Consider the following 57,197-nt stretch of genomic DNA (forward strand, 5'->3'; position numbering starts at 1 on the left):
AGACTTAAATTTCTGCTGCATGCTTAAAATGTAGCTGCCAGTTTGTTGATCCACCTAAAAACTTAAAGCACTAATTTAATCCACCAAGAAAATGGTGGCAGTAGAAAAAAATATACTGTGGGTGACAATAATTGCACTTTTCTTTTTTGTTATATATCTCCGGACTCCTCTAACTTGTGTGTGGTAGTGTATAATGGAGATAGATTGGCCATCTGTGCACTGTGAATACTTTTTGGCTGTTCACTTGCCCTAAGACGAGGCAGCACGATTGGAGTGTTAATGTGTGACTTGGCTCCTGGCTGCAGGCCATTATCACAGCTCCCTCTGCTCTCAGCAGCTAGAAAGTCTGAGTTAAGGGAATGGGATGAGGGGCCCTCATAGCTGAGTTTCTTCTGAGGTTCTCAAACATTTTCTCTTTAATTATCAACTTTTCTGTCGTCAGATGAACTCAAACGCACCTTTATCCACAACCAGCCTTAGTTTCAAAATAAGCATTTGAGCTGACAAAGATGACTGTTATCAGTATTATAATAATATAACAGCTGCTTGTTTTTCAATTAGGCAACATGAAATGAGTCGCATTTCCTGAAATGAAAGTTAAAGCAACAACATGAATGTTAATGAGGATAACAAATACTGTTACTTTATATGATACTGAGACAATATGATAAAAGTATTGCTTTTAATTATTTTATCTTAATGCTGTTGTGTAGACAGGGGTTCAAATCCATCAGGCCAGTTAGCAGCCCACAAGCAGTCTGACAAAAACAAACAAACATTATCCTGAAGTCAGAATTCAGGGTCTGTGCCTACAGAAGACATCCTCAGAGCAATATGGCATCTAAACAAACCGATGCCGGATTTCAAGTTTACATTGTCTATATCCACTCCCATTGCTGCCTATTTCCAAATACTATGTAATGCTGTGCAAATGTTTCTGAAAGAATTTGCAATTTATTACTACATTTATATTATTCAACATGGTAGCATTTGTAGCACAGTGGCAAAATGTAGCATTTACCCATTTTAGCAGGTCTGAGACACAGATGGATGAAAATACAGATTGGGTAAACCTTAAACAAAATCAAGGTTAATTTTAGAAATATAAAAGTATACAGTTGGGGTTGACCACTGTATCATGCAAATGCCCCCCAGCACAAACAAATAGGCAACATAAAACACTGCCATCGCATGATTCTAAAACCTTCCTGTTACTTCTTCTACCAAATAAGCTAAACTTGTCACAGCGCAGTGGAGGTGAAGACCCATTAGCAGGACTCAGGTGGTAGACAGGTAGGAGACAGACTGGTGCATGGTCAAGTTTTAATTATGAATGAACCAAAAGAACTCAGGGACTACACAACAGGGAAACACGACAAGGGTCTGACAACCACTGACTGAAATCGAGGGGTATGTAACAGGAACACCACTAACAAGATGCAGGTGGCGTGGGTTACCAATATAAACCAGGTGAGCCAATGAACATGAAACAGAATGCAAAACTGAATACACAAAGGAAGGAACTTCAAAATAAAAATAGGAAAACAAAACCTAACATGACAGGACTACAAAACCTTAAATCAAAAACCCACAGATCATGAAAAAACTACCCAATGCCTAATGGGCCTGATAAAGTTTTAGTCATCTGTTAAAGCATCACTACATAAGCAGCCAGCCTAAATGTTTTTCCCAGCCTGGGGCCTTATGTGAAAGCTGCATTTTGCTTAAGAGCATTGTGTCAAGTGCCAGTAACTAGATATAAACACATTAACTGTTTTAAAGGTGCACCACTGATTCAGCACAAAAAAACCTAGAGGACATTATCAGCTGAATTTCATGTTAGGAGGCGCCATAGTGTGAAACTCTACCAAAGTTCAGTATTGTTGCTTTAAAGTTTTAGTGCCACACTTTTTGTTTAAATATTCTTGTTAAACGTTCAGCTTATTCAATGCAATAAACGTTGAAAATAAGATTATAGTTTTCTTCTTAGTTTAACTGTTAAATCTGTTTACATTTTCCGTTCCTGAGGTTGCATGATTGGAAATATCTGTAAGAAGCCCTTAAGATTTTTCCTTTAACTACAGTATGTGACGATAATGCCAAGGCATGACGAGGAATACACCAGTGCCCTCCCAACTGAGTTTCATAATGAGGTGCCTGAAGAGTAGGCAGGAGGCTGGGGGGCAATTTGTAGGGCATGAAAGGAGGGACTTTCCCCCAGAGTTCACATAACACTTCCTTAATCAGTCACACCCTTACCCCCCCCCCCCCCCCCCCCCCCCCCCAACCATCTCTCTCTCTCTCTCTGTGGCCTCCAAAGAACTGTTCTACTTTGTTTCCTTGACATCGTGTTTGCGATGTCAGTTTCCCTTTCAGACTTATTATTTTTCTTCCCAGTTTTGATCCTTCTCCTCTCTCTGTCTCAAATCAGGCTATTGATCCAGTAGCTTGTCCTTCTTCGTGCTAGGCGAGACTTGAAAGGCACAGCATGTTTCTGAGAAGAAAATTGTTTCCCATGAGCCTCCTATGTCAGACCAAGCAAACGCATGTGTTCAGAGCAGCTAACAGGCTGCTATGCTACCACATCCAAATTTGTTATGGATTTATGCTCTGTCCCACTGTGGTTATGTTGCACTTTGCAATAAGAGACATTTACAGAGAAAATTTCCTTTGAGATTGGTAGTAAAGAAAACAGTATTACAATAGGTTTAATATATAGAACAAATTAAAATATTTCAATTGTTATAATGAAAATAAACTAAAGTAAAGGAATAATCATTTCGCATTATAACATAGGTGTTTGGACAACATTGATCTGTAGGAAAAATACATGTTATTGATAACAGTTCAAATCTGCACGAGGAGCCCATGAGTGTTTGATTCATTGACTGAAATTTTTTCCCTAATTGCCCATAATTATTTGGACAAAGGTTAGGAGTCTGTTGAATGCATTGCATCACATATGGATAGTGTGCTCATAACAAGTTAGATTTTCAGCTGTAATAAAGATGTATGGAGCAGGGCACTAATACAGATCATCAGGGGTCTGAATCCTGCTGGAGCTGCCATATTTCCTCCTATTGTGATGATGTGCTTCACATAAGCTTTTACCAACTGCTTCATTTTACATTTAGCTCACATCACTGATCTAATTTGAACTCCAGCTGTCAACATACGGACTCATCATTGGGTAACCACTGTGGCTGGTGTCTCAGAGATGATATTTTTGGTCCCTTCAGCAAGACAGTAATGCTGACAAGCCAAATTAATGTACAACTTTCAGTGTATTGCCTCATATTTCATTATTCCAAACTGATTGATATGAAGAAGAGCTAGTTGTCTTCTCAGTGATCTACTTATGGTGCTTACTGTGTGCTGCCCATGTTATATCTCATGATATGACGATCGAGAGAGTCTCATTTGCTAAATTTGGGGACTGGTAAGAAGTAACACAAATTTAAACCAAACTCTTCCAGCAAAGTCTCTATTAAAATGTGTATTATTTACCAACAATGATAAAGAAACAGGATATTTTTAGTTATTATTATAGGGAGGAGATTTGCATCCACACTGTAGTATTCATTAACAGCATATTATCCATCATTGTACTTGATGAACTCCTTTTGGGATTTTGGTCCACAGTGACATAAGGCATCACACATTTCCTGTTATGTTTTTAGCCTGAGGAAATCTTTTGGGTTATGATGTGTGTAGGATAAACAGCAGTCACCCTGGCATATCCATGGAAAAAAAAAAAAACAGTAGGGACAGAGAAACATACCACTGCTCATCAGTAATGTTAATGAACACTGTAACAGATAAATGATGCTCTTTTGGTTTTTATTCTCACATTATACATATATAGTAGCAAACAACCTCAGACAAAACTGTTACCTATAGGAAGAATGTGAAATCTGACATAGTTTTTTGATTGGCCATCTTCTGATTCTTCATTGTCTCTTTTCAAGATTTACTGAAATACTGGAACAGGTTACATTTTTTTTACAGTTGAAATCATTGTTTTCTTAGTGCTTAGAAAGATCTTAGTGCAGTATAAAAGAATAGCATTTAGTAAAAATACATTAGTCCAATAGTCTTCTGAAGTGGGATTTGCTGCTGCAAAGGGTGAAGTCTCATTAGCGAAGGAGAGAATCAGGTATAAATAGCACCTGGTTTCTGGGGTTGATTCACAATCACAAGGTCAGTGGAGCAGCAGTACTGCTGGGGGATAAGGTTTCTAGGACGGTATTTAAATAAGAAGATTAGAAAATATGCTCCACCATGCATGGAAAGAGACAGTGAGATGGCAGAAAGTACAACAGACTGGAGTCACAGACTAACCAACTGTGAAATAGGTTCACAATTGATGTTTTTGTTTTGATAATGTGCTAAGTGTGAAAGCTAACATCAACATATTCTGATTCCCATCAAGGTAACAGAGTTCATTTTCTCCTGTTCACCGTATAGTTCGTATTGCAGAGATTAATGGCTTCACATTACGTGGTTATTACGTACTTTCAACCCAGTACATGTCGCACTACGACTCATTAAAGATGTAGCGACTGTGGAACCACAAAAAGTCACCAGGAGGCTGAGGTTGGGCCTTTCCTTGTGTCTGGCCAATAAATCCGCTGAGATCCAAAGGATACATTTCATAACTTTAGGCAAGGCAAGGCAGATTTATTTGTATAGCACATTTCATCTACAAGACAATTCAAAGTGCTTTACATAAAACATTAAAAGCATTACCGCAGAGTGCAAAAAGCAATAACAAGTGCATTAAAAACAGGCTTTAAAGAAATAAAAGTAATTAAATAAATACAGAAAAAAAAGATCTAAATAAAATAGGTAAAAGGGACAAAATAAAGTTCCAGTGAGAAATTAACAGTTTTTTGTTTTTTTGTTTTTTATATATATAAAAGGCAGCAAATAAAAAGTTTTTAACTCTGATTTAAAACTGCTAAGAGTTTCAGCAGACCTGCAGTTTTCTGGGAGTTTGTTCCACATGTGAGGAGCATAAAAGCTGAATGTTTATTTCAGACTCTGGGAACAGAAGGTAGATTTGACCCTGATGACTTGAGGGATATCGTTGATTCATAATGAAACAGAAGATCCTGAATGTATTTTGGTCCTAAACCATTCAGGTCTTTGTAAACTAACAGCAGGATTTTGACGTCAGTTTTTTGACTGACAGGAAGCCAGTGTAAAGATCTGAGGACTGGGGGTATATGATCTACTTTCTTGGTCTTAGTGAGGACTCGAGCAGCAGCATTCTGGACTAACTGCAGCTGTCTGATGGACTTTTAAGGGAGACCTGTGAGGGCAGAATTACAGTAGTCCAGTTTACTAAAGATAAATGCATGAACAAGTTTTTCTAAATCCTGCTGAGTCATCAATCCTTTAATCCTCTATTTTTTTAAGTGATAATGCTGACTTCACAACTGTCTTAAATTAACTGCTAAAATTCAGATATGAGTCCATGACAGCTCACAGATTTCTGGCTTGGTTGTTGGTTTTAAACTTAGCTGTTTGAAGCTGAGTACTGACTTGTAATCTTTCTTCCTTGCCTCCAAAAACTATTATTTCAGTTTTGTGTTTATTTAACTGAAGAAAGTTCTGGTACATCCAATCTTTAATTTGTTCAGAGTTTAGTTTTATTTATTTTGTTAATAATTTAGTTTTATTGATTTAGTTAAACAAAAGAAAATCAACTCAATACAACATGCTCCAACTTAATATAACGCAAAGGAAATAAATCATTGCGATCAACTAAAAGGCCACACACATTTCACAAGAGTCTTAAGTAAACTAGAAAACTACCACCCATACCCATGTGACCAACAAAACAAAACAACAAACCAATAAACAATACAAAAATACATTTAATTTACCAAACATTCATGGCTTCTACAAAAGGCATATAATTTAGTCTAATTTTAAGACATTCTTATCAAACATACTAAAGAGTAAGTGCATGCTGCTTTGCTAATTTTTAGAACTTTACTTTGGTTAGTTTCACCTTGTCAGCCTTCTATTCATGCAGAATAGAAGGAAAATAGCAGAAAAATAAATAGAAAAATCCAATACAACAGAAATAATCCTGTTTAAAAGAACTGTATATTTTCTCCATGCTAAAGGTAAACCTGATGACAGAGGCTGGTGTTACTAGAATGATTTTAGCATCAGTAAACACCATCTAACAAGAGTTAACAGGTAATACAATTGTACTCATGAAGCATTTATGAAATGTACACTGCTGGTAAAATATTAACAGCATCCAGACTTATTCACCCTGGTTATATGCTAATAATGCCATTTAAAATGCTGCATCATAAATATAATTAATATATACTACACTACTGTCCCAGCCATTAAGGTTGCTGTCAGTTCACTGACTGAACTACTGCAAAGGACATTTGGACAATGCAGCTCAGAGACCACTGCCGTGTCTGCTTTTGACTGAAGCTGACAAGTGATAAAAAGAAATTGAGAGTGCAGGATTTTTTTTTTCTTTTCAGCACTCTTAGGGCTGATGCTAACTACAATAGAAATGCTTACTGGTGTATATTTATTACCTGAGACAAGGTGGCGAAGGGAGTGCTTTGCTCATAATGTGATAGCTTGATGGTAAATCATGGTTCATTATAAGTGATGAGTCTTTTCTTTACAGTGTACTAGAGAGAAGCTGGCACTTCGTGTACTGGGGTCTTTTTTCAAATACATCTACCTAAAGGCTATTTTTTCCATATTTTTTTGCTTTAAGAAAACGCTATCAAAACTGACAGATGATACAGTAATATTAAAACTCTTCTCGGATGAAAAAAAAAAAAAAAAAAAACCACTGTTAAAGACAAAACGTCTCCAAGTCGTGTTTCATCTGAAATCATTCTGGTGCTTCTCAGACAAAAAGAATGCAAAAGTAAACTTTCAGTCAGCTTTTAGAGTCATGGCAGGATTTATTGCCTTGCTTTGCACTGTGGGTTGTTTTATAATCCATAAACACTTTCTCTTGTTTGCTCACTACAGGAGAAATGTCTGTGGAAAAACACTGTCGCTCAGAGGAAATCATCTTTAAAAGGAAACTTAGCCAACAAAGAGAAACCCTAATGCTGGGCACTGACAAATTCCAGTTCCAGGACTAGAGGAGGTGAAAGCTATAATTACACTCATTTTCCACTTGTAGTATCAGTCATTTGTACACACAGGCTTTTTTATTTTTTTTATTTTTGACAGTGACATTTCTCACACCACGCTCACAGGCACACACACTCGTTATTTTGAACAAATTCATGTTACTATTAGTGTGACAAGCTACTAATGACTAATGCAATTTTAATGAATCAAACTAGTAGAATCATCCATCTCCAAATCTACTGGGACCATTAGGCTACAACACAGGAAATACACGTGTCTCCAAACAGCAAAGCAAATCATGAACATGGTGGATGTCTAAACTTTATATTAGCGAAAGTAAGCAAAAGTTCCTTCTCAAAGAGATCCCTTCACAAGAGATTTACAATGTGTGAACAAAGCATGGAAAGACCAGATTTTATACAACACAGATGATTAATTATCATTAACTACATAGTGTGAAATTGATTTCTGTAGCTGTCAGGACACAAGAACACAAGAAACACTAAATTCATCTTTTCTCTCCAGTAATGGAATGAGGTAAAGATAACATGATGGACTGTACAGTGTAGCCATGTGGCTATTCTGCCCACTAACTTGGGATATTAAAGATTTATTCTGCCATCTGCATGAGTGATATTTGTCTCTATAGACAGCATAGATGGCATGCTGAGAATTTCACAGTCCTCTTCTCAGTGCATGTGGAAATTATTACCATAAATACAGTTACACTGCATGTATCACCATGTTAGAACTGGTACAATGTCCCATAAATGGTCTGCAGTATATTCTTGCTACATTTACTCTCAGAAAACAAAACAAAAGTGTGTGTATGTGTTGATTTTAAAACTCTGATTCTGAAAATTAATTTTAGAATTGGACGATTCTGCCAAGAGACAGCAGTGTTGTAATCTATCTCCGATTTCTTGGTGAGAGAAGTACATCATCCGCCCACACTTCAGGGACAAAGTGATCAACCAGAAGGAGAGGAGAGGAGAGGAGAGGAGAGGAGAGGAGAGGAGAGGAGAGGAGAGGAGCTTATCATGATGCAAGATCAGAACAAAATCTCCATATGTTAATCTTATCATTTAAATTCTACAAGAAGACTCACACAAACACAGAATGGAGTGTTGCAGGCCCTATAGGGGACCAGTTTATTCTCTGTGGACCTTTAGATTTGACAGAAACCTTTTCCACAGATATCAGGATGGAAACTAAAACAAACAAGCAAACGAACGTGGAAGTGCAGTGGGTCTACTATTCTCACAAGTCCTTCAGTGAAAACAAAAAGATCACTGCACTGTCACTGTTAATTATATGACTCCTGGTTTTTATTACTGTGTTAGCAGGTAATAAACAAATAATCATTTAACAGTTTTTTAAAAGATGGCAAGTAGTCGAAATTAAAATGGATGCACTTTCTATTTGCATTTTCTATTCACTGCAACCATCTAGCTCCTGATATCAAGACACTGGGTGCACTTTAATCAAAACTTTAATCCTCCTAGGCCTACAAAGCTGATCTGCAGCATCAATTCCCTCTGGTACCAAGGTCATCACTGACCTTAAAATATTACAGTCAGGGACACACCACTGGACTTAGGCATGAACCTGATTGTAAGAAGATTTCTTCAACTTCTGTAAGCTTATTCTCATCACCTTCTTATAGGGTGTACAAAGGACCTTGCTGCCTTATATATTCATTGGAACAGAATCCTTATTAAGACTGTGTATAAAAAAATAAAATAGTAATACAGTATGTGAAATGTCTCTTTTACTACTAAAGAACTTGGGTTTGGTTTAACAAATTTCATTCACAAGCTGGAGCAGAGGTACCAGCACTGTACACGCACTCAATCATGTTAGCATCAAACATTTTTTGCTGTGTGACCCAGGTGTTAGATCTGCCTTAGAGGATATAACTGCCCTCTGGCAGACGGAGGTATTAGAAGGTTCTCATTATTACATCCCTTCCTTTCATCTTCCTAAACAACACAACAACAACAACAACAAAAACAGAAAACCCCATTTATGCATGAGCCTATATGTTCTTAAAAACGTTTATTTTAATAAACATAAACAAATACACCGTCTTGTTTTATTTGTTTATATTTATTTATTTTATTTTATTTTTATTTTATTGGTTGGTTAGCTTTTTTTTAAATAAAAGAATATGCTATGGTGTTAAAAGGTCTGTCAAGTAGTTTGATATTAGGTGTGGATCTTCTGAGCACAGGTGGAGAGGGTCATTCCTCATCTGCACCTTCAGACGATGGTGCACAGGTTGGACTTTCTTCCTGTGGCTGACCTAGAAGTGTTTCTTTTGTCTTCAACAATTTCCAGTGATTTCTCCTCAGGATTTGACCTTCTATGCTGACAGGGTAATATCTTAGACTCGCCTCCTCCACCACACTTGCTTTTTTATTCCAAATATTTGAATCCTCAAGTCTCATTACATCATGTCTGGCTTGTGGCAGCAAGATTCTTGATGACTTGTCATAGTTCACTTTTTGTCTCTTTTGAAGACGTTTTTGTTTCTTTCTCGGGTCATTATGTTTATTTTGGTCCACTGTGTGAGGAAGAGTGGTTCGTAGTCTTCCCATCAGAGGTTCAGCAGGCAATGTGTCGTGTTTAATCGGTGAGGCTCAGCTCAACAAAGACAGATTTGGGTCCCAGTTGCAGATTTTTGTTTTCTTGAGTAGCAGTTTAACAATGCAAACTTTTTTCTTTGCTTTGTCTTTGGACTGAAGATGGAAAGTCAAACTCTGTAGCAAAGCACTGAAACTCTCTGCAAATGTAACACAGCCTGTCATTGGAGAGAGTCTGGACTGTTCCATGTCCTGCAAAGACTGACTTCATGTAGGAAATCACACAGGTGCCCTGTTTCTGCATAGTTTGAAAAATAATCAATCACCAACAGGTAATTCTTCCCATCCAAGTAAAACAAGTCTGCTTACTGTTGTGTGTGTTTGTTCTTGCATTTTATCTTTTTCATATCCTTACAGACTGTTTAATTTTTAGTGGCTGTCTGGGAAGATTTTAATGGTGCAACATATGGTTGTCACTAAGTACAGAAATGCTCAAATCAAGCCTTCAAACAAGTTTAGTCACTTGTTTGAGAGTTCAAGTACCCAACATTTTCAAAGTTGCAAGCATGCACTGCATAAATGATGGGCTAAGCCAGGGATTATTATGTTTTTTTTAGATCTTACATGTAATTCCATTACAAGCTAATTAGAATAGCAACAACTTGCATTTTGATGATTTAGGTAAATGAAAAGTTGAGGGATCACAAAAGGTTTTTGGTTCCTCCTAAACGAAACATGAAAGTGTTTATTAAATTTTATAGTAATCCACCCAGTAGCTGTTGATGCATTTCCATCTGAGCCATAAATGTCAGCCTTATGTGGTGGCACTACAGGAAAAAGACCATGATTCATCCTGCTCATGGAGTTTTGAGCAGAATGTCAATGTGAACCTTTTTAATCTTTTTCAAGTGTTTCAGCCTGGACTAAAGAAATTGGTAGACCAACCACATAACTGTTATAGCCACATTTAACTGAATGGGGAAAATTTAGGTCTGGGGTTCAAAATATATAAGAAATGGCTTGCATACTCAAATTGCGGCTTTTGTATGCTGTACAGCACCAATCTTTTTTGGCAGGACTTCAGACTTACACATACTATTTTTAATTTACATGTTTCCTCATGCAGACTAATGAGCAAGGCCACATTATGTGCCTGAGCCTCACACTGTATAATGATGGAAGCTTTGTGCTGTACTCTGATCCACTTTAAAACGAGTAAGACTTGTTTGTGACAGCTGCTTGTGGCTGAAATCTTGGCTGTGCAATTATTTACACAGAGTTAAAGTATGGAGTAGCAGCTGGACAGCTAAGAACGCCAAGGCTTCTTCAAATTCTGTTGTTTTTTTCACACAAACCTCTATTTTAAGCTTAGTATAAACAGAAATTAGATTTGCATAGTCTTCTCTCTGTAGTGAAATATCACTGTACAATCCTGAGCTTCATACAAAATTGAATCAGGTGTGTGTTGCTGGGTGCCTAAAGCTTAGAGGAGCTCAGTGGGAATCAATCACTCAGTTAGCATGGCCTCACATGGAGAAGGTCATCAAGCTGAGAAGGGAATAGATTCAGCCAAGCTCATTCAGAAGAGTTTCTATTTATAGATTTGTCATCAGAATATAGTCAGTCCCTCTGCAAACTGCAGCAATTCAGCAGCCACATGCATCTCGAATGTTTGACAGTCAGGTATTTTCATGCACTGTACAAAGTTTCCACACATAGTTTTTATTTATTCAATATACACTGATACACAGTTTTGATATCATGCAGGTAAGAAAAAATGCTTCTGGGTAAATGAAAAGCTCAAAGCTAAGTTTCCTAACAGCACTTTACTCTAACCTCAGCTCTTGCTCCATTTACTCACAAAATACAGTAGCTTGTTTAGAAACATAGTCTTCAGCAGTACAGAAAGGGATGGCAGGTGTAACTATGAGGGCAAGTACAAAAAATATTCTAACACAAACACCAGCTAGACGTCATGATATATGGAACATTTATGGCAGGACAGAAACTGGATCCTTTAAATTCCTTATGGTATTCATTGATAAAGCAGTCAAAATAATAAATAACAGTAATCATAATATTAGGATGAGAATTCACAAACATGTCATATGATTAACAGGCTATCGCATCCCCCCAGTCACCCACCCGCAACCCCGTCACAACCCATGGAGTTTCAACAGGTATGAATTTGTTTACATGCAAATGTCACACCGTCGTCACTGTGTGTTGCTTCCACTTGCTAACACACAGTAACAGAGCAACATGGCGCTCACTAGGACTTCTCATTGCGCTTCTTCTTTTGGAACTTCCTGAACTGGGACTGGATTGCAACCGCTGCCTTTTCGGTCTCTGGGTCATCCATGTCGATGTCAAAATCCTCAGGGACGTCCGTCTTGGATTCATCTGAGAGGGAAAAAAAAAAGAAAAGTTCAGACTCGTGTGGAAAGTGTGGCTCAAATCATCCATACAAGTTAATTAAATAACAGCAGTTTTAGTGTTATTTTATCATTCATAAAGTGAGGTTAAGTCTTTTTCTCTTCTTTTTAAGCTCATGAAGCTTTATGTAGTCAGTTGTGCTAAATAGATGCATTTGTTAGGTGAACAAACTCTTTATATTATCAGACAGAGGAAAAATGACAGTACACTCAATACCAATACATGATTAAAAGCCCTTATTTTGTGAGTCTAGAAAAAAAAGCACCATAATGTACTGTTAGATTGTTAACTGCCCAATAGTGCTCCTCTTGAATCCACCATCCTTTGAAACCAGGAAAAGATTCTATAGGGCAGTTGTTTTTCAGTTTAAAGGGCAAAGCAGAAAATGTTCTCCAGTTCTTAATCCTCTCTAGAACTCATCCAACACTGACAAAAAGGGCACAATTGTAATCCCTGTAAAAACCAGTTCAAGCTGGTTTTATCATGCATTAGGAAAGAAGAGTGTGTTTATCTCCTGGTAAATGATGTAACAGGCTGTGTTGCATCTCCAGTAATCTTTATGTGATGAACAACAGGATCATCACACTGAAAATTCTTTATCTAAATGGGAAAATACATTGTGAAGAACATCTTTGTTAGTGAGTCAATGTAGGCATCTAGTTTAGGCTTTAAAACGTTACATCGCATAACTTTGATAACTGAACTAAAAACTGGTATTTTTAGACAGATTAGGGTTAATCTTTCTATCGTGTCACTGATTAAACCTTTAGAAACTGCATTGAATTTCAGAGGATTTTTTTTATCAAAATGACCCACATGCTGTATGCCTTTAAACCATTTTCCTCAATTAAAATGTGCATATTTAACAAAACACCCTGCCTGCACGTCAGCCACTCGCCTGTCAAGGTTGCTGCTCAGTCCTGACTTTGCTCAAACATTCCTGATAGTTTCAGCAGAAAATTTGGGAAAATTACATTTACTCAATAAATGTAGTTTTTAGATTTCTTCAAGAGCTTCATCACTTTTTTTTTTCAAGCAACATGCTAGAGATATAGAAAGAGTCACATGACTCAAGAATGTGTACCTGACTGTGTAACTCCCAGTCATGGCCAAGAGAAAGCCAGCGTCTCATTCATTTGGTTACTAACTCACCCACTCTCCCACCTTAATTCATTATCTCAGTGTAAGGTAATTTTGACATGCTTTTTACATGGTTCATGCATTAAAGTTTGCTGTCATTCATTTATGCACAGCTGTCTAAGGATCCCACCACCCATTTCAGTCAGGTTAAGGTACTTTGACCAGGTCACTGTAAAATCTGTTGTAGATTTGATGTTCCTTTTTAGTCCAAAATCTCCACCTTGGTCCATTCTGCCAAAATGATGTTGTTACAGAGGTATACTGGTTTATTATCTGAATTGTACTGTAATTAACTTTTACATTTAACAGACTAACTGAGAGCTTTGTCACCTCACAGCATGTATGTTCCTGGTTCGAACCTTAGCTGGAGTCTTTCTTAGTTGAGTTGTTCTCCCTGTGTAGGTATGGGTTCTCTCCTGGTACTCTGAAACCCTGCATAGGTTAATTAGCGGCTCTACATTCTACCATAGTAGAGTGCAAGTGTTAGTGGTTGTTAGTCTGAGGGGACTGGTGACCTGACCAGGGTGCCTGATAGCTTCAGTCCCCTGCAACCCTGTATTAAAATAAATAGGTATAGAAAATGGATAGATGCATGCTGACTGAGTCTGAGATTTATCTCTTAGGTATTTGGCAATGTCTAATTTCAAGACTTTTAAAGGGACCGGGTGATTATTTTTGCATTTTCATGTCCTGATACTTAAAACCTTAGAGTAGAAAGGGCGTATACTTTTTCACAGATATTCCATATTTGAGCTTAATTGCAATTTTATTATCACTCATCAAATGTTGTGAACATAAAAAATAGCAAATTTATGAGTAAACAACTTGACATATTAAAACAATTAATTCTACTGTAACAGATGAGAGTTTTATTAGCAAAATGACTCATTCGCTGTTATTTTTGCACAGCAACACAAGGACTTGCTCCTGAGAAGCAAACATTGGTGGCTGATTCAAAACTCTGAGAGGCATTATTTAAGCTGGGTTTCACTGTGGTTCTGCTAGCAAGGGCTTATGAATAGCAAGACTAATATGTTTCTTTACCCCCTGATAACTGTGCTCATATCTCAGCTATTAAATATTTTAGTAAGCATACAATGATTTTTCTTTTTTCAGGTTTCAGAAAAACAAATAATTCCCCAATAAATCTCAAGATATGAGCCATTCCATTTTTTCTGTGCAAAAAAATTGATCTGCTTGAGCTTGATCAGCAGAGCTTATTGTAGAGAAGCACATAACAGACGAGCAGAGAAGCAGAGAGGAGACTCATGTATTGACTGTGCAGCTAATCCCCGGGTTCCCTCGGGGCTGAGCTTGAGTACCTCTCTCTTGCTGTTCAAGGAGGAGCACTAACTGCTGTGTCAAGCTGAACTTTGAATCCTGCATTAATTGATATTGAATTTTGCAATGCCCTAATGCCTCCTGGTTTCTTCTCGGCAGCTATTGGGTTGTGCCCTCAACTGTCAGCTAGGTCAACCCCAGACATGTTCATAATCTATGCACTAAAAGCAGACTGGTGTTTTTTAGTTGTTTTTTTTTTTCTTCTTCAAAAAGATATCTTATTTGTCAGAGTAAGCAGTGAAGGCAGAGGAAAGATGTAAAGTGCTTTAGGCCATTATTATTATAAGTGGAAGCATGTTTAGCTCAGCAAAGTAATAAGAGTCAAGAGTTTTTAGTGTCTGCCTAAGACATGTAATTAAAACAAATGGCAATGCAGCTGAGTGGTCGTTATGCTTCATTTGATGTTTTGATCATTACACGCACACCTTTTTGTGTTGCTGTTTATACAAACTGTTGTAAATGCAACATTTGGGGAGGGGGATGGAGTGGGGCTTTGGACCTGATTGAGTAAATGAACATTTTGCACCAATAATTGCAAGAATCCAACCAGGATTCTTCCTCATTAGCATTTGTTGAAGCTACATGAACATTTAGCATGCATTTACACCAGCATTTATTATTTAAATCCTAAATTATTTTCCCCGGAAAGTCTGGTTCATTTGGGCAGCTGTGATACCAAACGGATTTCTGGTGCACATCAAAGTGAACTCTGGTTCTTCTAAAATGCCTTTGTTGCAGAAATCCAATAAATAGATGAGCTAGTATTCTTGTTTGGTTGTCTTTTTTGTTTGTATTGTTAATGTAGTGGCACCTCAGTGAGGAAAGGTATATATTATTTGAAAGGGTCGGCTCGTCAGACTAATTGCAGGATGAAAGTAAACTTGGACCTGAATGTGTCAACCCCCTTTTGAACCAAGTCCCCAGTCATACCAGGGGACTATTAGATGTGAAAACAACCTTAATCTCACTAATCTCACATTTTTAAAAAACAGAAAACACACGAAAAAGGCTGCATGGGGTAGGGGAAGCTGCAGCAGTGTTTGCATTTTTAAATCAACTAAATAAATTTACAGAGAAGTTTGCATTGTACAGAGCTAACAAGGGGCTCTCATTATCACAAGAATACCACACAGTATCAATCTAAAGGAGCAATACAATTATCTCAATGAGGACTTTGACAAAAATAAATGAAAATCTTCCCTTAAGACAAAGACTGGAGGCAGTGGCTGAGTGTGACAATGATGGACGGTTCCAAGTTTGAAGATTTGTCTCCTCAACACACACACACACACACACACACACACACACTGTAACGGGAAGAGCGTGTTGTGGTACAGGAATTAGCTCAGTTAGCCGGATAAAGCTGCCACAAAGTTGACAAACTCACAGCGACACTGGTACTGAGGATTCCACAGTGCGTGCTCTTTAATAAAAGGACATTCGTCAACCATATAAAGCCCGGTTGGACGGCTACTGTCTCATCATACATAAATAAAACAGCGCCACACAACACGTCCGTCACAACAAATGGGAAAAAGAAAGGAAAACAGCCGAGCTCCCTAAAAGATCCGTCTGCAGTCCAAGCGTTCGCAAGACGATCTCCTGTCTTCTCGAAGTATCTTGATGATGTCATCATTAGAAGACGACCAAGAGAAGTCTTAAAGGGCCATTCCACAATTACAACTGTTACATTACCCCCCTGGTGAAAAAAGGCTGTCCCCAGCCGTACACAACAAGGGAACAGACCAATCACTAAGTGTTTCCATACATGGACAAACATCTTAAGACCTTTTAGCCAAACAGGGTGAATGACAGCATAATACTGAAACATCTGGCATACATGACAGAGTCCCACACAGTGGAATGACTAACTAAAATGCACAAAAAATGCCAAAAAATGAAAATTCACAGATACACACATCCGACATGAAATCTCCATTTTCTGTAAATTGCTTTTTCCAAAGAATTTTTTCAATTTTTTTGTTTTTCCTTTTTATAACAGTTGAAAGAACTTTACAACAAAACCAACAAAAAGATGTTTCCACATGACATGAACTGTGCAGAAAATTTAAACCACTGGCACATTTTAACAAAAAGCAAACAATGACAAACAACTCAACGTCATTGTAAGTCAAGTCATCTAGTGCGATGAAGAATAGTCCACCTATTTACCGACCAACCAGACGTAACCCTGGGTGATGGTGATTAAATCAACTGGATCAGACTGGAGGTGGGACTCAGGTTTCTGGGCCTGAGTGGAATGAGGGGTCCCAATCCCTAAGTAATATGGCCTGTCAATGTAAGGACCAGCCATATGGGGCATTGAAGAGGCTGCTGGGAAAAGGCGGGCAGAATGACAGGGGGGGCCTGAGTCACCTGAATTAGTCTGGTTAGACCAGCGTTTCAAAATGTCGTTCTGAAGGTCAAGTGAGTCGTGGAGGCATTGTTGAAGCATTTCAACCTCTGCTTGTAAGCTCTGCACTTTATGTTCCAGGTTAGCAGGGGTCTGTCTTCGGACATTTAAACCATGTAAACCAAAATCATCAAAAGGGTCGTTGAAGTCAGGATGAGTGGCCATAATGACTAGTTATTTAGCTGAAATATCCTCAAAAATATCAGTAAGTAGGAAAAGTTGAGTAAACTCACAGGAATGTGTAACCACTTTTAAAGATGATTGGTTCACCTCACAAATTCCCCACAGGAGTGAGAGAGAAAGTTTCAAAACATGGGCCACATACTTTACACAGTGGTAGTAAATAACAAAAACAGCAGAAAATTAGCCCAACCAGTACAATGGCATTTCTCACATATTTGAATCAAAATTGTTCAACTTCAATAGAAATAAATGCAAAAGATTAAGTAAACAAGATATGTCACAGTTATTATTCACCTCAGTTCGTTTTCTATGTCCTTTCACTGATGTGTCTTTTTTTTTTTTTTTTTCTTCAAAAATCCTCACTTACTTGGCGAAAGAGACCATACCAGAAACAATGGCGTGAGAAGATGGCGGTCCGGTGAATGCGAGTGCAGCCGCGTGGCGATGAAGAGGAGAGAAAGAGAGGCCGAATCCAAGCTGCCACTCAGCAAGCTCGAAACCCAGGTTAAACTGAAGATATCTGCCGTGTAGACGGTAAAATGGACGAAGAAGATGGTTTGGTGGTGTAGAACTCCAACAGGAATCCGTGTTTTTCCTACTGTCGGCAGATCCGATTGTGTGTGTTCCAGCGGTGATCAGAGGACTCCGACCTGTAGTCAGCTAGCATGTAGCACCACGTGCGGGGTGAAAAGCTCTCTTCCTCCCGACTGGTTTGTGCTGGAATATTCTCCCGAAAACTTGCCATCACCACACGAGGAAGAGAAGGTCCAAAAAAACGTTCCAACGCCAATTTGTAATGGCGAGCCGAAGGTCCAAGGAAAAATAATGTTCGGGCGCCAATTTGTAATGGCGCAGTGAGAGTCCGAGGAACAATTATGTTCGGGCGCCAATTTGTAACGGCGCAGTGAGGGTCCGAGGAAAAAATAATGTTCGGGCGCCAATTTGTAACGGGAAGAGCGTGTTGTGGTACAGGAATTAGCTCAGTTAGCCGGATAAAGCTGCCACAAAGTTGACAAACTCACAGCGACACTGGTACTGAGGATTCCACAGTGCGTGCTCTTTAATAAAAGGACATTCGTCAACCATATAAAGCCCGGTTGGACGGCTACTGTCTCATCATACATAAATAAAACAGCGCCACACAACACGTCCGTCACAACAAATGGGAAAAAGAAAGGAAAAGAGCCGAGCTCCCTAAAAGGTCCGTCTGCAGTCCAAGCGTTCGCAAGACGATCTCCTGTCTTCTCGAAGTATCTTGATGATGTCATCATTAGAAGACGACCAAGAGAAGTCTTAAAGGGCCATTCCACAATTACAACTGTTACAACACACACACACACACACACACACACACACACACACACACACAATGGATTATCAAACCTATTACCTCTGGCAGTACTTTCAATGTCCCTATCTTCACCAAATGGGTGTGTAATAACTGCTGCAAGAGTGCCACTGTGGATCAACCTAAAAGTGCTTTCAGTAAGGAGAAGAAAAATGTGTCCTTGTGTTTCGTGGCTTCTGAAATCAAACCTCCCTTTCTGCTAGTTCCAATTTCTCAGGAGATTAACTTGTTTCATGATATGACTTAATGACATGCAGCTTTATCTGAAGTTGAGATGGGAGAGATTTATATTTGACATGATAAAACCATTCTTGTTGGGTTGTTTGTCAAAATGTCTCTAAAAGCTTTTCTGGAGCCCAGTGAAAGCTGGGACATTTATTGATTTCAATGCTTAAAACCAGTTGAGAGAAGTCAGAGATTTGTGTGTAAGTGAGGGATGGCACAGATAAAAGGACTTTTAGACCTTGAGACAAGAAAGATAGTGGGGAAAATGATTTAAGGGTTTCAGAATTTTACGCAATATATGGAAATCTAGACATATGGGGACTAAAACCTGTTTTAAATCACATAAAGCCTATTTCTTGGCTGATAGCTCATATGTGTGAGGACTGAACTGTTCCCAAAATGCTGAACTAATTCATTAATGTTAAATAGGTGGAAACTGGATTAAATAGCGGGAATGCAATTTCAGCCATCCAAATGAAGCCAGTTGTTGTAATTTTTGGACCTACATTGTGAGAATTGGACCTAGTTCGATTTTACTATTTATTACAAACACTCAGCCCCATATTTTCTTATTGTATGTTCACTCGTAGAGCGACTGTGGCCAAATTCCTTCTGGTATCAGAGTGTTGTGAGAAAATTCCACACAGTTCTTCACATAATCAACATACAATTCAATAAAGTAGGAATGTGCATAACATAAAGACCAGCCCAAACAACTGTAAAGGAGTAAAAAGGGTAATCATTCACTTTTGTTATAGTGGTAGCTGGTTAGCTCAGTTGGCAGGCACTCAGTCTCTGGTGTGGGAGATCAGGGTCTGCATCTCCTAGGGGATGTAACATCTTCCAGTTGGGTCCTTAGGCAAGACCCTTAATGCTACTGCCATACCACTGTAAGTCGCTTTGGACCCATATGTAAAAACTGTCCATCTACTTGCTAATCTTGGTATAAATATGGTATCTGAACATATCACCAGCACTTGTTTATGTTACATTTATTTACATAAATGGAACTGGTAACAACTGACGATGTATTACTGTATTACCTTACCTCTACTACCACTACCACAGCAAGAACATAGACTAAAGGGTAAGGGATAACACCAGGAAATGGGATTTTGCCTCAAAGTCAGTCATCATGTTTAAAAGTATGTAACCAGATTAAGTTAAAAATACATTGCAGTGTGCTTTAAGCTTTTTGCATTTTAACAAATTGGCTGTCCTAGTTTTTATGCAAATTACTTATTTGCATATAAATGTGCAGTTACAAGAGATATGGAGTATATAAAGCAACACTCCAACAACACATAACCCGAGCCCAAGGTTGTCTGTATCAGACCCGGTGATACCTCTAACAGCACGGAAATGTGAGGTAACAACGTAAGGCATTGTGGGATTTGCAGACATGCTGGTAAACGAAGCGTAGCCAGTCACAGTCACAACTGGTTTGCAGTAAACTTTTTGGGGGGTATTTTTTTTCAGGAATGGTGAGGGCATGTTGTGTTTCGAACTACCACAAACGTTCTCATGACTTTAATGGCAGACCATTGTGACATGGTATTGTTTTTATACATTTCCAACCTGGAATAACATTTTAAAGAGCATGCTTTTAGTTGGAGGCATTTTTACAGTAGTAAGTTATCATCAATCGTTCTTCCTGTTTGACATCTGACTTGGCTAGAGACACGGGGAGAGCTAATTAAGAGTCCATCTTATGGTAAAATAGAGACCGATCTCTGAGAGAAGGTAAATATATACAACCCTTGTTGAAATGTAAACTAGGAGTTACATTTAAAATGTTTCTACTGCATTTTAATGAGATGTTATGAAATGGATTACACAAAGGCCTGCATGTGGTGCAGGGCGGAGACTGCCATGTCCCTTTATGTAAGGGAAGAGCAAGAACCTCAGTGCCTGTAACTTCCAGTATCTGATTGATGTGTTGAAAAAAACTGCTGTGACATGTGAGTGTATAAAAAAGTAATACATTCAATATCTCTGCCAGTTGACGGGCCTTAGGTTAATTGTGACTAATGGTTTTCTTTTTTTGCCTCTCTGTAAAATAACCAGAGCCCACTGCCGTATTTTCTTGGGTTTTATTTTTATTACTTTTATTGTTTTGCCACTTTTGTACAGTGTTAAGTTGGTCATTTGTATTAAATTGCTGTAAAAGAACCCCAGTAATTGTGTCCTGTGAGGTAACTCATTTCCCAGGCTACACTTAGCTTGGCTGTTTAGCTTCACCTCTGCACCTGCACCCTTCACTACAGGGAGTTAAGGGGTTAACATCTCGTTTCTGGGTGTAACGTCAGGTCTGTAGATGTAACTATAGAAATGTGTGGTATCGACAGAAAGTCCAGAATCTCAGCTAACAGCTTAGTAAAACCATTTCTGTCACCAACAAACACAGTTAAGACAATAAACAATTAAAAAACCAGGTACACAAAATCCGAAAAAATATGTAAACCCAAATAATGGCTCCCCGTGTCCACCTTACGGCATGAACACGGACAAACGACTCCTCTACTGAAAGCACACATTACACAGATTCCACCGCTGCAGCAGGATGAGACATGGAGGAAGAGACATGGACTGTTAGCCTCTGCATGTGGCCAGTAAGCAATAAGTTTAAAACAAAAAACAACAACAAAAAAACATAATGCGGTATAAAAATAAATGAACCGTGTCAATCAAATAATGCGTAACGCGATAATAACACATTAACGTGCCCAGCCCTAATGATAATATATATATTAAAACTTTATATCTATTCAATATGTATCTAACAGCAATTAAATCACTATAGTGACAAACACCTGACAGCTCTGACAGGCCAATACAAGGAGCAGTTACCATCTTTTCTGAAGTAAAAATGAAAAAAAATGTCACTGTAGAAATATATTATACATAACACTGATTATTAAACAAATACAGGGTTTATTTCCTTAAAACTATTAGAACTGCAGTTCTTTCAGACTGATGGACAGGAACAATTTTAACCTGGGATAAAGAGGATGGCAGAAAAGTGGAATATAAAACAAAGTGTACATACATAAGCTAAAATTGTGACCAGAGGCATTTACAGTTCTCTGTCTAAATCTGCCTGTTTATATGTAGAGCAGAATATAGGCTTACTGGCTCCAGGTGCCTTACTGAGCTGCACACATCCTAGATTTTTGGACTGTTTCCCACATTTGTATGGGTCAGTTTCACCTAATGTCTGGATTTCATCTAAATGACATTCCCTTGTCTGATTGTTCAGTTTTTCTCCCTAAGCAACTCTTGCATTTTTCTCCATCCAAGCTTGAGTGGATGCTGCTTTACTCTGCGTATCTGCAAGTACGGCGACCTACAATGAACCGTGGGATGACGTGGTTGCCTGAGCTCTATTGGTTGGACAAATTTTAATGAATTGCATCATCCATCTTTTATGAAAAGGAGAAGAAAGCATTATGATTACTTGTCAACCCTGTTAAGAAAAAGTTTAATGTACACTGTACCTGTGTGTTTTCATGTGGATGGAGAATTTTTTGCAAACCTTGCTATTTGGATGTAATTTTTTAGGGAAAAGGAAGGGAACACTACAGGTTACAAAAAATCTGTCTATGTGTGCTTAGCCTTGGTTACTCCCATTTTCTGCTTTCCCTGCACACCTTTATTCTGTTAGCCAATTACCATACCAGCCCTTTAATCATCACTCTGTATAAATATCATCTAATTTCCTTTGTCCGATGCCAGTTGTAACTCTCCCATGACAACCAGTCCTTGCAATTTTTTAAAAGTCACTTCGTCATTGCCTCATGTTTAGTTTTAGTTTAGCTTTTTGGACTTTCTGCCTTGGCAGTGTTTTTGCTTTAAAGTTTTGACTCATCACTTCCCTGTCTCCTGAATGCTGAATCCAGCATTTGGGTTCTCAATTACCATGGAACAACACGTCTTTTCAGTAGAGACAACAAGCTCAAACTGAGCTTTCAACAAAGTGAACTGTCTTCTGATCTGGAAAAATAGCATTGGTCTGTAAGTGCAGCACGCAGTGAAAGGACTGTACAGCAATTCTGAATAAAGGATAGAACAAATTATTCAGGAACAGCTATCAAACTAACAACAATAAACTCAGATACGTGAGACAGCATCACTTGACTTAAACATAAGCAATTTAAAGAAAACATCAAAGGTAAACTGGAGCTAGCAAAAATGTAAATGCAGGCACGAGATAGCAGCCTATTAGCTGAATTAGGCTAGGGCTGAGCAGTACATTGTCATTTTAATCTATATTGGGTTTTTTTTTCAAGTAGGTATGAAATGTGACTTTTTGTTTTCCTCTGCAAACCCACCTTTCATAGACAGCATGTATCTCATACATTGTTGATGGACTCTATTTATGTATGAGCTAGAAATGCTCATCAAATAAGGAATGCACCACACAGATTGTTTCTGCATTGACTGAATCCAGCTATGGGAATGCACAAAGTTTTTGAGACTTCAGTTCTGTCTCATTTTGCTGGACCACAAAAACAAACCTTTGAATGCAAATCTGGATAATGAATGCCTTTATACAGTGCCAATAATAGACATCAACCAGCTGGGAGTTGATAAAACTGGCAAGGGTGTTCTGAGAATGGACAAAGTTGTGTGTTTTATATATAGAAATAATTTGTTTATGTGCTTGTGTATTTGCAGGCAGTACACCCGAGTTTTTTTTATGTCTAAAGTAGAAATTCCGTGTGCAAAACTAAACGCAATTTTAACAACCCAGTGGCCTTGAAATACCAGGGCAACTAAGTGTGAGAGACCACAGGAATCAATACACAAGCACACATGGCGGACTGGTTGTGTATTGATTTGCACTGTGAGCTCAGTTTTCTCTGTAGGTCAACTTTTTGTTTTGCTTTTGGGAGAAAGCTTATGTGTAACCTACTTCGATAGAGCCAGCAGACAGAATTGTGAAGGAAATCTTTTATTTCAGCTATTCACAGCACTTAAATGTCTGTGAAACAACAATCCCATGACTTTACTTCCATTTTCTCACTCTTGTCGTATATTGTAAAACTGGTTTTTACTGCAATAATGTAGTTCAGTACAGCTAATTAAAAACTGTGAAAAAATGGGTCATAATCACATTGAGAGCTTGTCCAAAGCTAATTATAAAAGGATGACTTTGATCTCTAAGGTGAGCCTAATTGTCCTTACGCCTTTGCCTGCTTGAAATGGAGGGGGGTTGGTGTGTTGTTGATGTAGCACTTTCCACTGCGTTCTTCAACAAAAATATTTCAAAGTTTTAACATTGACTTTAAAAAGCAGTTTTAATCTATGATATACCAAATGAATATGTATGTTTTTATAGAGTGTTCACTATGACAAACACCAAAGTATTACTATGTGTTATCCTCTAATGTTGCAGTCAGTGTGGTTTATTCACACAGTATGACGTAAAGCTGTGCTAACAGCTGTTACAAGGACTGGGTCAGTCTGTGATGCAAAGGTCAGTGAGGAAATGGAGCATATGGCACAACTTCACAACATCTGGACTCCAACCACGATGACCAAAGTCACAGAAGATTAATAAAATGTTTTTACTAACATTAACCTCTTTAAACTGCAATCACTCATGTACATAGGTCTTTCAAGACAATTATGACTCTTTTTTTAACTTGCATGCTACAACACTTTGCAAGCAATTGTATTTTGTTTATTATGGCCAAAGCAACTCATAGATGACTCAATAACCAGCTTGTGTGATATCATTTGTTAACCATTTGTTAAAAAACATTGATTCCTAATGTTATTGTTATTGTCCAAAGGAAATAAATTCTCTTGATGCTTTCTTAGTGTGAATTTTGAAGGGTTGATGCATTATTTTGATAATGTTTTAGTCTGTAGTAGGCCAGAATAGAAAAAGAGGCCAGCTGCCATTAAAGGGCTGGTTAAAAAAAACAAAAAAAAACAACGTGCTGTTATGGTTAACTTCAAATTATCTAAATAACCTCTTCTTTTCCACTTTCTACAATTACAGTGTAATATGTTAACTGATCACTGACAAGCTTATTTTAACTGCATTTTTAAATAAACACTGGATAAATGTATACATAGGAAATTTAATAATGCTACAGTTCATATATCTTTTACATGAAAAGTAATCGTGATCAAATGATATAATGCAGAAAATATATGGTGTCATCCAGTCCAAACAACCACATATATTCTTACTCATACTTTTTTTTGTAAGACCCATAAAGGTGGAATGGGTATGACTCATGACCATTTCCATATAGGACCAAATGTAATTCACAAGTGTTTCTTTCCAGAGCAATAAGTCCTCCATAAAGAGGAAGGAGGTGGGTTGATGGAGCAGTTAAGTGCTAAACTGTGTTACTCACAGATGATAACACTTCATAGTCACATTCAGTCAATGACCAAAGAACATTTTACTTTACATACCCAGATTGACATTAATTTTTCAGGTGTTAGTGGTCTTGCTTTCCATTCACTTTGAATAGGTGGAGGTCTTGCATTGCTGAAGTGGAGTCTGGATTTTGTTTGCTAGTGTAGTTTACCATGGAAGAATGAAAGTAGTTAAAAGTTTTTAACTGCCAGCAGAGGCACTAGTCTATCATTGCAGCTGAATAATCATGTCTGATCTCATGACGGATTGTCGCTACTGTTCCCAGTGTCAGGCCTGCCGACTGTCAAGCGTTAAATAATCATGTCCGTGTGAATCCTGCCTGACTGTCCTCTGATTGTTTGTCGCCTGCAAAGTTTGTTTTTTGTGCCTTGAGGTAGAAATATGCAGAAAGTGCAGAGTGGGAAAAGCTCAATTCACTGCATCCACTTGATAAACATTCAAACTACCGCTGTTATCTTTACAGTTACAATTTTACCCTCCAGCCTCCATCTTACTGCTGATTTCAGCCTTTGCTGCATCGCTGAGGTTCACAGCTGCATGCATTTATACCCACCCAGTTCAAAATGAGTTCCTATGAATATGAAAACATCTGTTTGTGGCTGTCCTTGAGCCTGAGAAAGGTTGTCTCTAAAGACTGTATTCAGCTGTGCGCCAGGGGATGCAGAGTGGGCGAGAGTCAATAGCAGTGTTTCTCCCTCCTCTTCCATTTTCAGAGCGTGCGCTCTCCATGTCTCTCTGTATTAAGAGACAAGCTGGGAAAGCAGTTTTTACAGGCTACAAATTAATTTTCAAGGTCACACAACAAAGCAGGGCTTTGTGCTTCTGTGTACTGCAGGCTATGTGGATTTTCTTTGCTTTCTCTTTCATTAAGTAAGTAGGAACAGAGACCTGAATTGTACAGGTAGTGAAAAATTGCTCTCCTGCATCATGATGTCTCAGATGCTTGAGATAACTCAGATCCCATTAATTGCTGTTGATGAATAATAGCTGAACAGCGACTTTGTTTATTAAAACGATTTTTTAAAACAGGGTTTGTTCCTGCATGAGCCACAATCTTTCCAGATGGGTTAAAGGCTGTTGAACACACATTTAACATGATAGAGAGGCTGCAGACTCATGGTTGAGGTGAACTATTTAAGATTTATATATATTTATATAAATATTATTAAACAATATACTTTATGTCACAGCTTTATTTCCTAATGCTATCACTTCCCTTCTTTCTAACATATTTGTATAGCTTTCCAAAACATGGCAGTTTGAGTTTCAAGTGCCACAATTTTTACAACCTTTTTATTATCGGATCTAAAGATCTTTAGGCTAATAGGGAAAAACAAGTGAGGAAGACAATTATTTAATTTCTAATTTATTATTGTATTACAATTTTATTACTTTTTACTATGTTTTAATGCTTTCTTTGCACCATCTGTAATGCTTTTAATGTTTTATGTAAAGCACTTTGAATAGTCTTGTACATTAAATGTGCTGTACAAATAAACTTGCCTTCCTTTATTGCCCAACTATGAGTTATTTTTATGTATTTGGAAAATTAATTAATAATCTGTCAGACAATAACGTGCATCTGGCCCTTTTATTTAGGTGTAAAAGTCAGACAAAGCATGCTGCCAATTCCACAATATGCTGGATACACTGCAAAAAGTTTAAGGTGAAGTCAGTTATAGATGCTAAGAAATTTGAGCTAAACTAATACATGGCTTTAATACCCATGCTGTGCTAATCTATAGGCTCATTATTATATTATAGTTTAATAAAAGAGGTCTATCAAAGTGGTTTACAAAATCTGTCATTTAAAATTTTTTTTTTTATACTTTGCACTGCTGGAGCACCTCTTATTCCCTTGTCTAAAACTCTGTTTTAGTTCCTGTCTCCTTGTTATCAATAAAGTTAAAGCCTGGATTGATAAACAGATTTGTTAAAAAATAATGCAGTGTAAAACTGTTAATTACTGCAGCCAGTCATTAAACTTCTAAATGTGCTAAATTAGCTGTTAGGCAGAAATCACAGCAGATTAATGCCTGGACTGCTAATGAGGTGTTTCAGGCAGTTATGGAAGTACTATAAATAAATGAAAATTTCGGTTTGGGCTTTGAACTTTGACCCTTTTATATGCAAAAAATAAAAATAAAAAAGATTAAACTGAAGGGTGGGATAAAAAAATATTATTTTAATAAAAAGATTAAAATCTAGCATCTGAATAGTTGAAGGATGCATATGTATTCTTATATTGTCATTTAATTACATTACTTGCATATAAGCTTAAAAACTTGGAGTCCCAATCCATTACAATCATGTTAAAAAAAAACTTTTTCTATTTTTTTTTTATGAAACCTTTTTTTCAGATTTACACAAACATATGTAAATCTGTATCACTCCCAAATTAATACCAGTGTAACTGCCAAGTTGTCTTCTTTCCATAAGTATCAACACATTTATTAAAGTGAAGAATCATCTGCTAAGTGGATCAAAATAGTTCACTCTGTTTGCATCCATCTATAACTGCGATCTGGTGCTGAGTCAGGGCGACACATCAAATCACTCCATGATTTAGGGAAGGTGAAAGGAAGGAGCATATTAGTTTTCTCGTTGAAGACTTCATTTGCTTTGCTGTGATAGGTTTAATGACAGAGGCTCAACACTAAACATGATTTGTTATACACTTGGCACATAGACCTGATCTTTATTTCCCCTAGGACTGGATGGATTCAGGCAGTCTATCTCTGTTGAGGGAGGCAATCATCAGAGAGATGTGTTTACAGAGGTTGATGGTCATCTCAGTGTTGTTCTCCAGGTCTATTGTTTTTTTTTATTTATTTATTTATTACCCTCAGATGAGTCAGAGTGTTAAAGGTAAGGCCTGGTACACACATAACAATTTTGGACTGTTTTAGTCCTGATTTTTCCTCTTCCCAACCTTGGACAGCAAATGCCCGATCATCGTGAGATTTCCCTTTCCAATTATCATTTGCTCTGTGGTGTGTTACGAGCCGATTTGTCCAGATAATGTGCTCCAAAACGGGCCATAGCTGACAATTTGAAATATTTAACATGCTCAATATTTCAGAGCCGATTTCTGAGGAACGCCGACGACTCGTGCATTCTGACTGTGTGGATGGTGACGTGGTACAGAATGCAGCCAATCAGGGAGCGAGCTGGACAGCATCGTTATGTGTGTTTTGTTCTGTGATTAGATTATAGGCGAACACCGCACACATTATGATCAAAACTGTTAAATGCCTGATTTTATATCTTCACGTGTGAGGTCTCGAACCGATAAAAAATCTCGTAAGATTAAAAAAATCGTTATGTGTGTACCAGGTTTAATAAGAAACTTACACTTTGTGATTTGTGATTTGAGAAAACTGCTGCTATTTAGCTAACTACCTTTGTTAATATCACAATATCAAGTGAATTCTCAGAATAAACAGTATAATTTTCTAGTAAATGTATTAATAAAATCATGACCCAACAAATTGTGATCACAAATATAATTAAAAGAAGAACTAAAACATTAATGAAGCAGTAATATATCTCTAATTATATATACATATATATATATATATATATATATATATATATATATATATGACTTCCCATACTTTTGTAGGATCATGAGCAGGTCTGACGGGAAGCCCTGGGGTTAGGTTGTGTGTTTGTGTATGCATGTGTGTCCTTCAGTCCCTGTTAATGTCAATCATCTGAAATGTGCTTTTAAAGCTCATGTCACATACATGAGCCATAGTAAACAATAAACTCCCTTACCCTCATTTTAATCATGCACTTCAATGTTTCTACCCTGCATGAGCCATAAAGCTGTTGGCTTATCTCAATGTTGCTAAAGAAAATAACATAAACATCTTAAAAATAAACATGATTTTTTTTTTTACCTTGTCCTCCAGAGGTCTTGTTGTTGCCAGCAGCTGCCCCAGATCCTTGTCTCTGCAAAACAAAAACAAAACACAAGAGTTAGCAAAGTATGTTTTCTTCCACCAAACAAATTTTTACCAGGATTTTTCACAATCCTGTAATCATGCATAACAGATATAATGTTTCGCTTCTCTGCTGAACACTGAGCTGACATGCTCTGTGAAGGCTCCACCCAGTGAGGTTCTTACTCAGACCACACAGGCTGGGCAGAGGAGATCCTGCAGGCTGAAGCTCCTGCTGTGACAGTAAAAAGGCCTCAGTACAAAGCACAGCGTGATCAGGAGTGACACAGTTCCTGAGGTATTGCTTTTTTACAAGTGACTTGGCACTGTGACACAACAAGGGTCACAAGAGTCTTGACACGATCCAAAGCAATGACCCATTTCCTCCTGAACTTAAAGCTGCATCATGTTTCACATGACACATGTTTTTTTATTTAAATTAATTAATCTTTTTGATGCCTTTTTTAAAATAAAATGCTTAACTAATGTGGCTATGTTCCTGATTTTATTCAAGGTTTTTCCTTTATGTTTACTTGTTTCTTTGTGTATTTGGACAAAGTTATTTATTTGTTAAAATCTGTAAGAAAATAAAAAAGGGCCCCTTGTATTTTTCTGTTTTATAATTCTAAAAAAATAAATATAAATGTAGATTTTTCAATGTAAGTTTTTGGTTATTTAAGTCCAAAACCACATTATTTATAATATTTCTATAACTATTTGATTCTGTCATTTTATACTATTTGCAGATTTTTACTCTCATTTAAATAGTGAACTTATGCAGCTTCCACACAGCTCCATCTTCTTGGTAATGTGAAATTAAAAGCAAACTTTCAAATTCACTCCATGTCAAGATGTGTTAAAATAAACACACCAATGGGTGTGAACTAGAAAACCACAAGACTGTTTTCCTAAAAAAATAAATAAATAAAAAATGCTGCAGCCTGAAGGATGTAATCAGGCACTGTTTATACTCTCGCTCAACAAACCACTTTGCAGATGTGATACTGTATAATGTTACATGGCCACTCAAAGCTGATGTAACATAATCATTATACCCCTGGAAGCAGTAACATTTACCTAAATGTCAACTTGCATTGTCCCACAGCCATTTATTTCCCCCCATCATATTACCTCTGTATTGCAAACACACTTTCTTTTCTCTCATTAAACTGCAAATGGAAAGCTGATCTCCAGAGAGAAAACACCACACACTGGCTGCGTTAATGCATGTATTTCCCATTTCTTCCAGTGCGATGTGATATTGTGGATATGTATTTTAAATGTAAATAAGCACAAAGGAGCTTGAAGAGTTTTCCTTCACAATGAAATATCTTCTGTACGACCTGACTTTGTGGTGTAAATTATTTTCTTGACTCTATTGAGACAATAACTGATCAGAAAAGTCATTCATAAATACACCAGCTTATATAGCAAAACAAAAAATAGATTTGTAATACTGAGGCCTTTTGGGTTCAGACAGACAGTGATAGCAATATAGACAAGAAAAAGGGAAAAGGAGATGCCTTGGTGAAAACGACAGGAGTGATATTCCATCACATGGAGCTTAAAGAAAGCTATACTTAGAACTATATTATACTACAGCTCATAATATGCAGCAAAGCCAGAAAGAGAATGGATATCACAGGGAATGATAAAGAAACTCAAGGAGGCAATACAGGCGAGGAAAAAAGGAGCAAGGATGGATTAAAGGAATTGAAATAATAAGAGAAAAGTCTGTGGCAGTGAGTTATCACGTTCCAATTTTCAATCCAAGTACTTAAGAAGCACTGGGGAGTTTTCTGAAAAGGAGTAGTTTAATAATTGAGCATGCATAAGCAACTTATGCCTATGCTTCTTTTTCTTTGGTACGAACCATTGGGATTTTTAGCGAACACACTTTGTTTCTACTGGTGGCAGAAAGTTTGCTGACATTTCAAAGTCAGAGTAATAAGCTAATTGATTACATATCTGTTACTTTTGTCTAGAAAACTGGGTCTCAGCTGACAGGCATTAAGTTAGTTACCCTCTGATTGTAAATACAAAAACAATGTGATGTCACACAATGATTTGCATACTATGTTTTGAAGCCTCAACTTTGACATGTAATCACTGCCATCTTGTTTGTCTTGGAGCAAAAACAGTGGAGTTGAAAAGTAATACCTGAACTCTGAGTCTACCTCTTTTTGAGCAGTCCAGCCATCAATCAGTCTCTAAACCTATTTCATCCTGCTCAGAGTTGTTGGAGGCTGGAGGTGGGTGTAACAAATAGTGGGTGAGAGGAGCGATATATACTGGACAGGTTGCCAGTTAATCACTCAGCTAACACACAAAGCAATCCAAACATGCACACTAACATCTATCACTATTGTAGAATCACCAATAAAGCAAACTCAGCAGAAAAGTACATTAGTGAAGGTCTGAACCACGAGCCAGCTCTCCTGGCTTATATTACACATGTAAATAGAATAATTTTTACAAGAACTACCATCACACTGCTTAGATGGAGTAGATTTAACAACACAATGTGACTTGTAAACTAAATTTGTTGACTCAGTATTTCACAAGGTTTAACTTTGGAGTTTTTTTAGGGGCACTTCCACACTGCTTTCACATTTAAGACTTAGTAGTTATGTTCATATTTAATGTGGCTTTTGGTCCCCCCCACAAGATGACCAGATTGGTTATTTTGGGTTTGCCATGAATTGCAGGCTCTCTTTTCTGTTGGCAGCGAACAGAAAGAGAGTGCTGTTATACAAATAATACTGTATGAAGTTTAGCAACTTGATTTTGACGCAGTAGTATCAAATGATTCTATTGTTTGCCGTTCTCCCGTATCAGTCCATGCTAATTAATCCAGTATTAGTAATCCCTGTCCTTTGGCCCATGTTTGGTAGGGCCTTGGTGGCCCATTTATCTTCACAGCTCTAATCAAATCATTCAGTGGAGGAAAGCACAGCAAAAACTCTTAACTCAAACATTCAGTCAGTACCCCTAAAGCATTCGTATGTGCATACATTTTAGAAAGTACCCACTTTAGAGGAAAGACGTCTCTATGGAAATTTCAACCAACTGTCCAAATATTGTGGTGTGTTAAAAAGGATGTTGCTAATAATTTTAGCCATGTGATCTTAATTTAAAACCTCACATGGGGAGGGAGGAGGATGGCGAGTCCTTGTGCAATCAGTGTGAGTCGATTTAAGCTTGGCCATGATTGTGAAAAAAAATAAATATATCATCTGTACAATTATTGTAGGAATTACTTTATCATCTAACCATGAATGTGTTTATTACCAGCTACGTGCCCAGCCTGCAGCTGTGATTACTTTTCCCTTCTTGGTTTGTCGGAAGAAGATGAAAATGGTAGAACAGGATCAATACCTCCCTTTGCATTTAAGATTTAATATACCAACATTGCAGAAGGATGAATGACCAAATTAAAGTCTTTGCGGTTAGCAGACTAAAACAATTAAAAAAAAATTAACATACAAAACTGTGTTGACTGAATTAATGAATAAATTACAACTAAAAATAAATGTAAAAACCATTATGCACTCTATAAAATATCTGCTCCAACGCCATTTGGTCCTCCAATTACCAGATAGTTGGAATGGCTGATCAGTTTTTCTCAGTGACAAGTCCAATGGGACCAGTTATTTAACAAATAATATAGTAATCTTTTTAATTGTGTCTGTGTTTTCCCCCATATTATTGTTGGCCACCATACCAACAAGAGCCCACACTAAATGTATGTTTTCAAAAATGAAATGAAATGAAATGAAATGAAATGAAATTAAATTAAATTAAATTAAATTACTGCACTGGCACAGATGATTCATAAATAAATCTAAGGGAAACTTAAGAAAAATTATTCTGAGAGATTTAAAAATCTAGGGAAAAATATTATTGTTTTGGATATCATCAACCCTTAATTAGGCATATTTATTCATTTATTTCTTTGCTTTAAAATGTATTTATTTATTTATCTTTTCACCTTGAAGAAACTTTAAAGAAAGCAGCAGTAAGGTACGGTAAAAGAGAGCAAATGGTTTTGTTTAGAGTGTGTCTGTTTACCTCCGGGGGGATTTTGCTCCATTCATCCCAACTTTTTCATAGCTATTCCCCTGCTTGTTCAAAGGTATCCCATTTGGTCATGTCAGAAGGGTTTTCCATGCTTTAATAGCTGAGGAGTCAAGAAGGCATCGTGTTATGTGTCCTCTTTTCTGAGCTTCTTTCTCTGCATTATTAATCCAATGCTTTCTATGAATTTCAAACAGTGTGAGGCATGCTTTGATGCAGCTGAGAGGCATATGTAGTGAGAGGGTAAGAAGCAACCTCGCTAGCTCAGAGCACAACACATCCCTGCCTTTTGGGAAGAAATGTCTAATTTGGGACAGCTCTTTGATGCAACTCTGAATTTTAGAAAACTCATTACTTGGAAGTTTGTAAAATATGTGCATGTAACACTGCTGCTGATGTTTACCTGTCATACCTATCAGCGCGAAACCTGCTCGGTCATTTCATTTGTCTGGCAGAAAAACCCTGAAGTAAAGCAACTTATCAAATTGCAGTAATACATTAACACAGACGAGCTTTTCTCCAGAACACTTGCAGCTTTAAACAAACTTCAGAGCCAGATAAGTGCACTGTTTTGTTTTGTCGTGCTACCAATCCTTCTTCAGCAAATGAGCTTTTTTGGCAGCTTTTTTTTTTTTTTTTTTTTTTTTTTTGTAATGGCCATGAAAATAACTGGTGGAGTCACTGAAAGCAGCATCACTAATGTGGCTCCCAAAAACTGCTGTATTACAAGCAAAGTGCATAATAAGAGACCAGTCCCATCGCACTGCAAGGAAACAGCCTTAAAATCCCATATCAGGCATCCTTAGTTTCCAGTTTTATATGGAAATATTGTAAAAAGTAAATACATTTTACACATAAGATGAGGTTTTATTCTTATTTTTCTGTGTGCATCTGAATGTTTACATCATTGTCAATGATAATGTTTTAACTAAACTAGATGAAAAACCACAACAGCTTGATTATTACCATCACTGATTCTTCACCATGTCCTAATCACTGGTAAAATGCTCATTTTTGTCTGTCAAAGCAGTTCAAGAGCTAATTACAAGATTACACCTTCTAGCCCTCCATATATTAAACTGCTTCTTGCTTCACTTTTTATACAATATCCAAGGAACAGTCAGACATCAAGGTGATGTTTTTTATGTGACTGCACTTATCAGGGAAATGGACAAGTATGCAAAAAACTAAATGCAAACTATGTCTTTTTCAGAAGGTTTTTACTTGTCAGCTTTTTCAGAATGCAAGATAATGCAAACATAGACCAACCAATTCTACTCTTGTTGGTCACTGTAGCAGTCCAACAAGGTGTACATTTTTTTACATTAAGGCTACACTCTAATCTCTGCTCAGAGATACCATCACTGTAAATGTTAAAGTCTCAAAAGATGATTATCATGTCATACTCAAACAGCTTATAACCTGGATAAAATTCAAGATCTGGCTTTACGTCTTTTGGTTTACTCTGTGCTCAGTTCATCACAGAGGTGATGAAGAGCTATCTGCCTCCCGAGGGCAGAGGAGAGCAAAGGAACCATTCCAGCTGAGCAGCTCTGGAGCCAAGCCAAGTGTAAATTGCAATAACAGGAGCACTATGAGTGAGATTATGAAAGGGGTAAGGGGCTATCCTTACTCTGCAGATAAACCTACACCTGCTCACACTGGTGCACAAATCAGTGCATCTGTGCACACAACATATGCCAACACACAGAAACAATTTATTGCACCGTGAGAAGGACAAACAAGTGGAAGTCATGAGAAAAAAACAGTAATTACATGAAGCTGAATAGGGAGATGGAGAGCAGAGAGATACATGATGTACCTCTCATTAATCATTACTAGACTCAGAGGTGCACACAAGGTCGGCAAATAGTGTTTTGATGTGTGCTTGTGTGCCTTTAGGTGAAAAACACACAAATAATGACTGTAGCACACTGCCTGCAAACTTCACACTGGCTGCTTCAGAATTTCTTCCTTCAGGCTTTAAAAAGATACCATAAAGACAAAATATGCACAAAAACAGTAAAAAAAAAGAAAAAAGGCACACACTCACACTCCTCTAAACACAGAATGAGTCGAACAGCATAACAAAGCATTCTGTGTTCATTTACTGTAAGCACATTGCACATCAGAGAAATGTAAATATGTTTTTATCTCTTATTGGGCATTCGTCGGCTTATATAGAGGGAAGCAGACATGCAAGGACAGAATCCACCCAAACACACTCTCCCGCTAACTCTGCTCAGAGCAAGCCTTTATTTTCCTCACTCTGAACCAAATTCTCTTATCTGCCCTGCAGAAGACGAGGATGCCAGAGGCAAACTCCTGCTCAGCATCCATCCTCTCTGTGATTCTGTGAAAATGAAGCTCATTAGACTCCAAATATCTCATCAAATTTCATCTTTATTTGGTTTCAATAAAATAGATACGCACAGACAAGGAGCCTTGAATTAATGTGTTTATACTGTAATTTCTTCTGCTGTAATCTTGTGGCTCATGTGAAGTGTTTAGAGTTTGAAAGAGTAAATAGGTCGTCATTTTGAGAAACGTTTTTATTGTTGTCACTTGGAGGGTTGTAAAAGATGACTGATGCCACTCTCATGATGTGCATTATAAATATACCGTCAACAGTCATACCGTGACTTGGCATTAGGATTTGAAACAAGCCACCCAAGTTTAGATTAAAGGTAATTCAGTCTGCCAAACACCTCATACAAGCAGCATCTTGGCAATACAACTTTGTAACCACAGTAACAGGTATTGCACTCTGCAGCAGAGAATTGCTATTAATTCTTATATCTAAGCAGCTTCTGTGCTGCACACAAAGACTTCATGTTGACTACATGCAACGTGTTTTATGGCTGCATAGCAACACATCAACATAGACTAACTTGGAGGTATACATGTGGTAGTGATGCTTTATTTCCATGATAGTGACAGGTTCACATCATCCATGCAGCGCATCTTTAATGCTGTGTTCATTAAAAAGAGGATGCAGTTCTGCTGAAGGCTGGGACATCGGAACACTGTTTCCCTTTTGATCTTCTAACCTCACTATCCTCCCGCCTCTTCAGCTGCTCACAAATCATCCTCCTCATCTTCAATGTGCAGGCAGTGGGAGTGGGAGTCTGTGTATGCTCTTTACTACTAGAGTTGTGTGTGTGTGTGTGTGTGTGTGTGTGTGTGTGTGTGTGTGTGTGTGTGTGTGTGTGTGTGTGTGTGTGTATGTGTGTGTGTGAGCGCAGGGTTGTGTGGTACAGACCACTCATCTGTATGAGCACCACTGGCAGTTACATAAACCATACTGTCATAAGGGCTACAGGGCATACTGAAGCACTGCCAAATCAGTGCTGGGTCAATAATTCCCCAAATGCAGATTTTTTGGGATTTTCTTTCCTTTGTTGGGCAGCCAGTGCACACCTAGTTGAAAATGAGGATAGGTGTGTTCTAACTTGTGCAGTGCAGCACTGGGGTTAGTAATTGGCATGAAACATTGCTTTCTGGAGACCATGTTTGTCTCAAAAGACAGACAAAAGCTTGACCAGAGTAATTAAAATGCAAAGGAAGCCTTTTAAGAGACATAGTGAAACCTTTGTTGAGGTTGAATTGTATTTAAACTGTCAGAGATGCAACAACAATTAAGGCTAAAAATCTCCCTCTGCACCTTCTGGCACTGAAATATGGCAACAATCATTAACTGTAATTTCTCTCATGAGCCTGTTTGATGGCATTTTTATTATGCTTGAAATCTCTAATGCCTTTTCCACATTTACCTCTGGGAATACCAAATGTGGGTTTTAGGAAATGAATGAGATCATTTTAATCCACACAGAACTTAGTTGTGGGAATAGCAGTTAAGTGGCATCCTTCATTATATGTGAGCAAACTGTAGACATGGCTCCTGGACTGAGGGGGATATGAACAGATACTACACATACATGTTATTTTCCTTGTTGTACAACTCACATTGAAACTATATGACTTCATTGAAAATGATCTTCATCACATGAAGTGTTTGAATAACAATTTGTATAAAGGAAGATTGATGATTGGAACTGTTGCTAATATTTATGTGTATATATATATATATATATATATACAGAGAGAGAGAGAGAGAGAGAGAGAGAGAGAGAGAACGAGAGAGAGAGAGCGAGAGAGAGAGCTCGACAGTTTTATTTAGTCCATTTTTATCTATTTTTTTTATCGGTCTATTACTTCTTTATTATGTACTTATTATTTTCTGATTATTTTTTATGGTTCTTATTTGTTCCTATATTTTTAGGTTTATTATCTTCTTTTTACTTTTTAACTTCAGTGTTTTCCTTATAGGAATCCTCTGCATCAGGAGCAATGTCTATTTTGTGGGTCATTGCTGTGGAGATCACCCTGGTTGGGGTGGTTTGTAGGGTCCTGCACTGCAGCCCTGTCTGTGGTTTGGGGCCCCTGCCTGTCCTGATGTCGGCAGTTTCATATAGTAACGCCATCTGTGGTCCTTAGTTAGGCCCCTACTGGTTTGGATGGATCCCCAAGAAATTATTTCATCACCTCAGTGTCAGGTCAGATTTTTATTTCCAGATATTTATCTCTAGTTATATTTTTATGTTGACATTTTAGTTAAAGAGACTGAAACCAGAAGTCAGAGTTTATGATGCAATACAATACGATGCAGTATGATACAATATGGTACAATACACATCACGATGGGATGGGATGGGCTGGGCTGGGCTGGGATGGGATGCGATGCGATGCGATATAATGTGATATGATAGGATACAACTGAATACGATACAGTATAGTACAATATACTTTCTTGTCTGCATAGGGAAATTAGTCTTGGACTCATTGCTATGCCCAGCATTTAAAGTGTAATAATATCAATCTTAACAGACAGAACTTAAGTGTTCTGGCTTTCAGTCATGTGAAACTTCACCAAACCACTAGTGCCTTTTAAAACAATACTACATAACTTTCCAACCATTAAACGCTTCTGATTTGTTTTGATGGCACACAGACATTCATTATGCACATTCCTGTAGCCCCCATAGCCCTGCAGTGTCCCAGATCTGACAAACTGCACTTCTCAACTTCTTTTTTCCAGCCTGAGACATCATATGGCAGCTATGTCTTGCTTCATGGCACCAGGTTACACACCATCAAATGGATATCAACACACTGGCATGCTGTGGCTGGTTTAGCAAAAAAGAGAGCATTATCAGATCAAGCAAAGAAAAGAAACAGAGAAATCAACCATGCAAGAGATAAAATAAGAATCAACATCAGACTGACTTTTACTGACGAAAGAGAGTGCAGAGAAGAGACAGGATGCAAAATGTTGAATTAGCCTTAATAGGGGGCACCAAAGGGGCTGCAACAGGGGCACACAAATTTCCCACAGTTTAATAGCATCACTTTAAGGCTACCTTTTTACTTCCTAAAACTGGTATTTCTTTCGTAAGTGTTTCACAAAACCCAGTGAGACTCTACGTAAGGGATAATGCCCGATAATGCCTCCACATCATCCATTAATTTCTGATAATGCCCACTTATATCATGAAATAAACAAGAAATAAACATTAAATCAATTATACATTTTTCACAAGATGCAGCTGAGTGGACTATTTAATATCTCTTGTTGTGATGCGTTACCAAAGTCAGAACCTGTCAGAGCCGGTTACCTGTCGGCCACAGCTGTTGTATTAGACCTAATCAGTTGAGGGAAGTGAGATGATTGCTTAACGTTATGTTACGTGACACAAAGTATCATTTCAGAGGGCAGGTGTACCTCTTACAGCTGCTGTGTGTCCAGAGGATGATTTTGTTTAACAGTCAAAGTCCACAGATAGTTTCCTAAATCGTTTTTATTTCAAGAAATATTATCCACCGTTTACTCTGATCATTAAATGTGAATCAAGCAAGTAAGTCTATCCTAAATCATTTTTATATTGTCCATCATTCACTCTGTATGTTCTGAGTTTCTGTTGCCACGGTTACCAACTAGCGTTTAGCCAACACAAAAATTTACAACAAAAAGGCTATTTGACAGGAACTTTTTTGTAGGTGTCCTATAACACTTTTTAACGGTCACTCTACTGCCAATCAGAATCTAGTATTCACCCAGACCATGGTATAAATGTAGTTATGTTCATGTCCACATATACCTATTCATGACACATCAATGTTTTACATTTTGGGGGATACTCTATATGCTATGACTGCAGAGGACCTTCAAAAATATCTGCAAGACTGAGTTGTGATATCAAAAATAAACACAGATGGTATCCCGAGCTACTCTTAAGCATAAATGGTTAGCTTTTTTTTCTTTGCAGCAGTTAAAATCTCTACTCTTATAGCGTAGTCAACAACAAGCCCAGAAGGTCTAAATGGGTATGAAAAAAAAGAAAGAAAAGAATAACAAACTCACAAATTATCTCTAGAATGAGACTTTTCATCTTAATGCAGCTACTACAGTCGTAAATAAAAGAAGAATGAAAAAGAGGGAAGAAAATACATTACAACCCATCTTCACATTATTTTCTGGAACTCCCATCTGTTATGCAACCTAATGAGCCACAAAATTGGCAAGATTATGTTTTTTTGTGTTTGGTTTATTAGTGCCGGTGTCACTAATCTCAAGGGGCTTGGTTTCCTCTATCTGGGATTGTAAAGTATGAACACTGCATAGACGAAAGAAGCAATAACCAGTTAGTTGTCAAGAAATAAATAAAGGAGCCGCCTAAAATCAGCTAAAGCTTTGGTTCAATCAGCTGACTTATCAGTGTTGAGCAGCTACAACAAAAATTGGTTATCCATTTGTAACATTAACACCGTTAATAATTAAAATTTTGGGCATTGCCCATAGAAGGAAATGTTTTTATAAAGCTCATATCATTAAATAAATCAGTCTCACATGCTACTTGTATAGTTCTCGTTTTGAACTGACAAACCATGCAAGAAAACCACAGACAATGACCAGTTACGATATTATGATATATTTATTAACCCTTTAGGTGCCAAAGTATTTAAAGTTTTTAAGGCATACTGTATATATATATTGTCACATTCCCCTTTGATGTTTACCAGATAACATTGTGTGTGGAAGCACAATGCATTCATCTATTTGTAGAAGATGAGTTGTGCATCTGGCTAAGCAACAATCCCAATTTTCGGCTCAAGATCTAAGATCCAAAGAGACTGGCTTTTTGAGAGGAGGGCCAACATGTTGGCAGTCGACTCTGCCGTTCTGATCAGAGCCAAGTGTTAATCAGCTGTGAGGAGGGGTCCACGTGACAAAGCGAGCACTCGCCATGTAACCAGGCGACCCAGATAGCTCTCCAGTCTGCCTTTGTGGGCCAGGCAGCAGGAGAGCAGCTTTCCAAATGAACTTAAAAGAGCAAGGTGTTCAAATTAAGGCTCTAATTATGTTGAATGATGAATCCGTCCTCTGCATGTTCTCTCCCATAAGACGCCATTAGATAGAAACATCCTGCAGAGCATCTCCCAGGAAAGTAATTTAATGTGATAAGAGTGTGAGGACTCAGCTCAAACTATTCAACTAAGATGTTTTCTTCATGCCCAATGGAAAAAGTGTTACACATTTTGAAGGGTATTGTTTAATAATTACAACCGAGCCAGCTTATAAAATGTATAAAGATGAAGTCTTCCATCCACACCCAATCCATATTAAGAATTTAACAAAGCAAAATCAGGCCACAGAAACTTGGCCATAAAAAAAAAAACTGCTCAGATCTTTCAGAGACAAATGAGTCATTGGTCTTCCTGTACGAAAAGCTGTACAACAAATTAAGCCAGAATCAGAAACAGTTCAAAAATGGTTCAGTTCAACAAATTCTGCACAACATGCCAATAAACCAGGAGTACCAGACAATTCCTTAAAAGCTGCTGTAAATTTTTAATGAGATCAGCATGAGCATGTTGATTCAGAAAGATTCACTTTGACAAAAAATCTTGATAAAGATGACCTATGACACATTAATTAAAACTAATTTTATAGCACCTTAAACCTGTTAAGAGCAATAGCGTGTTTAGTTATTAATCTTTTCTAGTTTTGTTTTTAAGCATCACTTAAAACACATACTATTAGGAGGTCTAAAATCTGTCTTTATGTTTTGGTGTTAGTGTCCAGAAGCATATGCATGAATCTGCTGGTCATTCAAATAACACATCCGACCCTGATTAAATTAAGTGTTTAAATGATGCTAAATGACAGACTGTCACTGCTGGCCAGTGATTCACATCTGCCTCAGCACCAACTACTACCAGACTCCTATCACACTGCCAGCTTGCCTCATCTTTAGCATTTACTTTATCAAAAGAGATACAAATTGAGCTGCAATGATTAAAAATGCTAATAATACAGCAAAAATGAAAGGCAAATACACAGAACTTGAACCCCAACCCACTTGGTGAAAGTTCTGTGTTTTTTCCTTTAAACCATTTTACATTCTGGCAAGTTCATTCAATGTGATACAGTCTCCTGTAGTGGACTGGCATGTCTAACTCTGTCATGATATTGGTTTATCTTTTATTTCTTTTCCCCTTGGAGACAATAAAGTGAAACTTGTAACGTTTGAGATTTAACTGCCTTATTTAAAAGTACATTTCTAGTGATGATGAAAGAAATAAAACAACCTTCATATTTACATGCTTAAAGTCAGCATTTGTCCAGATATTTGAACTCGGAGCCCGGCAGTCGCAAATAAATTTCTGTGATCTGATGACTTATTTCATCAGCTTGTGGACCCTGCAGTCCCCAACGTCTGCCAGTTGGTTTCAAATCTGTGGAGTGCAATGCTGTAATGATCTTGTAGGAGGTAAATTTGCAGCTTGCAGCAGTAATGGCACTCTGCTAATTCAGCTCTTCCCCACCCACTGAACTTATAAAGTAAATGACTAAAATATAGACAGCAGACACACACATGGTGCACTGATGCTGCTGAAATGTGGGATTTATATGACCTGGCTGCAAAGATGACTGTGGGTTTTTTGATTTAATGTTTTTGTTTACACACCAGCAGCACTTTTTTATTGGGCATAAAATATCCTTTCATATTCTAGTCACTTGTGTTACTATTTGAATACTAAAAGCTTAGTTGCACAACTTACAATGTTAAAGTTCTTTTGTTTCTTCCTTTTTTATATATTTGCTTGCACATTGTTTAATCTAACAGCAACTTGTCTCTCAGCTGCATAATGAAACAACCTCTGTAAACACCTTCCAAAGCAACAGGCTTAATGAAGATGTCAATATTTTTTATTGACTCACTTTATTGGGTATTGGCTGCACAAAATGAAGTCTGTGAAAGTGAGGAACAAGGGCCCATCAGCCTTGTGTATACAACGGGAAAAATTTATGACCACATGCTAATCAGCCAGAAGCTACACATGCATTACAAAAACTGTTTTCATCCCAGTCACTTAACCACCCAGTGTGTAATAGCTTCACTGTGCATTTGGCACCAGTCCCAGTGATTTACGACGCTCTGGGTGACTAAATTGCCATTCATATCTTCTTTGCTGTTGATGAAGATTGTGTTGGTTGATAAAGTGTTTGCTGATTAAACTCACAAGAGCAACTAAAGCCGATATCAATCAGCAAACAGATGATAAATAGACTATTAGCTTGTTCACAACTGTTTACAATAGAAATAATATAATTTAATTACATGCACACTGATACTTTTAAGAGTTTTTATTTGAATAGAAAAAATTGCACCAAATTAAATGTTTTAATTTAATTTTGGACTAATTGGACACACAGTTATTGCATATGTTAAAATACTCTACATTGAGCTTTAAAAGAATAATAGCGCAAGGGAGGAGGATGACTTTAAATGTGTACTTTGTTTCTTTTGACTTGCAGTTACAGTTTGTTGAAGCACCCTTGAAAACTTGACCCTACTTCTCATTTGCTATGTAGAAATGCTGTATTCAGTGTACCATTTGTCACATTAATGCTTATGTACTTAAATAAGTTCATTCTTTTCAAACATCAATACCCACTATGGCTGGGCAATATTAACCAAATTTCATCTCTTGATTTTTTTTTTGTTTTTGTTTTCTAAAATGTGATAAATGGTATATATCGCAATACAATTTTTTGGTCAAATAATCAAAGTAATAGTTCTAGTTTACAGTCTTGAGCGCTAAATGCACTTTTATAAAGGATCAGAAGCAAATGTGCATTAAACAGCTGACTGAAATTAAAGTAGCTGTATATATTGGTACACCGAAAGCACTGGTGCAAATGTCAAAGTTTTTCTCTAACTGGACCACTTTAAATTTTAGTTGAATGCCCTTGCTCTAGGGCTTTATTAAAACTGATCTTCTTCACAGGGTTTTGACTAACAATTTGTATACAGGAAGATTGTAGTTCAGCAACAGCATCAAACTGCAATTATTTACAAGTAAAAATATTAGAGATGCACTGGGAACATTAACAAATGTCATTTTAGTATTTTCATAGCAATATGGCAAAGATGATGGCATTCATATATTTAAGCTAACACTACATCACTGGATCACAAAACAAGCTATGTCCAAGTGTGGTGCACCCATCTACACTGTGAAGTGCCTACATACTTAACGTCAGTAGCCCACTTGAACTAAAAAATCATAGTTTCTCCAACTTTGAATGGATATTCTTACTTTGAAGAAAAAGTGACAACCCTAACATGTAGATGAGTGTTTATTTTAGGATATCCCATGATTTTTGTTTCCTAATTATGATCACTTGGTATACCAAAACTTAGAGTAAAAATGAAATAGTAGCTGATTTAAAAAAAATAAATCCCACAAATAAAAAAAAAAACCAACACGATACGATACGATATATGATATGATACGATACAATACGATGCGATGTGATAGGATATGATAGGATATGATAGGATACAGTAGAATACGATACAATGCTATGCCCAGCATTTAAAGTGTAATACTATCAATCTTAACAGACAGAACTTAAGTGTTCTGGCTTTCAGTCATGTGAAACTTCACCAAACCACTAGTGCCTTTTAAAACAATACTACGTAACTTTCCAACCATTAAATGCTTCTGACTTGTTTTGATGGCACACAGTCATTTATTACGGACATTCCTGTAGCCCCCATTGCCCTAGAGTGTCACAGGTCTGACAAACTGTACTTCTCAACTCCTCTTTTTCCAGCCTGAGACATCATATGGCAGCTATGTTTTGCTTCATGGCACCAGGTCACACACCATCAAATGGATATCAACACACTGGCTTTTTTGGACGCATGCTGTGGCTGATTTAGCAAAAAAAAAAAAAAAAAAAAGAATGCAAGAGGACATTATCAGATGAAGCAAGGAAAAGAAACAGAGAAATCAACCATGCAAAAGATAAAATAAGAATCAACATCAGACTGACTTTTACTGACGAAAGAGAGCGCAGAAGAGAGAGGATGCAAGATGATGTCGAATTAGCCTTAATAGGGGGCACCAAAAGGGCTGCAACATGGGTTGCAGTTTTTGCTTTTTGTTTTTGTATGTTTTGTTACGTAATTAGTAGGACTGGGCACGTTAACGCGTTAATCACACAATAACGCAACGATTAATTAACATCTTTAATATTTTTTGATCACAGAAACAGGCAGTCCCTGTGCGTCTGATGGAATCAGTAGAGAGCAGATTTATTAAAATGAAGAGACATTTTCTGTCTGGAACTTAGGAAAGAAGAAAAAGAACCAATGTTTTCGGACGGGAAACTGCTCCCAGAAGACAATGAGAAACTTTTTTTTTCATTTACTATTATTATTTTTTAATGCATGTGGTTTTTAGTCAAGACAGCAAAGGTAAGACATGTTTTCTGACTTTTACAAATGTGAAGCATAAAACGGGCTTTCTTCTGCCTCTGGTACTGTGAATTTTGGTCATAGCGAGATGAAACTTCCACCTGTGGAATCTGTGAAACGTGAGCTTTCAGTAGAGGAGCCGTTTGTCCATGTTCATGCGTTGGGTGGAGCCATAATTTGTGTTTACATATTTTTTGGACTTTGTGTATCTGGTCTTTTAATTATTGTTGTCTTAACTGTGTTTGGTGGTCATAGAAAAGGTTTTACTGAGCTGTTAGCTGAGCTTCTGGACTTTCTGTGGATACCACACATGTTTACAGTTACATCTACAGACCTGACGCTACACCCAGAAATGAGATGTTAACTCTTTATATAGCTGTACACCTTCTTTTAAAGAAAAGAGACATTTTGCACGTAACAATGCGATCAATCGCAAATAAACGCAACATGTCATGCGATTAATCGAGATTAAAACTTTTAATAGTTGCACAGCACTAGTAATTAGCTTTACTGGGTTTGCACATTGTTCAGTTCATTAGCTGATTATCAAAAGCATCTCCCATAAGGAGATATGTTGGCATTTGGGTCTTTACTACACTTCATGACAAAGGCGTGACTAGATCTTACTACAGCAGAAAATGTGAAATAGTGTCCATCTGCATACTTAATGTATGAAAATATGCGCAACATTATGGGAGGCAACAAGACTGTAGATCTACACAATCCCCAAAAGTCTCTTAATCCAGCAATACATGCTCTAAAGCTGCTTAATATCTCACCATAGGGACAGGCCAGTCCAGGTTGTAGGCTCACTAACGCTGTGGTGAGGACTTATTGTATATTTCTGCCCTCAGTTACATTGCACATGTCATGCATTAAATACTTTATGACAAAACCATATGTTAAATGTCCATCTTTAAATTGGAGAACAAATGCTTCAAATTAGAAATGAGATGTGTTGAAAGCAACTAAAGGGAGAGAGAAAAATCATCCAAAGTGATTCATCCCATCCATTCAGGATAATGACTTAAACTGAAAATGAGTGCCATTACTGCCACAGCTTTAATAAACATGGATCATCAAGCTACAAAGGAAAATGTATTTAATTTTGTCTGGAGGCATTAGGACAACAGATTAATTAAATGTCCTGTTATAGTTTCAACCCAAAGCTTAATGGACATTTTGAATAATATAAAACAATCCAATCAAAGGAGGATGACGATGACTGAATATGAATAAACAAAAATAACAGGAAGCAAATGGAAAGCGATAGGACTGGTGACTCTAAACACACCATGAATGACTGTCATGTCAGATATAATAAGATTACTTTCAACCCTAAAACCTGCCAAAAGAAAAAAAAAAAAGAAAAAAAAAGCATGTTGGGAGAAAATAATTTGATTTTTTTTAAACTGGTTATTAATATGCTGCCATCACTGTTAAAGTCCTGCTCTGAGTTATTCCAGACTCTGTTTCAATTGATTAAATAGCTCTCTGCCATGTTTCCTGTTTAATTCCAAAATAAGGAAAAGCTCATTCTGGGCAGCCTGAATACTGAAGATTATTTCCCACCACAATTATCCACAGAATGAAATTTAAACTAAAAACCTCAAAAGAAGCTGGTATTTACAGGAATGATCTGGCAGCCAATTAAGGGTAAGTTTATGCATTTTTTTTTCCCAAAGAAACAACTTTTCATGAAATTTTCAAAGATGCTGCATGCTATTAAGAATTATGGTAGGATTAAACACGCACACACAAAAATATTGCACACGCATTCAACTGTCCACATCTGTTTAAAGTTGAGAGCGATGTCATTCCCTTGATGTTAATTTGCACAACAGAGTGTGTGTAGGAGGTGCCAAAGGAAGGTCAATAACATCTAAGAACATCTTTCATTCATTTCAGACACCATCTTCAAAGTCTGAACTTCTGCCCTCATCAACACTGATAGAGCCGGTGTAACAGTGACAGAAAAACAACAGTTTTAAAGGAAGCTGCAGAAATTAGACACTGCTTGCTGCTGTATGAGAAGCTTTGGCTTGAAGACTGCTTAGATATGCGTCAGAAACTGCAGGAATGTAACAGCAAAGTGCCATTTTGTAGTTCAAAAAATACCTCTGAGTCAACGTGAGTTCAAGCACCCTTGGAAATTGTTCCATAGAATGTGTATTAAATCTTTGCAGTGGATATTTTAGGACTGGACAACCTACAAAAACACCACTCCACAAACACCTATGATTTGTGGATGGCTGCTGTAATATTCGTCCTTAGTGTGTTTAACAAACGATGGTTAGTGCAAAAAAGTATCTATGTGGTTTGCTTTGTGATCTAATGTAAAACATATTCTATAAATATACAGGGACTTTTTAACGACAAAAAATCTGACATAGACGAGAGGAGATGCAGAAATTGTGACCAAAGAGCATTTTGTCCCTCACATTACAGACATAAGGGGTAGAGCAGAATCAGTTGTGTGGAGATGAGAAACAAGAAAACATGTCCTTTCTTTTCCTTTCAACAAAATTTTTAAGTGTTGTCTGCTCCTGATAATTATTAACACAACATGACACTTATACTTACAGCTGAAATACTGATACTGTGCCATCAATAGCACTGAAATGAACATTTATTGGCAAAGTTCTCTGAAGAGAAAAGAAGAAAAAAGGTGGTGATAAGATTATGCTCTGCACTTTCAAGTATTGGGTGGTTTGTTACACAGATATAACAATTGTGTCCTTTACATCTGGGTTCCTTAATTAAAACACACTTGTCTCTTCCTGGTTAGGTTTAGGCAATAACATCACTTGCTGAGTGTTAAAAATAAAAACTGCTGGGTTAGGGTTAAAAACATTGTGATTATGACAAAAACATTGTGTTTCTACAGTGGACCATATGACGACATTTTACACGTGACAGGTTTCAGTCTCTCATGTCAGCTTGTTCTGACTTTCTCAACATGAACATCCTGATATGCTGTGGGGGCCTACAGAAGCCAGCTTGGTTCATTCAACTAGAGAATAATAGAAAAAGTGCAAAAGATACGATTAAAGCTGCTCTGAAATGGTGCACTGATAATCCACTATGTAGTGAATCAGCCATCTTGCATCGCTGTTTGAAATTTCAACTCAATTTCTTTTCATTAACCAGATAACGGGCCACAAACTCATCAGCAGTGTGCAGAGTCTGTACTTCTGTCAACATGGACAATTAGGCATTGCAGCCTGGTACTGATAGCTGTAGAGTTAATGACACATGCTATCACTAATGTTTTCAACTTGTTAGCATGATTTCCTTCCCCAATAAGAATATCTGATGAGAAAATAATACTCCTCCACTTCACAGCTAATGTCTTAGCTGTTAAGTGGCATTTTAAGTATATTTGAACCTAAAACTGTTCAATTAAAATAGTAAACACCTTATGTAATGTGATGTACTTTGCTTTTTAAAGATTTGCATCCAAAAAATAAAAATTAGATTATCAAAACTCTAAAAACATTTGTTAACCAACAGGTTTTTGTTCAATATATATTGATGCATTTTGTAGTATTAATAGCCTTCTGTAGGTAATATTGATTATTTTTTGTTATAATAAATCTTTTTATAGAGATAAGTCTAAAACTATACAGGAAGGTACATTATTATTATTATTAATAACAGTTCACAGAGATCCTAAGGCTTTAGGCAAAGATTTTGGAGCAATGTTAATTACAAAATATTTTAAATAAAAATAGCTGAATTGTTCACTTTATGAATTAAGTGTGTACCTGTCCTGATGATGTTTATTTTAGACATAACTGAATATTAGGTGCAACATTAAGACGCGCCACTTCATTGAAGTAGCGTCTAAGGTTCATCAGCACTTCATCTTCCCAAGAGTGAACACTGTATTGTTTATGAGGGAATGAGGGAATGATCAGATGAATCCGGGTACAGTGAAATAAGTGTTGAACCTCTGAGCAGGTGTGTAGATAAGGAAAAAAGAGGAGGGTGAGACAGCAGTGAGTGTGGTGGGGATGAGGGAGGGCGCACTGCAGTGCTGACCACTGCGAGAATCATCCATCCAGAACACACTGAGCTTCTCTGCTTAAGTTAAGTCAATTCTAAAGGCTGAATACATTCATAATTTTGACTACCAACAACTTTACTTTGCACAGTACTTCACAAAAACATAAACTAATCACAAATATAACTGCACAGTCTCCATCTCAATCTTCAACATTACACATGGTATTTGCCTTCTGGTCTCCTTAAACCAACAGCTACGCTTTACTTTGCATGTTACTCCCAAGTAAAAGGAGGGGAGGTGATTTTGCTGCCATTTTCAGTTATTCAAATGCTATTATAGGTTGCATTTTATGTGCACTGAATTCATCTTTTACTGAAGCAGCCAGTGAATGACTTGTTAAGCAGCTTGCAGAGAAGTAAGGCAATGCCTGCACTGATCCATTGGAGGGAACGGAAAACTGCTTACCAATAGACTGCAGGATTGTACTCTAATAGGAATTTAAGTCTGTAAACCTTTAAATCTAAAGGCTGCTGTAGATGTGTTTGGGTGCATTTTACACAGGTGCATCTGAGTTTGAAGCGTTTAATGCCAAATCTCAAAATGTTGCACAGGCTGTGAGGCAGAATTGATACTTCCAAATTAATCTTGTGCAAACATCTGTGTCTAAATGTGAGAGCAAAATAATGTACAGTACCTTTATACCAACACAAACAAGAAGACTCTTGCAAATCATCCACTTCTTAGTATTCAGTCTTCCTTACATCACAAAAATGTCAGCAACAAAGTTAAAAAAATTCTTAAAAAGGTTTGTTTTCGTTTGATTTATTCAATAACAGCATGTTTTTTTACAGAATGAGTAGTTTAGGATTATGAGCTGTCTTTACTTCTTCAGTTTAAAAAATATTTTGATCAATCTAGTGACGTGCTAGGACATCGCTCAAAGTCACTTGCATACACAGAGTTATAAGCAGTTAGACAACCAAAACTCTTTGAAAGAAAGCTGTCAGAGCATCAGCTCTTGACCAGCTTCTCATTGCTGCATAACACCATAACTTTGTGAAATACAATGAATACAATGCCTGAAACAAGCTGTAATATTAACCATACACTTGAAACAATAGTGGTGGCATTGTGGAGTACAGAAACTCAATTTCAAAGAGCTATTTATATCCTCCTTCCACTTTGAAACGAGCTGAAGCATTTATGACTGTATTGGACGCTGTGGGAAAACCCAACAGCGGATTTCTGCTGCGAGCATTTGAACCCCCCTCCCCCTTTGATGTTTGACCTCTGGAACTGCTACTCCTCTGAGTGAAAAACCTAGAGTATAGTTGGTAGTCTATTTGCGCTGCCAACACTTAAAGATAAATCATATTTCAGGCAGACTTACTCCATTCTCGGTTGTGTAAAAAAAAAAAAAAAGAAAAAAAAAGAAAACTGCCTCTCTGTAAAAACTGCCCACTTGTCCACCTTTTAACACGCTCCCTAATTTCCACCACGTATTGCTTGATCATATCTAAGTCAGTGGGGTAAAACGACAATAATTATAATTAGAATAATAGTTATCTATCCTAGATCCATTTAACCCCCAACAGATGCGCCCCGGTGTTCCCTTCACACTTTGACAGTGATGCTGTGCAGCATCTTACACTCAGTAATAAATCATATCCGCGCTGCAACAGTATAAATGAAGAGAAATCGCGTTATTTAACACACATCCGTTGTCAAAAGCAGCTCGACTTGCTGTTAAATCTCTCCTAAACAAGTGTTTTCTTTTGCGCGCATAGCGTTAAGGAGCGTGCGTAATTCGGGTTATTCCTGACGTTCCTTTGTTTGGAAAACATAAAACGGTCCTACCTCGCTCATGGTGGACAGTAATTTCGAGCGTTTTCCGTTTTCTTCCACTACGTGAGTTGAGGAATGAGAAGTTTCAGCCACAGCGGTCTTTAAAAGAGTGGCTCGCCGCGGACAGAGGTGCTTTATAAAGTGTTAAGCCCAACTCCTCCGTGTCATCACGTCACTAATAAACCAATAGGAATGCCGTGGGCAAATGTGTCTCGCAAGTCACCACCCAACTTCTTCAAGCATTCATACGTTGCTGTGTAAGCCCTTTTTCATGATCATCAGCCAAACAGAACCGTTCTTTCCTGCTGATGAACACCCGCTTTCTAATGGAAGCACAGGAAAAGCAGTTCATGCATTCTTCGTGTCAGCAATAGAAATTATCTTTATTCCCACCTGAGAACGTGCACAAGTGCACAAGTGTGAGGTTTATGACAAAAGCTCAAAGTAAAATTATTAATCTCCTCTTCTATCATTAATGTTTGTGTGCGCTACTGTGCTGGATTATAGTGCACTCTTTTGAATCATGGTGGCACCACTACAATGTTTTAAGGAGCTCTCTACATTAAATTTTAGATTAAAAATGCTTTGCACTGTTGTTTTCGGCTGCAGTTCTGATACTGCCAACATGCCCAGGAGAAATCTCATTTGGATATCTATTTTATCTTCTATACCACTTTTAAATTGCAATTTGATTCTGACCTATGTACATGGGTATTGATTCAGACAAACCAGATTACATGAAGTTTTAATGTGAATACATGTAGCAGGCTGTGCAACTTTCTCATGGACTGTGACTAGAGCTTCATGAAGTCCCAGTGGAATTTTGATGAAAAGAAAAAGAGAAAAAAATTATACAAATGAAGACTGACGTCTCTGCTGTGCTGACCTGACCTGTGTGTCTTTGTGTAATTGTCAAAGTGCCTGACAAGCTGCAGCTGATTTCTCCAGAAAATGGCTGTGAGGGCTTTGTTCTGCAAAAATAATCATCAAATTCCTCTGTTGAAGATAGTGCAGACAAATAAGAAGACAGTTTTTCTTTGCCAAATGCAGCAGATGGAACTGAAGTTTGTCAAATTTAGCAAGACATAGCACAAACTGGGATGCCTACAGTCAAGCCTCACTGCTCATATTCTTCTGTGTTCAGGACACTCTAAAGCTAACTGCAGAGAGGTTAGGAAGCTGGCTGGATATTCAGGGTTGTGAAAATAAATGGAAATAGGATGGATGAGATAGTGTAAGAAGTGTCTTTTCTAAGTGCTGCTGTTTCCAGCCACCTCTGTTGACATTTGGCTCTGCTAAATCTGTGCATAAATGTGTTCATACTTACAGAGATAGGACAGCTTCTGTGTGTACTGTAAGGGAATTTTGTGGTGTAGGAAAACAAAAATCTGAGATGGTTTCTGAACTATAAGCTCTTCATTATCATTTTAAAAAATTCTCAGGATTTAAACAAAGTTTGAACTAAGAACAATGATCCTCATTCATCTTCTTATAAATGTTCTTAAATTTGTTCCTAAGTTGTAATATAGAAGATTTTTACAAAAACCTTCCATCAGATTCAGAAACATGTTCGTAGATCAAGAAATTGTTTGTCTATTTCTCTTTAGACGGATGAATACCTATAGTATCTTAAGTTAAAAGGACAAGCCAGCTGGCCCTACTGTGCATAGATAAACGCCACAAATCACGTGTTAAAGATCATGAAACCATGTGGTTGATGTGTATACACAGAGGTGAGACAAGAGACAAGGAAATATAACATATATAATGCTAAGAGAAATGAATGAAAAGAAATAATAATAAACATGTGTGCTGAAACCTGGTTGTCCTCATTTTTAAACTGATACACTTGGTTATAAATAACCACTCGATGAGTTCTAATAAGATAAAATTGGTTTTATTTACTAATGGGCCATTAATTACTCCCAGACTTTGACAGCAAGCCTGCTGTCTGGTCCCATGAGCACATCAGTGGCTAAAGAGGAAAGTGGTACACCACAGAATACATTTTCATTTCTCTAGTACCTTGAACAGTTTATAAAACAAATTGCAGCTTGCTTTGCCCCTAACATATCTAACATTCTTTTAAGATCTGGTGCACCAATGAATCGAGTGTGTCCATCAGATAAAAATAAATCTCCTGGTGAGTCTGAAGGTTGTTCAGTCATGTTAACCTTCATCTCCTAAAAGAACAAATGCAAATAATTATACATACACACACAAATATATATATATATATATATATATATATATATATATATATATGAAGGCATTGTTGTAGTACATTTTAAATGTTAAATACCACATTCAGCAGGTGAATCTGAGTCAGAGGTGTCTTAGACATTTATAGAGTGATATTTTTAGGGTTGAGGGAGAGGATCTTACGAGAGTGCTTTAATATGCACGTGTGCAGTCTTCTGAACCAATGGTGTTTGAGCACCCACCCATCCACCCATCCATCCATCCATCCATCGATTGTCTGCCGCTTATTCAGAGTCAGGTTGCGGGGTCAGCTGCCTAAGCAGGGAAACCCAGACTTCCCTCTCCCTGGCCACATTCACCAGCTCATCTGGGGGGATCCCGAGGCGTTCCCAGGCCAGCCGAGAGTCCGTCCAGCATGTCCTGGGCCTTCCCCGGGTCCTCTTTCCAGTGGGATGTGCCAGCAACACCTCACCGGGGAGGCGTCCAGGAGGCACCTGTCATAGAATTAACTCCAATGTTGACTATAACTTGTCCTTGAATTAATTAAATGGTATAAAAATTGTGATGTTAAGACACAACCTGCAATATCTTGCTATTTATTTCTAAATAAAATGTTTTGTAAATTGCGAAGTTGTTTTGAAATTATAAATTATAAACATTATTGTAATTTTATTATTTTATTTTAACGAACTGAGTAGTTACTTTAAAAGTTCATACTTAAGAACAAATTTCTAAGTAAGATCGGTTAATAAATTAGACCCAATGTGTCCAAAATGTCGATTTTTCTAACTGCAGCCATTAAAAGCCTGGCAGGGAACCTTGTTAGGGTTAAGATGAAAGGAAGCTTATTTGGTCCACATGGAAAACTGCAACAAGTTAAATTTGGGGCAGTCTTCTCTCTGCTCTGCCATGTTGAGTCTGGTGCCCTACTTTTTGGGGGGATTAAAGAGTTGTTTTTATTAGTGATGTGCAGATTGATTCCTCCAATACCAGCTATTATGTTCCAGAATCGATTTTTATATTAGAATATCAATATTTTTATCATTTGGGGTAAATAAGTTGTTTATGATGAACTCAAATACAGTGGAAAGTAACTATAATAAAATGATCTTGTCTAAATTATACCCAGCTGGTAGGAGCTACTTTTTCGACCACCAGTCATAAGTCATATGTGAAAGAAGGCACAGATGATTTTCTTTCCCATCCAGTACAAAGTAAAATTCAACCCAGTATTAGCGATACTAATCCAATACTTTGTACAAAAACATAATGTGTTTGGGAAATCACTTTCAAAGCAGGCTACACTGAGGGAAAAGGAATTTAGTAAAACTTTTTTATAGAATACTTTATGACTCAAATTGAAATTAACAATTAAATGCATAAATAAATATTAAGGCTGTCAAAAATAATGCGTTCACAGCAGTAACTAATTTATAAAATTAATTGCGTTAAAATTTTTAACTCATCCGCAGCATCTGTCTTTAACAACGACAAGACATGGAGTTGTTTAGAGGCAAGATGGAAAAAGATGAGTCGATTGGCTCTATGAGGGTGTTGTACAAGCTGTTCTACCATCTCCTGTTGTTGTGATTCATGTCAGCTGTCAGTGATCAGCTGATTAGCTTTTACCATCTCTCTTGTTGCATTTGTTTATTGTTCAGCTGAGAAGGAAGAAACTAGATGTTCATGGTTCACACTGGCACATATTCACCCAAGAGTATTGTTTTTGGCTGTGCTAGTAAAAGGAAATATTTATCAGTCTCATGTCAATCAGACCCACGTCACTGATACTGAAGAATGAAAAATGTTGATAACAACAGCCTATTTCAAATACATATTGTTGGCCTTCATTTCATAAAACTTTTCAGTATTAATGAGGTTTGCTGGTGACACAGCTGTGAAATCTACTAGTCATAAGACAAGCACACATCTATGAGGATAGATCAGGTTCAGATATCTAGTGAGAGTTTTTTTTTATTGTAGCACGTACATATTTCGGAGCCATATTTTACACTATACATAGCAAAACAGGATTCCTTCAGAATACCTCAGAGATCTCTTTTACAAAGGAACTAAAAACACTTCTTTTTAAACTTGCTTTTACTTAATTTTGTTTTTATGTTCCCTGTGTTATTGTGTTATTTTGTGTGCTGTGTTTGATTGTTAAGTATTTATGATTTTAATCTTGAAAGGTGTTATATAAATAAATATTTACTTAACTTCAGAATGTCTGTAGAAATCAGCAACGGCGTGATGTATGATGTATGTGGGAAGGCTAAGAGGTAGTGTAGCAACACCACAAACCACTTTAAACATCTGAGAGTCGACCATAAAATAGAATATAATAAAATTATGATGAGGAGGTGGAGAAGAGGGGAGGAGAGGCACAGGAGGAGCAAGGGTGAGGCTTTTGGAGTCCTTTGATGTTGCAGTCAGGTACAACCAGGTACTGATCACTATTCATAGAGGGAGGAAAAAGTGGAGCTGTGTAGCACTGATGCTGAATTTTGGGAAAATTATTTTGATCTGTCTGCAAGGTGTCGGGTTTTATGTTGATGTTCAAACAGCAGGAGTCTCCTTCATTCTTAAGACTAAAGCAGTGATGAGTAAACCTTTTCATTACCTCCACCAAGGCGGCGGTCATGTATTGGGTGGCGTTGGTTTGTCTGTCTGTCTGTTAGCAACATAATTCAAAAAGTTACGGATTTTATAAACAAATTTTCAGGAAATCTGAGAAATGGAATAATAAACAAGCAATTCGATTTTGGGGGATATGGATCACTTCCTAGATCCAGGAAATTTTTTAAAGGATTCTTTGCTATGGGGGAGATAAGGATATTTTATCCATTAGAGCTTCTAACTAAAAAATAACAATCACTGGCAATATATATATATATATATATATATATATATATATACAATGGCTTGGTGGAGGTCTGTTCTCTGCTTCTAGTTCTGACTGTGTTAACACTCAAAGTTTGTACAAAAAGAAATAAAAAACCTCAGCTTTTGTTGACTTAATTTTAGCATTTCTTTGTTCTTTCTGAGCAGGTATGTGTATTCTGGGAACAAAGGTCCTCCACAGGGCAGCAGAGGTGGAAGCAGGTCAGGAACATGATGAAGGACACATCACAGTTGGGAGGATGAAGGCTGACAGGGAGGATATAATTGGGATCTCTGTGTTTGTAAGTGGTTTACCTTCAGCTCATAAAAAATAAGAACAAGAAATGCTTGTAGTTACATTTATTTTGTGAAGCTACAAATGAGTTAAGCTTGAATTAAACCCAGTGTCCAAATACAGAGGGTGCTGTAGTTTTTTCTACAAATTCTGTAGAACTTTCTAAGATACATTTTCTCTGGTCTGTATCACAATTTACAGATGTTGATTTCTATTGTTAATCTCACGTTTTTTTGTTTTTTTTTGTTTGTTTGTTTTGTTTTTTTTTGTTGTTTTTTTTGTTTTTTTGTTTGTTTGTTTGTTTGTTTGTTTTGTTTTTGTTTTTTGTTTTTTGTTTTTTTTGGGGGGGGGAGGGGTTCCTGCGTTATTTTGCTCTGGATATTCCCCCTTCAGAGACATGCAAAAAAACCTATTTTTATACTGTACATGCTGCTTGCACATTTATGCAAATGTATGTAAAAAAGGCCTTTTGGAAAGATTTCTCCAATATAAGAAATATTGTTGCATTTGATAGCTCATGCTGACAAAACGGCTTCATTTTCAGTTTCATTTGATGTACTATCTCATTTTTCAACCATAGACAGAAAAACTGAAAAAGGCTGATCCCGGTCCAGCAGGTCAGTACTCAGGGAGCAGAGGGTGACCTCAGGGTGCATCTTGCCAGGTGATGCCATCGGCTAAAAATACATCTTGACATTTTCACTTGAAACAATACACACATGCTAGAGTGATACACCCCTTTAATGACGAAATTTACTGATCATTGAAAAGCAGTTGAAATGTTCCTATTTTTACATTGTTGTTATACCTTAAGAATCTGTCAGGTAGCAGTCACACGATTATTCTAGCTTTAATCTGTGTGCAAAATTATCTAAATATGCATCTAAAATTTGATTAGAATTA

General features: G+C 37.3%; 1 protein-coding gene across 1 annotated transcript; it reads right to left on the reverse strand.

The window, feature by feature from the left end:
- Positions 1-11,422: 11,422 nt before the first annotated feature.
- pcp4b (Purkinje cell protein 4b) lies at positions 11,423-51,054 on the reverse strand. The gene is made up of 3 exons (XM_041995501.1): positions 50,927-51,054; positions 29,111-29,162; positions 11,423-12,122 (listed from the first exon to the last, which is right to left on the reverse strand). The coding sequence occupies exons 1-3, from the start codon at positions 50,933-50,935 to the stop codon at positions 11,992-11,994; spliced, it is 192 nt and encodes a 63-aa protein (XP_041851435.1). The 5' UTR covers positions 50,936-51,054; the 3' UTR covers positions 11,423-11,991.
- Between the last annotated feature and the right edge of the window lie 6,143 nt (positions 51,055-57,197).

This window comes from Melanotaenia boesemani, chromosome 9 (genome assembly GCF_017639745.1).
Source record: "Melanotaenia boesemani isolate fMelBoe1 chromosome 9, fMelBoe1.pri, whole genome shotgun sequence".
NCBI lineage: Eukaryota > Metazoa > Chordata > Actinopteri > Atheriniformes > Melanotaeniidae > Melanotaenia > Melanotaenia boesemani.

Coding starts and splice junctions, on each gene's coding strand:
- pcp4b (XM_041995501.1), bottom strand. Junction 12,123..29,110: donor CAAGACCTCTGGAGGACAAG/GTAAAAAAAAAA, acceptor TTTCCCTCTCAG/ATGAATCCAAGACGGACGTC.